This window comes from Bos mutus, chromosome 5, assembly GCF_027580195.1.
Source record: "Bos mutus isolate GX-2022 chromosome 5, NWIPB_WYAK_1.1, whole genome shotgun sequence".
Taxonomy (NCBI): domain Eukaryota; kingdom Metazoa; phylum Chordata; class Mammalia; order Artiodactyla; family Bovidae; genus Bos; species Bos mutus.
In genome coordinates, this window is record NC_091621.1 from 51,311,232 (window position 1) to 51,375,563 (window position 64,332).

General features: G+C 37.9%; 1 long non-coding RNA gene across 2 annotated transcripts; it reads left to right on the forward strand.

Moving 5' to 3' along the window:
- Nucleotides 1–7,805: 7,805 nt before the first annotated feature.
- Nucleotides 7,806–48,382, forward strand: LOC138987832 (uncharacterized). Of its 2 annotated transcripts, none has more exons than XR_011464125.1 (4): nt 7,806–7,831; nt 35,535–35,616; nt 36,776–36,836; nt 46,358–48,382. It is a non-coding gene; the product is annotated as an uncharacterized lncRNA (long non-coding RNA). The 2 variants fall into 2 exon arrangements; XR_011464124.1 differs by lacking the exon at nt 7,806–7,831 and adding an exon at nt 34,013–34,110.
- Nucleotides 48,383–64,332: the final 15,950 nt, after the last annotated feature.

Sequence of the window (64,332 nt, forward strand, 5' to 3'; positions counted from 1 at the left end):
CTTCGTTGTCTCAGGTGTCACGTCTTAATGTAAGCAGTCTTGAAACAGAGGTTGTCGATGAATGTTTTTTGACTGAATGCACAGATGAATGTATTTGTCTTGGAGGCAGATTTCTCACTGTGTGTGTGTGTGTGTGTGTGTGTGTGTGTGTAACACTATGCTTTGATCACTACTTCTGAATTTTAAGATCTTCATGATGAAATCATCATCATACCATAGCGGAAAGAATAATGTATTAAGATTTTGGATATAGTCCAGTCACTGGCAAAGTAACTAAGTAACTTAGGCAAGTCATAAATTCGTAGGTCCCAAATTTCCTTATTTGTAAAATTAGGGCCTTTAACTGGGTGCATTCTTAGGTCCCTTCCTGTCTTAAATTGATTTTATTTTCCTCTACAGTCAGAAGTTACTTATTTCATAAGTTACTTATTTCCTATGTATTCACAAGTGAGAGTGCATAGGAATCACTGCAGCCTCATTGCCCTGGTCATGATTTTGCTGTCCTTGGTAGAAAAGAACTGTGCTGTGCTTAGTCACTCTGTTGTGTCAGACTCTTTGTGACTCCATGGACTGTAGCCCACCAGGTTCCTCTGTCCATGGGGATTCCAAGCAAGAATACTGGAGTGGGTTGCCATGTCCTCCTCCAAGGGATCTTCCCAACCTAGGAATAGAACCCAGGTCTCCCTCATTGCAGGTGGCTTCTTTATCATCTGAGCCATCAGAGAAAAGAAATAATAGTGACTAAAATGAACAACAATCTATGATCACTGAATAATTACATTTAACACTAAAAAGGACTTTATATATTAACTAGTTCTACTTTTATTTTCAAAATCAGAAAGAGGTCAGAGAATTTTAAATCACTTATCCAAAGTGACACAGAGCTATTATCAAAGCTTAGTATAAAATGTGGTCCCGTTCTCAATCCAGTACTAGTTTCATCAATAATGATTCAAGTCAAGTTTTAGAGTCAAACATATCTGAATTCAAATCTCAGCCAGAGAGCTTCAGGAAAGTTATTTAAAATGTTCAGTTTCGAATTTTTTTCTTGTGAGTATGCGTGCTCAGTCTCTCAGTCATGTCTGACACTGTGACATCAAGCACTGTAGCTCGCCAGGCTTCTTTATCCATGGAATTTTCCAGGCAAGAATACTGGAGTGGCTTGCCATGCCCTCCTCCAGGGGCTCTTCCAGACCCAGGCATCAAACCCACATCTCTTGCATTTCCTGCATTGGCAGATGGGTTCTTTACCACTGAGCCACATAATGAAATAATAATACCCTAACTCATAGCTTGTTTTGAGATTGCTAAATAATGGCTGTAAAATGCCAAGAACATAGAGTAAAATCCAAATAAGTGATAGTTATGATGATTATTATACCACTCAGTATAAGGCTGTTATATATCAAGCTGATAATGCTAATTTTATCTTAATATCACATATAATAGACAAAAACAGGTTCTTAAAAATTATGCCTATAAATTTAACTTTTGGTGCTTTAAATTTTACTAAATATCTTTAGAATGATAATGAATTCACAATCTAAAAAATAATTATTTCTTTATCTTCTTATCTATATATCAACTGTATATAAATTTGATTCAAGAAATAGTTATTGAATATTCTGTGCTGGTCTCTGGGTTAGGCACTAGAAATTCACATAGGAATAAAGCAAAATCCATTCTCTAACTTTAATGAATTTCAAGATGACATTTTGAGTAAAAGTTCCTAATAATATATGAATCACTTCTTACAGGAACTTCACCAGGTGCTATCATACTGAAATTAAGAAATTGGCTTTGCAACCTAAGATCCCTGTAGTACAGCACTCGTCCCTCTTTATATTAAATTGCCTCATCCTACATGACATCAACTGACATGTAATGATAACTGTTATGTCAGATTTCCCTTAAGTGATGAGAAATTCTAACTCCATGGAACCTAAGTTTACTTAACCCATTTAAAAGACATTTTGGACTTGGTGTCTATCTGAAAAGAGGGAAGAAAGGATGAGAATGCAACAAGATTCAGAATTACAAACAAAGCAAATCAGAATTACAAACTACTCTGTGCTCAAAGCAGTTTGGATTTTGTAATCAGAGCTCTCCCAGATGTTCTCAAAGAGTCCCAGGGCAATTATGAGAAAAATAAGGAGATGAGGCTACAAGAGAAATGTATATCCTGGGGATTTGTTTTGTTATAACAAAACTTCTTTAAAGTCATTTGTCAAAGTCACTGGAGAACTGAGGACATTTAACATGGCTTATAAAACCTCAAACAGTGCTCTCTTTTTAAAAATTGAAAAAGCTTCAGGCTTTTTTGATTAGCCTTTTCCTTGTAATGTCAGATTACCACTTGCTATAAATAGGAATAAGAGAGGATGAGAAAGAAAATTTGTCACAAGACAACAGTGAGATGGAAGTTGGAAGCAAAAGAGTTTATACTTGAAGACATATTTAAAAATGTGACACATGTATACATGTAAATAAGGCATCGGCTACAAGAGCAAGCTCCCATTTCTGGTTTCGAACAAAGAGCACATTCTGTGGATTTTAAGTCTGCAAACATCAGGAACTAATCTCTTACATAAGCCATTTCTATTATCTTCTCCAAAGTTGAGGTCATACACCAGGGAGATAGGAGTGGGCTTTTTATTTCACACACACCCATTGCTGGCTAACTCTAATATATAAGTAAATTTATTACTCCATTAATTACATGAGCTGAAAATTATTCTTATTTATATCAGTCAGAAGAATGCAAAACAGGCTTTATAACATGTAAAGGTAGAAATTTAAAATATTTTGAAGACTTTTATAAAAGCGCAGTTAGGGCAGAGTCTGCTGCCAGCTGTAGAACTGCTTTTAATTAAAACCTTGTTCAACATGCTTACGGCAGAGTTTTCTTATTTTCCTGTTATATAAAGATGCACTGAATCAGCGATTATTAAACTCTCGATACATTATAAAATTTTCTTCTGAGACTATTTATCCAGCAAAATCAGATGTGATTCATTAGATAATAGCACTACCAGGAAGAATGTTCCTGTTTTCCCTTAGTTATAGGTCTTTCGTGACTACGGAAAACAAAGGCCCAATCAAGAAAAATGTCTTCTCGTTTCAAATTTAGTAGAAGTCTCTATAATGAGATGGTAAAATAGACTTACATATGTAAGGCCATTGACTCTAGTAAATAGAGTGTAAATATTAGATAAACTGGGTTCCACTCACAATGTTGTTAGTGATTGCTCTGTCGTATGCTCTAGTGTAACTGCTGTTACTCAGTATTTACTTATTACAAAAAGTCAAGGCAACTTTGTCTATTAAGAAATGCTGTGCAAATTTCACACATACATGCATATTATACAGGACCAGAAGAGCTACAGAGAACTGACTTCTTCAGCATATGCTTGGACTTCTAGCCACCAACTGGTTAAAATCTGCTACTTTTTCCAACACCAAGTTGGTGTGTTTGGTCACTAGTTATGTGGACTATATCAAAATTCTGTTATTTTGTTTCCTTCTACTGTCCGAGTAAGAAATGTGCAGTGGTAAAAGAACTTTCAAGACTACATTCTTCTGTAGATCTAAAACACAGTGTAGAGATTATGGTCAACAATGCATACATGCATGCATGCTCACTTGCTTCAGTCATGGACAACTCTTTGCAACCCCATGGACTATAGCCCACCAGGCTCCTCTGTCATGGTATTTTTCCTGGCAAGAATACTGGAGTGGGTTGCATGCCTTCCTCCAGGGGATATTCCAAACCCTGGAACTGAACCTGCTTCTCTTGCATCTCCTGCATTGCAGGCAGATTCTTTACTGCTCAGCCACCAGGGAAGCCCAAGGTCAACAATATTGTATTATATACTTCAAAGTTGCCAAGATACTAGATCTTAAATGTTCTCACTGCAAAAAGGAAATGATAAACATGTGACATGATAGAGGTGTTAGCTAACTCTAGGTGGTAATCATATTATAACATGTAAATGTATCAAATCAATATACTGTATACTTTCAACTTACACAATGTCGTATGTCAATTATGCCTCAATTTTTGAAAAAAATCACATTCCGTCATAATTCTAAGAATTGTAAAGTGATTAAGCTTGTATATAAATGCTCTTCAAAAAGTGATAAAGCCATAACTATAGTTGGGGAATTCAATCAATGCCCCTCTCAGAAACAGGTAGACCCACTAAGGAGAAAGGGCTTCCCTGGTGGCTCAGATGTGGTAAAGAATCTGCCTGCAATGTGGGAGACCTGGGTTTGATCCCTGGGTTGGGAAGATCCCCTGGAGGAGGGCATGACACCCCACTCTAGTATTCTTGCCTGGAGAAGCCCCATGGACAGAGGAGCCGGTGGGCTATGGTCCATGGGGTTGCAAAGAGTCGGACACGACTGAGTGACTAAGCACACACATACTAAGGAAAAAGTTAACAAGGATATAGAAAATCTGAAGAACACAGTCAAACAACAACACAACAGTATAATTGGCAATTATAGGACAAAACACCTACATATACACTTTTTCTTAGGGGCTCATGAAACATTCTTTAAGACAAATCAAATACTAGGTGATAAAACAAACCTCAACTTTAAAAGAACTGAAATCATAATAAGTATAATGCAATTAAACTAAAAACTAAAAATATAGAGACAACAAGATAATCTCCATGCACTTAGCAATTAAACAATATACTTCTTAATGATCATTGTTTGAAGAGAAATTGTCAGAGGAAATAAAATGCACAGAACTGAACAAAAAGGAAACTACAAAATATCAAAATATGTGGGATGCAGGTAAAGTTATTCTGAGAGGAAAAATTATAACACAAAATATTTATGTTCAAAAAAAAGCAAATCTAAATACTAACTCAAGGAATTAGAAAACCAAGAGTAAAATAAATGCAAAGCAGGAAAAGAGTAGAATTATAAAGACAAGAGCAGAAATCAATGATACCAAAAATCAGAAAATAATAGTAGAGAAAAACAATGAAACAAAAGTTCTTTCTTTGAAAATAAAATGAAATTGATGGATTTCTAGCACAACTGACAAAAGTGAGATGAGAAAAAATACAAATTACATGTATATGGGCTCTAAGTACAGTTCCCGCAGCCATTGAAAGGATAAAAAGGGAATACAATGAATAACTTGTGCTCACAAATTCAATCTAGATTAATGAATAGGCCAATTCATTGTAAGCCAAAAAATATTAAAAAAACTTAATTAAAGTCATATCGATCCTTTGACTAGTCCTATAACCATTAAAGAAATTGAGTTAATAATTAAGACTTTCGTGAAGAATAAATCCCTGTGACCAAAAAACTTTAGTGGTGAATTCTATTAATCATTTAAAGATGAATGAATACTAATTCAACCCAATCAAGAATAAATCTCTGTGACCAAAAACTTCAGTGGTGAGTTCTACCAATCATTTAAAGATGAATGAACACTAATTCTACCCAATCTGTTTCAGAAGAAGAAAAGGAGGAGAAATGTCTCTTCATTTTATGATGCCAGAATTACCCTGGTAGCAAAACTAGACAAAAACAGTACAAATCAAAACAAAATAAAATTAAAAATTCAGACCAATATTATTCATGAATAAATGTGTAAAATATAAGGGAAAATTGAATCCAACAACGCATAAAAAAAATTATACACCATGGCCAAATGGTGTTTTCCAAGTAAAGGAGGTTGTTTCCAAATTCAAAAATCAATCAATGTAATCAATCATATTAATAAGTTTAAAAAGAAAAAAGTGAAAGTGTTAGTCACTCAGTTGTGTTCGACTCTTTGCAACCCCATGGGCTGTAGCCCATCAGGATCCTCTGTCTATAAAATTTTCCAGGCAAGAACACTGGGGTGGGTTGCCATTTCCTGCTCCAGGGCATCTTCCCAACCCAGGGATCGAACCCAAGTCTCTTGTGTCTCCTGCATTGACAGATAGGATTCTTTACCACTGCCCCACCTGGGAAGCCCTCCTTGCAGTGATAATTTATAGTTATATTTGAAATAGTAAGGAGGAAATAAAGGTAAAAGGGAAATTCTCAAGAGCACTACTGAGGTAACTAGTTGAAGAAATAAAAAATCAAACAAGATATCCTTTTAAACATCAACAGGATTTTGAATTTGTATAAAAACAGCAAATGTTACTGTAATATAAATAGCACAATGAAAGCTTAATAATATAAAGCGTTAGATATGTAACTTAAATTTTCAGAAAATACCAACCAGCAATTCTTCTGGGAATGTTTCATGTGGTTAAGCAATGACTTGGAATAGGGCTTCATATTTAGTCAAAAAATTCAGTCTTTTCTTGATGTCAAAATTTCAGAGCATTATGAATTATCTCAGAGCATTTACAAGAATTTCAGAACATGAGTAAAGAGTTGGAAGAAAAATATCTCTAAGTTAAATCTGGAAGAATCAGCATTGGTTGAAGTAGGAAGGAGAATGACATGAAGTTTCAAGTTTTGCAAAATATTATTTGCCAGTGATAGTAGTTGGCTATCTTTTGTTTATACAGAGACTGAAGCAGGGTGATGCAGGTCTCCTTCTCTGCTTGAAAAAGTTATAGCCCAATAATGAACCTACTTCAATGAGTGTACAATAAGCACTTTACTTAACCCTCATATTGCAAAATAGATGCTGTGCTTGTAAAAATGGATATACAGAGAGTTTTATTTTGTAATATAAATGGTAGAATTTTCATTATATTCAAGACTAGCTACTTTCAAGACTAAGATTTCTAACCAGTGCACCAAATCAGGGGTCAGAAAACTGCAACCCAGGGGCAAATCTAGCTTCAGCCTGGTTTCTTCATATGGTCCATGAGCTAAGAATAATTTTATATATTTAATCATTTAAAGGTTAAAAAATAATAATACTTTGTGGAAAGTGAAAGTTCTTTGAAGTGCAAATAGGTGACTGTGCAGAAAGCTTAATATTTTTTTTTTTTACAGAAAATGTTTACTGGCCACTGCACAAAGGCCAGCTTCCCAGGTGGCACTAGGGCTAAAGAACTCACCTGCCGATGCAGGAGACAGAAGGGCCCCGGTGCGATCCTTGCATAGGGAAGACTCCGCAAACTACTCCAGTATTTTCGGCTGAAGAATCCCACAGACAGAAGAGGCGGGTGAGCTATAGTCCTTAGGATTACAAAGAGTTGGACACGACTGAAGTGACTTAGCAAGCGTGCACTCACAAAGACACGTCGTGTAGTAAAGAGAATTTCTTCTCTGGTGTATTGTAATCCAAGGTATATGCGCTCTTGACTTTAGAAAATTCTTGAAAATAGGAAAGCAAACTAAATAACTTTTCAAAGAATTTCTAAAGTAATTGTTCTTTGTGCTTTTAAGCCCTGAAGCTATATAAGAAAATTGGAATGGAAACCTGGTGTTTCTCAAGTCACAACACAATAGAAACAGCAAGGAGCATGACATTTAAACTGGGTAGAACATATGGTCTGGATCAGTGTGTGCCCAAATCATGTAGCTCACCTTTTATATTCTATAATATTAAGCTCTAAATTCACTTTTTTAAAAAGTCAAACAAAAATATAAACGTCAGGTTGATATTTCTGAAAAGAATTTAAATAAATTTATTACCAGTAATGCTATCAGTGCATTTTCTTAAAATGAAGTACTGAGGAACTCTACCAAAGGAATGAGTGAAATAAAATAAAAATTCGTATACCTAAGGCTCTCTTTCACAACCTGTAATAATATCCTCAGCTGAGTACTTGTAATAGGAATCCCTGAAAGTTACTCAACACCCCTTCAAGTAGTGAAGCAGACGATTTGGGGGAAGATGGATGGAAAGGTAATTTCTCTTTGCTTTCTTTTCTTGTTTCTTCATTTCAGAGACACTGTTGATTTCTCTTCAGCATATTTGTCTCTTCCTAGAGGGCTCCTACTTTTTAGTTTATGTGTATGTAAATTCTTTTGCAATTAGACATTGTGCAGATTCCTGCTTTTATTAATTACTGTATTAGAAGAAGCATTTAATATTTGAAAAACTCTTGGGACTCCAGCCAATAGTGTAACACTTATTTAAACAAATATTGCCTTCTGTTTTGATGTCAGTTTTCTTTTTTCATTCATAAAATAAAAAACAACCTCAAACTCCTTTCCATGACCATCCTCAAATAAGCAAATAACTCTGGCGGCTAATAGAGACAAACATGGTAATAGGCTCTGACCTTTTAGAAAAGAATTCATCCTACTCAGTCAATTAACCATGATTTCTATTTCATTAGTAGTTTTGGCTTAAATAGCTTAGGAGGCAGAAAGGGAACATTTTTAAGAATATCGGCTGTTTCATTCTGAAAACAAAACTGATTTCCTGTCTCTGATCAAGCATTCTATAAATCCACACCTTGGCATAATATTACTTATAATGTGATAAGTAAATAAAGGAAAATGCTGATTGAGTGGAGACTGGGAGAAGCCATTGTACAATTCATTAGCGGTTTCAGTAGTTGAAGTTAAAAAAGAACCAAAAAGTTCTGTTTTCCTATGACTAAGAGTGGATGTCTTGAGAGGTTCAGAAAAAGTTCACGTTGCCCTTGAACAAATATGTTTTCCACATTTCATTGCCAGAATGTGGAAGAACAGAAGGCCAGAAATTAGTGAAAAATTCTGACCTCATTTTGTTTCTGGACTACCCTGGAGGAGGAAGTACCAAATCACCCTGGAGAGACTAATGCTTTTTTCCTGTTGTTTTTGCCAGAAGTGAAAAGTATTTTGCATAACTCTATCCCTAAGCTAACCAGAGACTCTAAAATTTTAGATTTTTTTTCAAACTCTCAAAGGCTGACACATTTTCATATACTCAGTTAAAAACTCAAATATTAGAAAAAGTAATACATGAAAATTATAAGCTAATTATAAGATATGTTACTCATACTGAAATTAACATGATTTTCCTCCCAAGGAAAATGGTAACCAAAAGGTATACTTTTATTTAGATTTTTAAATATAACTCTTTCCTTGATTATTAAGCAATGCTTAATTTGCCCTGAAGCAGATATGTTAAATTTAAAAATCTTTGCTTGACTATAACATAAAATTATGTGAAAACTAGATAATCCATTTAAAACTAAGTTAGGAGGTGCTGAGATATTTTTAAATTTTCTATATTACTGGATTGACTTATGTGTGTGTGTGTGTGTGTGTGTATATTTTTTTTTTTTCAAATTGAATATCTATGGACAATTTTCAGCCATGGAGTTCACATTTTACCTAGTTTGTTATTCCAATGCACTAGACATTTTAAAATATTTTCATGACATATAGAAATTTGTACTATTGCTAAGATTTAAGATATAGGTGAAAAAATAATACAGATTGGGTTTCAAATTCTAGATTTCCTACTAACCAACTAAATAGTTTTTAGCAAGTAACATATCTTTTCACCTTTAGCTTTCTCATCATGAATATGGAATAATAATATATTTCTTGGCTGTTATAGATCTTAAGTGAAGCAATCTATAAAATGCTCAGCATAGTATCAGACCTGAAGTATGTGATTCATAAATAGGGACTTCTCTATTTTTCTTTATTTTCCTTTCTTTTCTACACCATCTTTATTCTTGATCTTCAAAATGAATGGTGAAAATAACATTTATCTCATAAGCCATTATGCCTATATTGCAGGGACTTTGTCTTTTTGTGTTTGCAATAGCTAGCACACGGTCTATCAAGGCTAATAAATTGTAGAATAAATGCTAAATGATCTTTATGCATGTAGAATCAGCTCAAAATTCCAGTGCCAAACAACCACAGATTTGGGACAGACTATTATCTCCTTTACTATTTCAGAGCTTGCTATTTCTAGTTAGACTTATAGTTAACAATTAAGTGTTCTTATGTTGTTCCAAAAAAAGTATCTCACTATGGGTAAATTGCCTTCTAGACTATAAACTCCACAAGGTCACTCCACTGCTTATTTTGTTCAGTAATTTATCACAAATATTCCTATCCTTTAATGCTGCTGTCACCAACCATTTTGGCACCAGGGACTGGTTTTAAGGAAGACACTTTTCCCACGGACTGGGGATAGAGGGGATGGTTTTTCGGATGATTCATTAGCATTACATTTATTGTGCACTTTATTTCTAATCTAATGCCACTTCTGATCCAACAGGAGGTACCAGTCCTCAGCCAGTAAGTTGGGGAGACTTACTTTAATAGAGACTAACCAAATAGATGTTTAATTAATGAATAAATAAACAGATTAATTAATGACTAAATGAAAAGCGAAGGTATGCTATGGGTATTTGATTTTCAGAGTCTATAACTGTGAAAGCTGCTGTGTTATTTTGCTAGAAGTTTTACTTCAACCTTTGCCTATAGTTTCCCTTACTCTATGGAAATACTATTCAGTTCTCCCCAGGAGATGTACAATCTGTTAGGTTTATGCTAAAATACCCACAAGGACAAAATCTATTAGCCAGCATTCAGGCTTGACATTTACCATCCTGTGAAACTCCAAAGTCATATTAATAGAAATTAACAATGGACTTAATATATTAACTATTTAAGGCCCAGAACCTAGTCCTATAGAGGATCAGACAGCTTTCTGCAATTATATCTAAGAATTATGCAATGATTAGCTAACTACCTGCTATGAGGCATCCACTTGCTATATGAATTCTTATATTAATATTATCTTATTTAATTTTCAACCCCTTTATTAGTATGTGTATTATATAAATAGGGTAGGATTCTAACCACCCTTTAAATCCTGATAAATCTGACAATAAGGCTCTGTCCCTTAGATGCAGCAAAAACTGAATTTGAATCATTAACTTATTCCCTATTTCCCATTCAGATTATTTAAGCTCTAAGGGCCTTTTGTTCATACTGAGTTACCCCTTAGACATCCGTTGTCCAAGATCATAAAGTACCTTACTGAGCACCAATGCTCGGGTTATGTCTACGATTCTTGAGCAAAGCACAATTTGTGCTGGAAGTCAAGTGACGCCTCCAGGAATATGTTGTTCCTCCCACTGCTCTGGGTCCCTCAAGGCTTTTGGTCTGCCCCGTTCACAAGGCAGTGAGCCTCTAGCCCCTGTGTTGGAATGAAGAAAACTCTCCCCTTTGACCATTTCTCCCTCTTTCTTCTCATCCCTACAATCTTATTTTTAAATAGCCTCATTTTCTAAAAAAAAAAAGAAAGGGATATTTGAGGCAGAGTGCACTACACAGACTCTTCTGGGGTGAAAGAGTACAAAGTGTCTGCCTGTCTTGTTCAAACAGAGGGAATTCAGAACAAGAACAAAACAGAAATTGCTGTATTAGTGAATTAACCTATGACCCTACCCTGATACTCATTGGTAAGTCAGAGCTAAGCAGAGGGTCTCTCCAGATACTACATCTCTTTCTTAACCTACAAAAGAAGCCCATGGCTACTCATTCTAAAAGGAGAAGCATTTGTGGCCTTTTGACCTTTCTCATACATGAGGAAAAGTGAGGAAAAGAAGGGAGAAAGAGCTTCCGAGGTGCAAAATAAAAAAGGAAACACACCAGTGACAACTGTAGCCCAGTCTCCTTGATGTGGAAAACATTGGCAATGGAAAGGCAAATTCTTCTTTTTTTTTCCACGTGTCTACAACCAAAGTAGTGTTTCAACATCATTTTCAAGTTTAAACCTCTACTTAGCGTAGTCGAACATACGCTGTTTTGGATAAACCAAACCCCAATAATGTATACTTATCCTAGGGCCAATGACAACCTCATATTCAGAAAAAGAACAAAAGGAGAGACAGATAAAATGAACTGAATCTGTAGTTGGGGATTCCTGCTGACATGTCAAGGGTTCCACTGACCTGTTGTTAGTGATAAAGTCTGGTTTGGGTACAAAATTTAATATTTATCCCCCATCCTACAGATATATATCAACCCCCTCAGAAATAAATGAGGGAGAGAAAAATAAAATTGCTTTTTTCAAATGAATATTATAATTAAAATTTTATGTAGCTCTTTAGTGCTGGTGGTTCAGATGGTAAAGAATTTGCCTACAATGCAGGAAACCTGGGTTCCATCCCTGGATCAGGAAGATCCCCTGGAGAGGGGCATGGCAACCCAAACCAATATTCTTGCCTGGAGAATTCCATGAACAGAATAGCCTTGATGGGCTACAGTCCATGGGGTCACAGAGTCGGACATAACTGAGCAACTAACAGTGCTATAATCCGTGCTCATTCACTCAGTCCTTTCTGACTGTTGGCAATCCTGTGAACTGTAGCCTGCCAAGCTCCTTTGTCCATGGCATTCTCCAGGCAAAAATACTGGAGTGGATTGCCTTTCCCTTCTACAGGGGCTCTTCCTGACCCAGGGATCGAACCCACGTCTTCTGTGTCTTCTTCATTGGCAGGCAGGTTCTTTACTACTGAGCCACCTGGGAAGCCCTTTAGCACTACAATGCTGCTGCTAAGTCATGTCAGTCGTGCCCGACTCTGTGCGACCCCATAGACGGCAGCCTACCAGGGTCTGCCGTCCCTGGGATTCTCCAGGCAAGAACACTGGAGTGGGTTGCCATTTCCTTCTCCAATGCATGAAAGTGAAAAGTGAAAGTGAAGTCACTCAGTCATGTCCGACTCAGCGACCCCACGGACTGAAGCCTACCAGGCTCCTCCATCCATGGGATTTTCCAGGCAAGAGTACTGGAGTGGGTTGCCATTGCCTTCTCCAAGCACTATAATATATGTACTTAAATGTTTAATTTCTTGTTTTTAATCTCATTCATTGTGTATTCCTCAGATAGTCCCTTAAAATCATATTATTCCTAGAAAAAAAATGGTGTAAGTGTATGAGGATAATTTTTTTAATACTTAAAATTTCTTTGGGTATACATTTTCCCTCTAAACATATAATTCCATTTATTCATATTTGTACAAGAAGTTTGACAACATCTTATCCAGTTCAATCACTCTGATAATTGGACACAGATCTTATAACAACGCATAACATCATCATTATCCTATAATGAGTTCACACTTACAATAAATGTGGATCTATATTAGTTCTACATTATTTTAATAGAATTAAGTTAGGTAGATCTCTGTCCTCAGACATTTAATAGTGTAATAGATAAACAAGACAAATGAGTACTATGTCAGAGGGGTGTGTGTGTTTGTGTATGTGTGTGTGTAGCTTTGAATATATGATTAATTGAATAATACATTTAGCCTAACTAACAAACTCATTCAAGTTGAATGAATTCAGATGGAATGTTTTGGTGTGTAGCTTTGCATGATCATACAAAAATCAAGGACAGTCTGTTTAACAGGATAAAATTTCACTAAGACTTAAGTGACAATAAAATGATCTGGGAACCAAAGTATGATATATTAAAAGTTATTAGAAAATTTGTCAATGAAGTTAGTTTAAGAAAAATAAAGAAACAACAGAAGACATAAAAAGTCAAATGTTGAGTTTAGTTGTTCAGTTATGTCTGACTTTTTGCAGCCCCATGGAATGTAGCTTGCCAGGCTTCCCTGTCTATCACCAACTCCAGGAGCTTGCTCAAATTCATGTCCATTGAGTCAGTGATGCCATGCAACCATCTCATCCTCTGTCATCCCCTTCTCCTCCCGCCTTCAATCTTTCCCAGCATTAGGGTCTTTTCCAATGAGTCAGTTCTTCGCATCATGTGGCCAAAGTATTGGAGTCTCAGCATCAGCATCAGTCCTTCCAGTGAATATTCAGGACTGATTTCCTTTAGAATTGACTGGTTGGACCTCCTCACAGCCCAAGGGACCCTCAAGAGCCTTCTCCAACACCACAGTTCAAAAGCATCAATAATAAAAAGAATGGTTAAATTGAGTGAAGGGCTTCCCAGGTGGCTCAGTGGTAAAGAATCTGCCTGCCAATGCAGGAGAGGTTGGCTTAATCCCTAGGTTCAATCCCTGGACAAGGGAATGGTAAACCACTCCAGTGTTCTTGCCTGAAGAATTCCATGGACAGAGGAGCCTGATAGGCTATAGTTCATGGAGTCTCAAAGAGTCGGACACAACTGATCAACTGAGCATATAAGTTGAGTGAAGTTAAGATGATAAAATAGTAAGAACTAAAAGGAGATGTTGAAAGTATTTGGGATTACTTGATTTCTCAAGTAAAATGGTTGTCATAGGTTACTATAAGAGATTTATAAAATATTAAAACCAAAAGGGACATGGAGATATTTTTTCAAGTGAAGAAAAGACACAAAATTTGAGATGCCAGTGTTTTTGCAAAAAGGCATATGTAGAGGAGATTTCAGAATGCAGACTTCCCCACTCTCAATTACCTCCAAATACTTTCAGTAAGAAAGGAACCGGAAAAGCAAAGCAGAACTTTCTGGAATGTTGAACAGAAGCTGTGTGAATAGCTACTGTGAAGCTATGAACCACTGTATGTGGAACTTTACTTTTTAGTTATGATAACAGGTAAATTTCCCAAAAAGAAAATTGTTACTTTACTCTGAATAGATGGTCCTCGGGCCATTTATTTACCTCGGGCCAACCAATTTCCCCTTTGACCAGATGGACGCAGATTTGCCGACAGCCGTGGCCCATGTGGTGTGGCCCTGTGCCCTTCCTTCCTCCTGTGTCCCTGCTCCTCTCCAGCGGAATTTGGACTGAGATACAAGTAAAATCTTCCAAGTTTTGTGCTTTTCTTCTCTCAGGCAAGAAACCAGGAAAGAATTGTTGAATCAATTATTCAGCAAGTTTTTATTGATTTCCCTGCCTACTCCAACGTTTGTGGTATCCTCTACCACATCATAGCCTCATTTTTAAACCAACCCTGGACATTTTGGACTGCTAACTGTCCCTTCCTTCTTTTGCATTATGTCACAAGTAAAGCTGACCATCAAAACTGGCCACTGTGATCACATCTATGACTAAAAATTCAAAGATTTCCACTGGTTATAGCCTTAAGTTCAGACTGCCTGGCCCTCATTGACCTGGACTTCTTGTTTTTCTTTAATCCAATATCTAGCCATGGTCTCTTTCTCCTATAATCTATAATCTCCTAAAATTTTCCCAACATTTTTTCAAATTCCCCAAAGCAAATATTACCTGTGTCTATCCTTAATCTCAATATTTATTATATCAGTTATACTACCTTTTTTGTTTCTCACTAAGGGCAGGAAATTTACCTTTTTTTTTTTTTTCTGGTGTTGCTTAGTTCTGGGTGCATAGCTACTTATGTACAGTGGTTATCACATGTTTTTTTCTGAAAATTTTTTATTTGTCTCACTACATTTTGAATTCTAGCAAAAAGACAGTATTGTTCTGTGTCATTTTTGTATTCCAAGAAGCTAATCCAATATCAACTACGTGATTTTAGTCACTAAATTGTGTCCAACTCTTTTGACCCCATGGACTGTAGCCTACCAGGCTCCTCTGTCCATGAGACTTCCCAGGCAAAAATATTGGAGTGGGTTTTCATGCCTTCCCCCAGGGGATCTTCCCAACCCAGGGATCAAATTCATGCCTCTTACATTGCAGGCAGTCTCTGGCATTGCAGGCGGATTCTTTACTGCTCAGCCACCAGGGAAGCCCATATAGAAGTGGTATAACTCTTTGCTGAATGTATTAACAGATAATTGAACACTAGACTGACTCACTGCTATTGCTCAAGCATTCTTGTAACTACTCAAACTACTCATCTGCTCATTGATTTTTATCCCTTTCTCTTCACCTAGTAAAATTTTCTTCAGCCCAGTGTCAGTCACAATGCAAAGTAATTTTAGCTGCTTGAAAAAATATGTGTTAAATGAATGAATGAAAACTTCTCTCAAGTCAAATTCTACTTTCTCCACATAGATATCTTGATTCCCATCTAGAAGTAGTTTCTCCCTACCCTGAGTCCCCCAAAAACTATTTTTGAGGAGATCTGTTTTCACAAAGTATTAATGCAGTGAGTCAAGATGTTAGTCATCAAAACCCTTTCTTCTCTTGTGTAAGGAAAGACAGATCTCTGCCAGATAGCTTTGGTTTAGGGAATACCCATCCCAGTCCACATCTGCTTGAGTAGCTATTTATGTCAGATGGAAAATGGAAATTTAACAATCTCACTTAGTGACTATGTGCATGGACTGTTGGTACTCAGTGAAAGTTAAAAGCCATCAGAGTTGGAAAGAATTTAGGCTGGCAATGATAGACAAATGTGTATATTTAGTAATACAATGAGGCCATGAAGAATGACCATTTGGAATCTGTAAAAGTCAATCAAGTCTTTGTAATATGTGAGGCAGGGAGAAATCATGTGCCAGCTATTCTGTGACAATTCACTGAAACACCCTGACTTCTTCTTCAGATCAAGAATAGCGGTCAGGAGTTCTGTGCCATTACCCAGATGTGCTGAAGTCCCTGGCGAAAAACATTGTGCAAAAATGTTTACTTAAGTAAAACATTAAGTATAAAAATGCAATAATAAAAAATGAAATATCAAGAAAAATCTTATTTATTATCCTAAGTAAATATGTTTTAACTCAAAAATGGGAGTTAAAACCCAATAGCACATCCATTTCACAAAATTTTGCTAAGTCAGAGAAAAAGAACTTTCAAACTTAAAGTAACTGACTGTAGAAAGGATGGCCACAAATATACAAAGAATTTTCCATTCACAAGACCATTTTTTTTTTCATATCAGTGCAGTTCAGTTGGTCAGCTATGTCCAACTCTTTGCGACCCCATGTACTGTGGCATACCAGGCTTCCCTGTCCATCACCAACTCTCAGAGCTTGCTCAAACTCATGTCTATTGAGTTGGTGATGTCATCCAACCATCTCATCCTCTGTCATCCCCTTCTCCTCCAGCATGCAATCTTTCCCAGCATAAGCATATTTTTTAATGAGTCAGTTCTTTGCATCTGGTGGCCGAAGTACTGGAGTTTCAACTTAGGCATCAGTCCTTCCAATAAACACTCAGGGCTGATTTACTGAATATTTTTTTCATATTGTATCTCAGTTATTCATACAATTGATTTTATCTCCCCTACCATTTTGCCTATTACTATTTTTAACTCAGTTTATCATGTGCTTTATTTTCAAAGTAAAAAATACATAACAGATAAAGTATAGAACTCTAAATTCCTCTATCCTCTTCCTGGTCATAGTGTCTTTTCCTTCTTTCTGGGTATATTTACCATCATAAATATGATATATATGTTTTCTTTCCTTTTAAAATATTGCTGCATACATACCTATATGTAAATGAATGTTTTATATTTCTCTCTTTTTTTTAATGCCACATTTTTAAATTCAATTATATTTTAAGGTCTATAGTTTTTAAAATCAAGTACTATGTACCTTTCAATAGCTGGGCAGCAAAGCATCATACAAATATAATACATATTATTTATCCATTCCATTTTCCTCTGGGGAAATTTGGCTTGTTTCCATTTTTTTCCAACATTAAAAATAGCACTGCAGACATCCTAGTATACATCTTATGCAAATGAAGCACATATTATTTTCCAAGAACTTTGTTGCCTAATCTAATTTAATCTTCTCACAAAGCCTAGGAGAAATGCTAACATTAACATCTTAAAAATTCATATATCAAAAAAAGTTAGGAAACTATCAAATTCACACAACTAGAAGAAAGGAGATGGGATAAATTTTCACTTATTTCTATTGAAATCACCTTGCTTATTTGTTTATATACTATTGTCGGCCAGACCCAGCAGAGTGTGTCTCATATGGTAACAAGGGGGATTGACTTCTACGAATAAGTACTTGATAAATGAATGAACGATTGAACAGATGAATGAATAAATGAATGAATACAATCTCTCTCTTGCAGTGGCAGAGATCAAAGAGTAAAAGAATTGTTACCTGGGCTGGGGTCCCTGAATGAGTTAGTCTTAATTTTAAGCAATTTCATGTGCAAAAAAGCCTAGGCGTGCTCTTCTGGGTTTGACTCCTCATCAAATATCTATCCTTGCTCTATGCTTGCTCAAGCTGGGAATTTGGGGATGTACACTGGGTGAGCAATCTTTGAATCATCTCAGATGAAATATAGAGAGCTGGCAGTTTGTGGTTGTAAAGAAGTCTGAAAAGTTCAGTGGCTTACTATAATATTTTTACTCATTTTGAAAACTCTGGAAAAAATAAATTTTCAAAGTTATGGCCACAAGTTTCATGACACACCAGGCTCTTAAGAATGAGTAATTAAAAAAATATGAATTGCGGTGCCTTAAGCAACAAGAATAGTCTTGAATCTGGGAAAGAGTTTAGCAATCCACTATCCTTAGAGTCATTGGCAAAAATTTTCCATTTCTTTATTCTCTGCCATAAACATTAGATAAGACATGAGGAAAATTTTGTGAGCATTCTCGACACTCAGCGATATTATCAGCACTGCATTTGTTGGAGTCATGCACTTTGTCCTATAGAATTAGTACCCTGAAGCTCACTGAATAACCCCAATTCATATAATATGATTAGTTCTCTTTGTAAAATTTTCTAGTTAGCAAAAATATACAAAGGAATCTTTTTTCCCCCTTTTATCCTTGTTTTAGCAACTTTCTAAAACGTATTTAACATACTTTGTGACCTGAATTCATTTACTGTAACTTCACTCAGTCACGTCACTCTTTGTGACCTCATGGACTATAGCCTGTCAGGCTCCTCTGTTCATGAAATTCTCCAGGCAAGAATATTGAAATAAGTAGCCATTCCCTTCTCAAGAGAATCTTCCTGACCCAGGATCGAACCAGGTCTCCTGCATTGCAGGAAGATTCTTTACCAGCTGAACCACCAGGGAAGCCCTTACTGTAACTACCAACACAAGTTTCCTTTAGAAATGTTGTATCTTTATTATTCTTAGGACCATCTTACTTGCAATAAAATCTTGGTGTACCAAGAGGTGTACCAAGTCTGTAGAAATCATAAGACATGTCCTAGAATTTATTTTTCAATGAATATATCTTCTTTATCTATTTGTGATTGTTTTACTCTTGCACAGAAAATTGGACAAGATGTTAATGTAGGGTCCCAATTAGTTGAATTCTGTTGGATTAATGTTTTACTCGGTTGAGTATGAAATGAACCACTATGCTATATAAAATGCCACAAGTATTGACATTTTTGACATCACAGAAACAGCAAGGGCTTCCCTGGTAGTACAGCTACCAGAATCCGCCTGCAGTGCAAGAGACCGTGGTTCTATCCCTGGGTTGGGAAGATCCCCCGGAGGAGGGCATGGCAACCCACTCCAGTATTCTTACCTGGAGAATTCCATGGACAGAGGAGCCTGAGGAGGCTACAGTCCACAGGGTTGCAAAGAGTTGGACTCGGCTGAACAGCTAAGCAGCAGCAGCAGAAACAGCAATTTATCAACAGTACTAAATTCAGTGGACATGAAAACAAAAACAAGTTTCTACCATAGCAGAAAGGGATGATTCTATAGCATGCTAATTTCCTAGAATAGCCTCTAGTGTCTTCCTTTTTAAAACATTTATTTACTTACTTATTTGGTTGTGCTGGACCTTAATTGCAACACTCAGGAGCTTCAACACACATGTGGGATCTTTAGTTGTGGCATGCAGAGTCTCAGTTGCAGCACGTGAGATCTAGTTCTCTGACCAAGAATTGGATCCCAGCCGCCTGCACTGGGCGCGCACGTGGAGTCTTAGCCACTGGACCACCAGGGAGGTCCCTCTGCTTTCTTCTTTCTAGATTGATTTTATTTGGATATGTGCCCAAAAGTGGCAAATATTTTCTAATCTGTACTTACTTTCCTCAAAAATTATGTAATATTCAGTAGCCTCTACATTATAAATTATAATATCATGCTAAATGAGAGGTGATCTCTTTCTATTATACTTACTTTTAAATGTCTTATGTAGAAAATTTCTAACAAAGGTTGAGATTACCATACTGAACAATGATCCAGAACTAGGACACGGCCAATCTTGTTTCCTCTGTGTCTGTCCTGGTATAAACATCCCTAGCATTCCTGGTATGAGCATGAAACACGGCGTACTAGAAACATCACTGAATGCAAGACATAAAATCTGGGTTCAGGTCTTTGCTTGATCCTGGGAATCCTCTATTTTCTCCATAAATCATTTACAACATGAGCCATATATAACCAAATATCTCCAAGCTTTCTTCACCATCTAGTTTTACACACTAGGCTGTAGTTAGTGTATGTTGGGTCATTGTCATCCACTGAATGCATTTCACATCTTCAGTGATCTCTTTCTAAATAGACACTTGGATGTAATCTATCTACACCACAAAGGCAAAATTATAACCAACCTAAAAAAGAAAATAGAACTTACAATGGACTAGTTCTTTTAAACATGGCTATTTAACCATTATAATGATATCAACTCTTTTAAAAAGCTGATGTACCAAAGCAGAGGCACAGGCTAGATTTATTTGAATAGACACATGCAATCCATGAAAACCAAGACTGATATTGTAAATGTGCTGTAAAAATAAAACATTCTGAAATAGGCTGATGGCATTTCAAAAATGACCCCAAATTATAGACCAAGTAGTTTCATCTCAGCAGTAGAAGAAAATGTTCTGAAATTTATTTTAATGCAGTGAGGTTGCTATTAATCTGACAATTAAAATTGATTACACGTGCAGAATTCATGTGATGGTTGTCAGTGAAATAGAGTCTACTGCATGTTGCCATTGTTTGCTTGTCATGAAATCTATAAAACTGCAGACCTAATCTGTCTTGTTCATTACTCTATGTCCAGCACCCAGCAAAGAACACAGCACACACTAAAAAAAATGAGTAAATCAATAAATTCCTCATCAGTGTATTATATGAAAGAAATATAAACGTAATAATATGAATCCCTCACACCTGGTTATTTCGTTTACACTCACTGAGATGATTTTTAGATGTATTCAAATACATTTTGAAGCTGATCATACTCTAGTCATTAATATTCCCTCATCTACACGTGGATTAAAGGCATCCATGCATTTAGCTCTAATTTTGGTAAAATTAACCAAATTGAAATTAATGGTGAGCTTGTAAGGAAGAGAACAAATATGTCTCTGGACAGTGTGTCTACAAAAAGGTGGTGATGGACTGAGGATATAGGAAGTGTTTCAAGGTGAAATTTATCAAAGGTAAATATGAGACTTCCATGCATGTGCAGTCAACAGGATTCACTGGTACAAAATAAGGAAGCCATGACTTGGCAACTTGATAGTTATCAGCACATTCAATATCAAATAAAGGGGTGCTTTTGTCACCAAGAAGATAATACCATCTCAAACTTTATTAAGGGAAGTGTACTGTAGTTAAAATTAGGGAAGCAACACTTTAACTCTGTACTGATTATTCAGTACTCGGACTATTTCATTCAGTTCTGGGTACCTTCATTTAGAGCCATTTAGAAGGATTAAAATGCATTTATAGATGAATGACTAAAATGGTATATGAGAAATATTTAAAGTAAGTAGAAAAATTTAGCCTAAAGATGTGAAGCCTTATTTAAAGGAATATAAAAGTTTTAAAAATTAATGGATATCATCAAGAAGAATTTCTGTTCCTTTTAGTTTCTCATGGGGTCTTATTTTGATCCAACTCTCCCTGAGCCACCATTACGCATCGTCTGGGCCCCAGAGGCAATTAATCACTTGTCTTCTCATATCAGTTCTTGATCCCCACTCCCTAATTTCACTATTAATTTAGCAGTTAGAGAATTTCTTCTAAAGGGACATGTCATGTGAGCAGAAATGACAACAGAGCTTATATTAATGTTTGTCTTCAGTCAGTTCAGTTCAGTTCAGTCGCTCAGTCGTGTCCGACTCTTTGCGACCCCATGTATCGCAGCACGCCATGTCTCCCTGTCCAACACCATCTTCCGGAGTTCACTCAGACTCACGTCCATGTTTGTCTTATCAGGCCCTCAAAGCATTCACAAGAAATAAATGTTACAGTCCAATTCTTCAAACATGCAGAAAGATACTCAAAACTGTCGAGGGACTTGTTCCAGAACACAAGAATAGGAAGTCATGAATCTGTAATCAGACACCAGGTCTATCTTATTTCAGAATCCATGTTTTGTAAGCAACAAAGTTGTGGGCCCTGGGGTTATTAGAAATAGAGCTTCCCAATCAGTTATCTATTTCTCTGTAACAAATTACCAAAAACATAGTGTTGCTTAGTGCTGCAAATACTTACTATCTTTCACAGCTTCTGTGAAATACATTAGTTTTATTCAATAGTTTATGTCTAGTGCCTGATACTAACTTGGTACTCAATTATTATTAAAATAGATACGAATAAATGAAGCAGTAAAAGTATGTGTGAGTACATGCATATTTGTTGTTGTTGTTTTAGTCGATAGTTGTATCTGACTCTTTTGTGATCCCATGGATTATTATAGCCTGCCAGGCTCCTCTGTCCATGGGATTTCCCAGGCAAGAACACCAGAGTGGTTTGCCATTTCCTTCTCCAGGGCATCTTCCAAAAGCAGGGATTAAAACTGTGGCTTCTGCATTGGCAGGCAGATCCTTTACCACAGAGCCACCTGGGAAGCCATGTATATGCATATACATGTAAATAAATGCATAAATACATACAAGTGGATAATATTTTTAAATGTGGTTATTTCTTATATGTTTGCTGTTAAGTGCATTTTTTTTCCCTACAAATTTGTAAATAACAGCATTTGGGGTGGTGATATTTGGTGAGTTTTGACTTTTTTTCCAATTAACCTTATCTGAAAATACCTTGTGCTTTGGTTATCTATTGCCAAATGACGATTGACCCTAACACTTAGTACCTTAGAACACCAATCCTTCTGTCTCACTTCAGTTCAGTCGCTCAGTTGTGTCCAACTCTTTGCAACCCCATTACTGCAGCACACCAGGCCTCCTTGTCCATTGCCAACTCTCAGCCTTTACTCAAACTCGTGTCCATTGAGTCAGTGATGCCATCCAGCCATCTCATCCTCTTTCATCCCCTTCTCTTCCTGCCTTCAATCTTTCCCAGCATTGGGGTCTTTTCCAGTGAGTCAGTTCTTCCCATCAGGTGGCCAAAGTATTGGACTTTCAGCTTCAACATCAGTCCTTCCAATGAATATTCAGAACCGATACCCTTTAGGATGGACTGGTTGGATCTCCTTGCAGTCCAAGGGACTCGCAAGAGTCTTCTCCAACACCACAGTTCAAAAGCATCAATTGTTCAGTGCTCAGCTTTCTTCACAGTCCAACTCTCACATCCATACATGACTACCAGAAAAACCATAGCCTTGACTAGACGGACCTTTGTTGGCAAAGTAATGTCTCTGCTTTTCAATATGCTGTCTAGGCTGGTCATAACTTTTCTTCCAAGGAGCAAGTGTCTTTCAATTTCATGGCTGCAGTCACCATCTGCAGTGATTTTGGAGCCCCCCAAAATAAACTCTATCACTATTTACCCATCTATTTGCCATGAAGTGATGGGACCAGATGCCATGATCTTAGTTTTCTGAATGTTGAGTTTTAAGCCAACTTTTTCACTCTCCTCTTTCACTTTCATCAAGAGGCTTTTTAGTTCTTCTTCACTTTCTGCCATAAGGGTGGTGTTATCTGAATATCTGAAGTTATTGATATTTCTCCCGGCAATCTCGATTCCAGCTTGTGCTTCTTCCAGCCCAGTGTTTCTCATGATGTACTCTGCATATAAGTTAAATAAGCAGGGTGCCAATATACAGCCTTGATGTACTCTTTCCCCTACTTGGAACCAGTCTGTTGTTCCATGTCCAGTTCTAACTGTGGCTTCCTGACTTGCATACAGATTTCTCAAGAGGCAGATAAGGTGGTCTGGTATTCCCATTTCTTCAAGAATTTTCCAGAGTTTGTTGTGGTCCACACAGTCAAAGGCTGTGGCATAGTCAATAAAGCAGTAGATGTTTTGCTGGAACTCTGGCTTTTTTGATGATCCAGTGGATGTTGGAAATTTGATCTCTGGTTCCTCTGCCTTTTCTAAATCCAGCTTGAACATCTGCAGGTTCATTGTTCAGGTACTATTGAAGCCTGGCTTGGAGAATTTTGAGCATTACTTTGCTAGCATGTGCGATGAGTGTGGTAGTTTGGGCATTCTTTGGCATTGCCTTTCTTTGGGATTGGAATGAAAACTGACGTTTTCTAGTCCTGTGGCCACTGCTGAGTTTTTCAAATTTGCTGGCATATTGAGTGCAGCACTTTCACAGCATCATCTTTTAGAATTTGAAATAGGTCAACTGGAATTCCATCACCTCCACTAGCTTTGTTCATAGTGATGCTTCCTAAGGTCCACTTGACTTCGCATTCCAGGATGTCTGGTTCTAGGTTCTAGATTATCTGGGTTGTGAAGATCTTTTTTGTATAGTTCTTCTGTGTTTTCTTGCCACCTCTTCTTAATACCTTCTGCTTCTGTTAGGTCTATACCATTTCTGTTCTTTATTGTGCCCATCTTTGCATGAAATCTTCTCTTGGTATCCTTAATTTTCTTGAAGAGATCTCTAGACTTTCCCATTCTATTGTTTTCCTCTATTTCTTTGCACTGATCACTGAGGATCAGTGATCTGTTTTGTCTACTTGAACACAATTTGGCAGTTTGGGTCAGGGTTAGTGGGGTTTGTTTCTGGTCAAGGTGATTCCAGCTATGGGAGCTAATCTGGGGAACACCAAATAAGTATCCACTCCCATGATGACTCAAATTAATATGCTAACATTCTAACCCCCAAAGAGATGATATTGGAAGGTGAGTCCTTTGGGAAGTGTTTGGTCGTGAGGGTGGAGCCATGGTAAATGTGCTTAGTACCCTTATAAAAGAAGTCCAAGAGAGATTCCTCACTCTTTCCTACATGTAAGGTTAACAGTGAGAAGGCAGGCTCTCACCAGACACTAAATATGTCATGACCTGGGATTTTCCTGTCTTCAAAATAAATGTTCATAAGCCACCCAGTTCATGATATTTTTGTGTTGGTAGCCTGGATGAACTGAGATAATCACATCCATAAAAATAGCTGACTAGTTTCCAAGTAAGAGGCTATCAATAGTATCAATTAATAAAGTTTAAAAGAAAGAATCCAATCAGGAAAAAAATACCAAGAAGAACTTATTTCTCTTACATACATGCTAGTTTCTGTACAATTAATATTTCACTAATATAGAGATTAATTATTGGCTAGCTCTTCTTTAAAAAGTTTGAATGTAGGATCATAAAACTTGTTAGAAATTACTATTCTTTAGAAAAAGGTAAGTGCCATTCTGTGAAAAACATACAATCTTCATAGTTAGCAGTGTCCTGCTGGAAAACTCAAGTTTCAACCATTATGGGTCACACAATAAATCAATAAAGTATATATTTGAGTTTCTGCCAAAATTTTGTTAAATATTTGGACATTGAGCAAATGCGTAAAAATCCAAAATTGGCTGTGATATAGTTACTGTTATGCCTATCATATCATTGTTTGGTTTCACTGGACAGTTGGGTTTTATTAAAATGCAGAAAAAATTCAGAGTATTAATATGCTTAATATATATTTTGCTTGGCAAGTATATTTTCCAACATATTTTCTAGATAAATAAAAGTCAACATATTGGAAAATGAAAACAGACACTCAGTTTGCCTTATTGGGTTACTATTATATATAGGATAACCCTGAACTACTGACTAGAATATATGGTTAATATAGTATGGGCTTCCCCAGTGGCTCAGCAGGTAAAGAATCCACCTGCAATGCAGGAAGACACAGGAGGTACAGGTTTGATCCTCGGCTTGGGAAGATACCCTGGAGGAGGAAAATGGCAAGCCACTCCAGTACTCTTGCCTTAAAACTTATGTGGACAGAGAAGCCTGGCGGGCCACAGTCCAAAAGGTCGCAAAGAGTTGGAAACAAGTGAGCGACTACACACACATGACTGCTCATTCAATACATAAGCTCATTCAACCATATGTATTGAGCATATTAGTATATTATGTTCCAAGTCTTAGTCTATGCTTCAGAATCAATCAGTGGTCAAAATAATAACCACTGTACTCATGGAGTTTGCATTTAATGGGGGAAATGAAAAGTGAATAACAATGATAAAAGTACATTATGTTGTATGTGAGAACTTAAGACATGCAATGGAAATATTAATGGTAGAACAGCATATGGACGTCTAGGGTCAAGGTGGAAGGGAGGACTAGGATACAGTGTTAAATACAGCACCGTTAGGTATCACAGGGGTAACACTGAGCAGAGCCGTACATGTAAGGGAAAAGATTTTCAGGCAAATGGAAGTATTGGTGCCAAGGCTCTAATGCAACACACTACCTGTATTATTTGAGCAACAGCAAGATATTAACAATAGTGGAGGGGAGTGAATGCGGGAGAGAATTGTTGTTGCTGTTGTTCAGTTGCCCAGTTATGTCTGACTCTTTGTAACCCCATGAACTATAACATGCCAGGCCTCCCTGTCCCTCACCATCTCCCGGAATTTGCCCCAGTTCATGTTCATTGCATCCGTGATGCAGTCCAGCCATCTCATCCTCTGACATCCTCTTCTCCTTCTGCCCTCAGTGTTTCCCAGCATCATGGACTTTTTCAATGAGTCATCTGTTCACATCAGATGACCAAAATACTGGAGCTTCAGCTTCAGCATCAGTCCTTCCAGTGAATATTCAGGGTTGATCTCCCTTAAGACTGATTGGTTTGATCTCCTTAAACCAGAGAGAGAATATCACAAGATAAATCTAAGAAGTTATAGTGGAAGTTGGGGGAGAGGGATTGTTTATAGAATTTCATAGGTCTTTTCAAATTTTTGGCTGACCTTTTAATAGAAATACAGAGCCAGTGTAAGTGTTTTGCAAAGAGAAGTTGCGCGTTGTGAATTAGATTTTTTTAACACCTCACTCAGACTGTTACACTGAAAATAGCCTTGAATGGGTTAACCCTTCTCTACCCCAGCATGCAAGTCTAGAGTTGCCTTATTGCCTCAAATTTGAATTTCTTCATCAGTCATCTTATGATGAAGCTGTTCACATGATTTGAGCAAGTTTTTTGGAGCACATGGTTTTTATTTGTTCTCTTTAGTCTAATGCCATGTAAATTAGTCATAATGAAGAGATTTGGACACTTTAATAATCTAGACAGAACAGATGTGATTTTTTTTACTCCAACATCTGCATTTGTAGCCTTTACATTGGTAAACTTCCAACATTAGAAATATGAATTAATTAAAGAAATATTTACTGTATGTCTACTATGTGTCAGGCACTGTTCTATGACTTGGGATTTAGCAGGAAACCAAGTAAATCAGGAACCTACTCTCAAGAAGCTCATATCAAACAATATGTGCAATTCACAATGTACATATGGGAGGTTAGCTCCTATACACTTAATCTAAATCTCATTTCAAAGAGGTAGACCTGGGCAAAATTATACTTAGGCATACACTTTCTTTCATAGATGCCATAGCATTAATGATCACACGATGTTTTCTGATCCAGTTTTGTGTCTTTGAAAAGAGAGGGTGTAATTATGTTTATCACATTAGTTCCTCCCTTTTCTTGGTAATAGTCTGTTGATTTTATCCTACTTTCTTCTCCCTCTGCACAGCTCATGTGACACGGGGCAGTGCAGGCAAGTTGAACTAGCCCAAACCCAGCTGTAGGTATGACCCAACTGACCTAAGCCAATAGGCACAATCCATGCTGTTGGACTTCAGGGATAAGCACATGATCCATTTCAGGTCAGTGTGATGGGAGGAGAGGTTTTGAGGGCTTCTGAGAAAGAAATTTTCACATTTTCCCAAGAGAGCTTCTTGGACCAACATTCTCTCTGTCTGCTCAAAGTAAATGAGTCACTGGTAGCCACTAACAGACCCTGGATGACATCTTGCAACCCCAAGGAAAGGCAGCCTTAGGTTGAAACAGCATGAGAAAAGTACCAAGAAGGCATGGAAATGAGTCTTTTTTGATATTATCAAGAACATTTGATCAAACCTTGACTAAATTTGGACATACTTCTGATGGTCACCTACTTAGCCCATTAGATTCCTCTGTTTTTTGAGCCTCAGTCTCAGTAAAGTCTTCTGTTACTTCAATGAAAGGATTCCTAAGTACCCGGTACTGGTGATAACAAGGGGGTAAGACAGAGTCTGTGATTGCAAGGGATTTACATGTCAATAACAAACGGAAAAGAAACAAGCTATATAGAGTGATAAGTTTTAGGATAAAGAGAAAGAGAAGGCTCCATCTAGCAAGGAGAACTCACTCAGGTTGTGGGGAGGGGCAACGACAGATTGACCAAGAGGATTTCTTTGAGATGATCCCTGAACACTTTTTATAAACAAGTGAGGCAGAGAAAAAGGAGAGTCAGTGGAAAGTAACAAGTCCAGCACTTAATGATAGTACTTGCTAATCTTTCTTGTCTGCTATCTCTCTGCTGTGCTCAAATACTTACAGATACTGTCTCATTTAATCCTTAGAAGAACTCTATGAAGTAAATACTTTACATCAATGGGGCCACTGAGGAAAATAAAGATTATATGACAACCCATTTTCAAATAGCTAAGAAATTGCAGACCTGGGTACTGAACCAACACTTTGACTCTAGGACCCACTATATGCTACCGGCTTCCAGAATTTGGGACTAGAGCAAACATTTTTTTTTTTTTTTTTAAGATTTTTTTTGATGCAAACCATTTTGAAAATCTTTACTGAATTTGTTACAATATTGCCTCTCTTTTGTGCTTTGTTTTGTTTTGTTTGGCCACAAGGCTTGTGGGATCCTAGCTTTCTAGCTCCCTGACCAGGAATTGAATCTGCACCCCTGTATGGGAAGGCAAAGTCCCAACCCCTGAACTTCCAGGACCCATAAAGCAAACATTTTCATGTTGAATAATATTTCTTTAGGCTTCCCTGGTGGTTTAGACGGTAAAGAGTCCACCCGCAACGTGGGAGACCTAGGTTCGATTACTGGGTTGGGAAGATCCCCTGGAGGAGGGCATGGCAAACCACTCCAGTATTCCTGCCTGGAGAATCCCCATGGACTGGTGGGCTCCAGTCCATGGGGTCACACAGAGTTGGACACGACTGAGCAACTAAGCACAACAAGCACAGCACAATATTTCTTTATATCTGGAATGTTGGACAAGAGCAGAAGTGGAAATAAATGAAAACAAAGAGGAAATCAGGAGCTATACTAAGGGTCTCATGCTCCAAAGCTTATATTTTAGGCCAAAAAATTTAATTTCTTATACAATGATATTCTAAATGTTATAATCTGGGATCTCACCAAGATGTGTCTGGTCACCGTAAAACATCTGCATCAAGCAGAGGTCAAATATTGAGACTCAATAAAACCAACACGACTTGTGATTATCTCAGAAGTGCTGTAGAAATTCCTGGGACTCATCAGTGGCATATCTAACTTATAGTAATATAAATATACATGAAATGTAGTAAATATTATCACATGTAGCTAAAGTGTTCTTAAAGGAGATTATGTAAAAACAGTTTTTGTTTATATGGAATAGTTTAAGAGATAGTAAAGTCTGTAAAACAACATTATTAAACATACATCAAACTCTTTTTATCTTGTGTAATCAAGAATTCCTATGATATGAAGTATAAGTTAATTGATATTTATTTATTAAACTATTCACACTCAGGAGCAATTTGGACCAACTTTATTTATATTGCATTTCTTAAAATAAAAACATTTGTGTATAGAAGCTCTCACTCTTTTTTGGTGGGAACACAAAATGAAACAACCACTTTGTAAGGCAGTTTGGCACTCTCTTACAAGTTAAACATAGTCTTAAAATACAGCCAGCAATCCTGCTCCTAGATATTTACCCAAATGAGTTAAAATTTTATGTCCACACAAAAACCTGCCCACTAATGTTTATAGTTGCTTTATTCACAACTGCCAAAAATTGGAAGCAATGAACACGTCTTTCAATAGGACAATGGATAAACAAATAGTAATACAATTATGTGATGGAATATTTTCAATGATAAAAAATAAATAAGCTATCAGGCCACAAAAAGACATGGAGGAAAAAAAAAAAAAAAAGACATGGAGGAGCTTTAAATGCATGTTGCTAAAAGAAAATAGCCAACCTGAAAAAGCTACGTACTGTAAGATCCTAACCATATGATATTATGGGAAAGGCAAAACTATAGAGTTGGGGGGTGGAAAAAAATCAATGGTTTCCCAAGTTCAGGAGGAGGGAAACAGGAATGAATTGGTGGAGCACAGGGTACTTTTAGGGTTTATGAAAGTATTCTGTGTGATACTATAATGAGATCACAAACCATTATGCATTTGTCAAAACTACAACACAAGGGGCTTCCCTCATAGCTCAGTCAGTAAAGAATCTGCCTGCAATGCAGGAGAACTGGGTTCAATTCCTGGGTCAGGAAGATCCTCTGCAGAAGGAACGGCAACCCACTCCAGTATTCTTGCCTGGAGAATCAGAGTCTGTCAGGCTACAGTCCATGGTGTTGCAAGAGTTGGACCCAACTTAGCAACTAAACCACCACCACAACACAAGAGGTGAACCCTAATGCAAACTATGGAATTCAGCTATGTACTGGTTCATCAGTTGTAACAAATACACCAAACTAATGCAAGATGTCAATAATAAGGGAAACTGTGAGAGTGGAGCAGAGAGTATACAGGCTTTCCTTGTACTTCTGAACATTTTTTTCCTGAAAACCTAAAACTACTTTTAAAAAATTAAATATATTAATATTTAAAGAAAAAAATTATTTTGAGGCCATTTTGGGGCAGCTTATGCCATGGATAGCTGAATTCTAAAATTCGAAGCGTTAAGTTTCAATACATTTCAGAATTTAGCAGGAATCTGGAGATTCTCTAGTAAAGCATTTTCTCAGTTACTCAGTCATGTCTGACTATTTGTGGCCCCAAGGGCTGTAGCCTGCCAGGCTCCTCTGCTGATGGAATTTTCCAGGCAAGAATACTGGAGTGGGTGCCATTTCCTACTTCGGGGGTCGGAAATCTATGTCTCTTATATCTCCTGCATTGATAGGCAGACTCTTTACCACTAGCTCCACCTGGGAAGCCCAGGTTTAAGCATGACTTTGTTTACTTCAGAATCTCACACTCAGGAAGTTTAATGCCTGTCCCCATGGCCACAAAACATGCAAACGGGAGAACCTGGCTTTGGACTCAGTTTACTTGACATACAATTCATAACACTCTTCAGTACACCAACTGACTCTAGCTGTAAAAGGACCAAGGATACAAATCAAAGGTTGAGGTCCTTTGAACAGCAGTGAAAATGTAAGTGTACATTATCCATGTGCTTTTTGGTTTTCCAGTAATGGTCCATATTTTGAAAACATGCTCACAGACAAACTACAAACACTCTCTGTCAGGGGCTTTTGATGTGTCTCCTATAAAGAAATAGAGCAAGGTAGAACCTGCTTGTTTGATTGATTCACTGAAGACTATCTGAGTTGCTGTATTGCATTTTGAGGGGGATGAGAGAAGGAGTAGTTATGAAAAATTCTTAACTTGTACAGTCCCTTCTTTTTCAAAATCTAAGCATCTGTGTAGATTTTTGTAATTTGGCAGATTCTGTATCTGGACAAGACAAATTTCAGCTGGAAAAATATGTTGTGAAAAATCTTTCAGATGTCACATCACAACTGGGGCCTCTGCTAAATCCAAAGTGCAGCTGGACCATATTATTACATAGTTATTTTATTTGCATTCCTGACCCCTAAGGAGTAAGTGGATTTCCATCTGGTATATTATATCATTCTTCTTCTGTGATGAGGGTAAGCATTTTTTAAAAGTTATACTAACAGCATAACTGAATTAAGCATGATTAATCAATTATTTGAAATAATATTATTCTTTATTAACTTAGCAAGGAACTGGGAAACCAACTGTATCTCAAAAAAGAATTAATATTTGAATATGATCATTGTTAAACAACTTTGTACAGTTAAAGTTCAGAATTAAAGACAAAGTTAAATATATTTTATTCAAAGGGATTTTTAAAATAATATATCTTTAAAGGATCTATTATCTGTTTAGCATCATGTGACTTCTTCAGAGTCTCAAAGTTGGTCATTGTCTAACTCTTGAGCAAAACCCGAGGCTTTCCCTGAGTTAGAAGACAGCAGAGTTCATATTATCAGAAAAGAAAGAGAGAGAAGGGGACAGAGACAAAGAAAAGAAAAAAGAATGAATTTCTCACATAAATTATGATTTACATAAAAGATCCTCATATCTGTTATGTAATTTCTACTCAAGAGCAGGGAAAATATTCATATGCTAATGTCATAGATGAAAGCATGGCCACCCAGTAAGGTTAAGGGAGCTCTCCAGGCTGGTGGAGTCAGAAACTGATCTCAATCTTCTGCTTTAAATTATATCTAGCTACTTTAAAGCAAGAGAGGAAAGACATTCCGAAAACATGCTTTCTGTTTAATCATATGCCATACCAGTACCTTATTCCCCTGAGATACTGTTATGGAACAGTCTGAAATCACCAACTATTTCTGTGAAAGAAGTTCCTAAATTAAATGTACTGGTAGAAAGGGCAACTACTGACAAGTATCTTATATTTGATAAATTTACCCTCTTCTATTTGGAAAACGGTTAAAAACTACTTGTGTTCAAAAGTGTGTCTTTAAGAGAGTAAAACGTGGTGGTGGTCTGGGAGCTGATGTTGGAAGTGACTCAGTAGAATCACACAGCTATGCCTGCACCTTTTCACATTAGAGCACTCTTGGCAATGATTTTCCATTAGGAGGCCAGATTCAGAAGGCTTCCAGTTTAGGGAAGTTCTGTGGACTTCTGACCTCAAGACCTTGGATTTGAAAGAATTTCACATGGCTGAGAGAGAGAGAGAAACTGGCGTCCAGAGCAGTGGGGGCTCCAAGGAGGCCACAGCTGTATCCTGAATGGGACAGAGCAAGTGTTTGCTTGGCAAGCAGGCCCAAATTGTCACAATTCATGAGGAGATGTGGGCCCTGAGGAGATGGTTAAATTTAATATCATGCTGGCTATCTTCTTTTTACCATCTTTATCCTGTCCTGAGCCCCAGTGTGCTGTCCCCTGTGGACCTCCTTATGCTGTTTCCTTCATCTCTGGCTTTCACTGGGTCGGACAAATGAGAGTAACTTGCCAGGCAGACGGAGAATTGAATTCCTTCACCTTTCTCCCCACTAACTGTGGCTGTTTCAATGGCCCTGTGTCTCTGCTTCTACTGCCACGCTTATTCAGAGACCCTCCATCCCCAAGGCTACAGATTTTCCTGGATTCTGATGATACCAGTCTCTTCCCCTTTTCTCTACAGGGTTGGTCATTTCTTACAACTGTTGCTTGTTAGGGATAATCAATCATTCTCTCTACTTCATCTCCTGAACACACCTCTGTCTGGCTCCTTCATTATAAAGTCTTTTTCAATTCAATACTTTGGATGTGTTGCTGCTCAAAACTTAATATAAGGTAATAATAATAGCTAGTAAGTATTACTATATGCCAAATATTATAAGTAAAAATGAGATAAAATTTTATAGTAAATGTCTGAGGCTGATATACATTATTCACAAATAAATACTAGAAATGTTGATTGGTTTCACCAAGGTCATGCATCTCAAATGGATGAACCAGGATTCAAGCTCTGATTTTCTGACTCCAGAGTTTAGTCTCATTTATTATATGATCTACATTGTAAATCATCACATCCTCTAGCAAATATCAAAAGAGCCTATGTGTACAGCTTTAGAAAATTTCATAGTTGAAAAAAATCAAATGAAGTCTGGCTTTCCAAATTGTATTTCCAAAAGGGTAAAATTTCCACATTCTGCTTAACTATTACACCATAAGATGATACAGCAAGTATTCGTACTTGCTAAGCCAACAGTGTATATTTTCACATGTGGAAATTCTGGTTTTAACATTAGCTACGTGGTACTAAGATGCCTATATAAATCTGCCCAACAACAAAGTGAATGATACAACATCTGTCACTGTTTTTCCTCAGAAACACCAATAGCTTTGCAGCCTAATCCCAAAGAGACAGACTGATCTCATCCTGCATTTGATGTCCTGAGAAATATCTACCGATCTATAAAACTTTTCGCCAGCTGCAACAGAGAAAAACCTGTCATTAGTTGTTCAGTAAGCGTTGGGAGCCTAATAATGCTGGAGAGTATCCTGTCCACAATTTTTTTTTAATCAAGCAAAATTTTGTCTTACTGACTTATTATAGGGATTATGATATTCAGACAGACAGAGTTATGCCAAAGTATGTTACTGTCAAAAGATACAAGGATGAATTCATGTTGGGGTTAGAGAAATAAAAGTTATGGCTATACACCTGAGTTGGCATTATTTATTATAAGTTTCAGACAGTTCATCTTCTTTGCTTATGTTATTCTATATCAGGGAAAAATAGAAATATTAGCCTTGAGAGTTACAGGGACACAGTTGAATTCCATTCTTCTATGTTGCTGATTTAAAAACATGAATGTTCTTCTCAAAGCTAAATTTGGTCTTATTCATGTTACCTTATATTTCTCTTGAAAAAGTAAAAGCTAATTGAATGTATAAATGAAGGGACCAATTCGTGAATGAAAAAATCAGGTACCTCTTAGACTGAAAATTATTTGCTGAGGGCTGGTTAATATAAAAATTACCTTATACAATATTTTAAAATTTCTAGTTTACTTGATTCTCCTTTTACTCATAAAACAGGAGGAGAAAACTTCACAATTATTGAACATCTATTATGTGTGGGATATAGCTAATGAAATTATTTAAACTTTAAAATAAGTATAGTATGTAGCCAAAGGTGACTTATGGTAAAGAATAAGGAAGGCCTTAACCAAAGACTCAGATCTATGTTTGAGTCCCAGCTGGTGATATGAGTAGATCCAGAACTTCTACATAGAAGGGATATTAAATGTTTATGAGAGTCACAAATAAAACTCATCTTATATATAGGAGATAAATTGATAGGATGGATATGCCAATTTTATTGCTAATAAAAACTGTATTGGAAGATATGACTTAGGATAATGGCCAAATAAGTTTGGGAATGCCCTTTGTTCTTTATATACACCCTCAACCTCTCTTAAAACAGTGGCATAGTCCATTGAAAGAAAATTTGAGGTCTACTGAGGCAAACCCACTTATCAGTACTTGCTGCCACTTGGAGGTCTGGAATAAAAGTGGAAGGAAACAGAATGAATGGAGCAGCGCTCCCCAGGGCCTATGAACTGAGAGTCATTTAGTTCCATCTAGTTGAGCACAGGGACTGCGCTCCTGGCTCAGTGGTAAAGAATCTGCCTGTCAATGCAGGAGACATGGGTTCAATCCCTGGGTTGGGAAGATTCCCTGGAGAAGAGAAATGGCAACTCACTCCAGTATTGTAGCCTGGGAAATTCCATGGACAGAGGAGCCTGGGTGGGCTCACAAAAGAGTCAAACCTGACTTAGCAACAACATGCAATTGAGCACAATGCCAGGCACAGCTTGTGATGTTTAATAAGCCACAGCACTACTAAAAGGCACAAATGTTCTGATTTTTCCATTCTAACCTAGGGTCTTCAGAAAGGAATACGGCCCCACTGACATCTTCATTTTGGACCAGTGAGACCATTTCAGGTTTCTGACCTCCAGAATGGTAAAATAATAAATGTGTGTTGTTTCAAGCCATTTGATTTGTGGTCCTCTGTTACAGCAGCAATAGGGCACTAATAGAGATGTGAAAGGCAAACGCTTCTTGCCCACAACACACTCTTCCTTTACCTAAGTGAACAAGCACAGAATCAAAAGCCAATATCTAAGGCTGGATTAGAAGGTGACATGGCGTGAATTCCAGTTGTGCAGGAGTGGTAAGAAAGATATCTTGATGTAAATGAGTTGTTTGCCACTAATTTGCTTTGAGAAATATTATATAGGAGGTTTTGGTGGAAAGTCAACGGAAGAGTCAACCCTTTTACCCCAGTGACATGCCAGCTTTTGGAGACCCTGAACAAAATGACAAAGGCAGAGTATTTCTATAACAGTTTTTCACGAACACATTGTGCTTCGTAGGCAATTTTAAACCACACTGTCATTCTGTGGCTCTGTCAGTAAAAACTGGTTACCAAAATACAGATTACTCCAATGCAAAAGAACTCCAAAGCAACGTATAGTGTCCATTTAACTCTACCTTTTAATCTAGCACTAAACCAAAAGCTTTTGTGAAGAAATCCAACAGTAAGACTAACTTGTTCTATTTTAGAAACTAGTAAAAGTGACTATTAATAGTTTAGGCTAATTATGGTCTTTAGGACAGAAGTTGACCTTTTGAAGTAGAGCTGCCTTGTATCCATTCCCCTGAGTTGAAATTGTACCTTTTATTTGGGTTCTACCTGGAAAGGAACCAGCACCAACCAGAGAACATAAAGTATCATGGGGTTCAGGTGGGAGAGCATTAAGAAACTAAATTATATGAATCAAACTTGGTCTCTTCAAAGCAATTTACAGTGATGCATGAGTACTTTACATAAGTTTATCTGTACATAATTCTTTTTGCTGCTCCTTTAAAACTAGTTTGTGGGAGATGCTTGGCTATGCATTGACCCAGAATTCTGGATCCTTATGTTTTCTTTTGCTCATTCACCCTTCTCTGGCCACCATTGCCTCTCCTTGCTGTCTGGAAGCTAAAATTTGGAAAGAATTTCAAAAGGCTTCTGCCCTCTAAGACCCCTACTTCTGTTCTCAGACAAAACATGAACTTCTGGGATGGCAATTTAATCTGAGTTTTCTGAGTTTTCTTTCTCTACCAATGTCTCTAGGAGAAGCAACTTATGAAACACATCTGGAACACACTCATCTATGAAATGGAAATTCCCTTAAGTGAGTGAGCGCATGTGATTAGTGATAAATATTTTCTTATGTATTCATTCACAGGCTAACTTGCAAAATTTTGAGCAATCATCCAGGAAAAACACATACAGGGTAAATAAAGGTGGTATTAATAAATAGGAGACGTTGTTTTCACAAATTCACAGCTATTTTTGAAGAACTGAAAGCTGAGTATGGATGTTCCCCTGACTCCAGGAACATCTCACTCCAGATCATGACCCATGGGTACTTTTAGGTCCTTTAACATGAATTTCATGTTTTAAAAGGCTTACTTTACAAATTTTGTATGTGAAAAAAGATACAGCTGAGTAAATTTACTGTTATCTTCTGGGTTTAAATTTAACTTCAAGTGAAAACATGCATTAATGCGTCTGTCCAAATACATAAGGGCTTCCCAGGTGGCTCAGTGGTAAAGAATCTGTTTGCCAGTGCAGGAGATGCAAGTTCAACCCCTGGGTCCAGAAGATCCCCTGGAGGAGGAAATGGCAACCAACTCCAGTGTTCTTGCCTGAAGAATCCCATGGACAGAGGAGCCTGATGGGTTACAGTCCGTAGGGTCGCAAAAGAGTCAGACATGACTCGGTGACTGAGATACACACACACACACCCCAAATACATAAATTATGTGTCTTCATGATTAATAGCCTCACACAAACATCATGTTCAGTTCACACAAACATATGGGGAAATGGATTTCTTTTAGAGAGCAAGCAGGTTTGGTCAATAATTACTAACTAAATTAAGCAATGACGGAAAAAGACAACCAATTGGTAAGAAATATGGTACCTCAAGTTAATAATTTAAATAATATATAATGTTATGCTCAAAACAGTATTATAAAAATCTTAACCCATCAATTTTTATGTTCCCTCAATAAAGCATAACATTTCAAAAATAGAAATTTTACATATGCATGAATAAATATATTCCTTATCTTTATGCTTTCATATATAAAAACCAAAACTCATTATGGGGATAAGATGTATGGTAAGACCATTTGGTTATAGATTTGACATTCACAACTTTTCAAATTTTGGCTTTTTATACTATTTCCAAACATAGTCATAGATATCCACTGTCATAGAAATACACTGACTTCAGGCTCTACTACAAAGCCACAGTTATCAAGACAGTATGGTACTGGCACAAAGACAGAAATATAGATCAATGGAATAAAATAGAAAGCCCAGAGATAAATCCACGCACATATGGACACCTTATCTTTGACAAAGGAGGCAAGAATATACAATGGATTAAAGACAATCTCTTTAACAGGTGGTGCTGGGAAATCTGGTCAACCACTTGTAAAAGAATGAAACTAGAACACTTTCTAACACCATACACAAAAATAAACTCAAAATGGATTAAAGATCTAAACATAAGACCAGAAACTATAAAACTCCTAGAGGAGACCATAGGCAAAACACTCTCCGACATACATCACAGCAGGATCCTCTATGACCCACCTCCCAGAATATTGGAAATAAAAGCAAAAATAAACAAATGGGACCTAATTAACCTTAAAAGCTTCTGCACATCAAAGGAAACTATTAGCAAGGTGAAAAGACAGCCTTCAGAATGGGAGAAAATAATAGCAAATGAAGCAACTGACAAACAACTAATCTCAAAAATATATAAGCAACTCCTACAGCTCAACTCCAGAAAAATAAATGACCCAATCAAAAAATGGGCCAAAGAACTAAATAGACATTTCTCCAAAGAAGACATACAGATGGCTAACAAACACATGAAAAGATGTTCAACATCACTCATTATCAGAGAAATGCAAATCAAAACCACTATGAGGTACCATGTCACACCAGTCAGAATGGCTGCGATCCAAAAGTCTACAAATAATAAATGCTGGAGAGGGTGTGGAGAAAAGGGAACCCTCTTACACTGTTGGTGGGAATGCAAACTAGTACAGCCACTATGGAGAACAGTGTGGAGATTCCTTAAAAAACTGGAAATAGAACTGCCTTATGATCCAGCAATCCCACTGCTGGGCATACACACTGAGGAAACCAGAAGGGAAAGAGACACGTGTACCCCAATGTTCATCACAGCACTGTTTATAATAGCCAGGACATGGAAGCAACCTAGATGTCCATCAGCAGATGAATGGATAAGAAAGCAGTGGTACATATACACAATGGAGTATTACTCAGCCATTAAAAAGAATACATTTGAATCAGTTCTAATGAGGTGGATGAAACTGGAGCCTATTATACAGAGTGAAGTAAGCCAGAAGGAAAAGCACCAATACAGTATACTAACACATATATATGGAATTTAGAAAGATGGTAACAATTACCCTGTGTACGAGACAGCAAAAGAGACAATGATGTATAGAACAGTCTTATGGACTCTGTGGGAGAGGGAGAGAGTGGGGAGATTTGGGAGAATGGCATTGAAACATGTAAAATATCATGTATGAAACGAGTTGCCAGTCCAGGTTCGATGCACGATACTGGATGCTTGGGGCTAGTGCACTGGGACGACCCAGAAGGATGGTATGGGGAGGGAGGAGGGAGGAGGGTTCAGGATGGGGAACACATGTATACCTGTGGCAGATTCATTTTGATATTTGGCAAAACTAATACAATTATGTAAAGTTTAAAAATAAAATTAAAAAAAAAAGAAATATAGTGATAAAATTTAAAGGAAATCATGGTCATATGTCTTTTAAAACACAGCTGATTTCAAATCCTATTTTCATGTATCTTACTTTTTAAAATAGGGGCTTCCCTGGTTACTCAACAGTAAAGAATCTGCCTGCAATGCAGGAGATACTGGAGACATAGATTTGATCCCTGGGTTGGGCAGATCACCCAGAGGAGGAAATGGTAACCCATTCCAGTAATCTTGCTGGGAAAATCCCCTGGACAGAGAAGTCTGGTGGGCTATAGTCCATAGGGTCACAAAGAGTCAGACATAACTGAGCAACTGAACACACACACACACACAACTTGTTAAAATGTTATCCTATAAAATGAAAGGGATATTGGTCTCTATTAAACAAAATAAAATAGTAAAGAAACATATTCCAGATGAAGGAACAAGACAAAACAAAAAAAACAACTAAGTGAACATAGGCAATCTTAGATTGTTTATTAGTTGAGGAGAAAGTTTTGTCATTTCTTGAGGTAGAAAATATACAGGGAACACTTCAAAGCAGGTGAATAATGATAAAATCAGTTTTCAGCATGCTGAGATTGAGGTACCTATGGACATCCCAGAAGGAATGTTCAGTAGAAAGAGGAATATAAAAGTATAGAGTATATATCTGGGTCAAATATCTGGACTCTAATGTAGGGATAGCCAAGCCAGGGTACATGGCTCAAATCCAGCCCACTTCTTAATTTTTCAAATAAAGTTTTATTAGCATGCAATGATGTTATTCATTTACACATGGCTGTGGCTGCTTTTGCTCTACAATACCAGAGGTGAACAGTTACAACAGGGATTTATGGCCCATAAATAAAAAATATTTAATACCTGGCCCTTTACCTAGAAAAAATTTGCTAACTTCTGTTCTAGAGCAGAAATCTATAATAAATACACATCCCTCAACACAAGGTGTGAATGAATGCCTTCATTTGATCAATTAGAAAATATTATTTATTAAAAACTATCTCTGTGCCAGACATTAGAGTAACAAATGAGATATGGAAATTCTTCAGTAAAAGTAATAATTTAGCATTTTAAAAATATTTGCAAGTATAATTGTGATAAGAAAAAAGATAATATTAAAGACATTTTGCTTTCCCCTCAAGGTATTACAAGAAGAATATCTTATCAAGACAAACATTTGACTTCGGCCAGTTTTGACAGTTTTCAAACAATTTTATTTAGGTTCATGCAAATTTTCTACTGGAATGTTACATGATATTGTCTTCTCTCTCATTTCTCCCATCATTCAACATGAACACATAACTCCAGAAACAAGAAAATGCTTTCAGACCGACACCTATGAAGCTCCAAAGGAGCTTCCAGCACAAGCAGACCAATGATGAGGTGGTTTGAGGAGAAGACTCTTCTCGGCATACCTGTAACTGCAGTAAAGAAAGTAGCCATTCATTCATTCAGCCATTTAGTCATCTACCCATTCACTTAGAACAAGTTTTTGAGGTACTTATTATTTACCAAGCACTGTCTTGGCCCTGAATATATAAAAGTGAACAAAGTAATGATTCTAGGAACTAATATACTTACTGACCTAATTGAGGAAACTATGTTTCACGGAGTTCTGAGGGAATATAATGGTAAAGTTGAAAGAATTGGGTGGGAAATTGAACAAATGTATTAACCTCTACTTTTCACCAAATCCCATAAAAATGTTAAAAAAAATGAGTCAACATCAAAAAAAAGACAATGAAAAGAAGAACTAAGACTACAGCAATAGAAATTTAGAAACTAGAAAGAAAGACAAAGTTCACTCACCTAAAAGAACTAAGAGGTTTCTAGTTTTAGCAATAACATGTAAAGAGCTTGAAAATAACTGCTATTACAATTTTTAAAAATAATATTAATGACTTTTCTTGAACTCATCAGACAATGCAGTTTTCAGGGAAAATACTATACTGGCTTTGTTGTTATTTTTTAGTTTCTCAGTCATGTCTGACTCTTTGCAACCCTGTAGACTATAGCCTGCCAGGTTCCTCTGTCCATGGGATTTCACAAGCAAGAATACTGGAGTGGGTTGTCATTGCCTTAGACAGATGAATTCAGAGATTTGCAGTTTGGAATCTGCTAACTAGAGCAGACGCAGAGGTAGCCATAAACTGATTGTTGTTGTTTGTTGTTCAGCCAGTAAGTCGTGTCTGACTTTTTGCAATTCCATGGACTGCAGCTTCCCTGTCCTTCACTATCTCCCAGAGTTTGCTCATACACATGTCCATTGAGTTGGTTGATGCCATCCAATCATCCCATCTTCTGTCACTCCCTTCTCCTCCTGCCCTCAATCTTTTCCAGCATCAGGGCCAACATTTAAGTATTAATTCTGTGACTTAGCATGAAAATGAGAAATTCTTAGGTTTTGAGGTTTTAGGGGACCTTTTGTGGGTTTTACCTGTAGAAAATCTACCAGATTTCAGTTGAAGATCTGGTGAAGATCCCCTAAAGGCTCTGGAATGGGAAGGGGATGTGTAATCTTTGTTTAATATATGACAAAAAGCAAGAAAAAATAGTCTAAAGAGATAAAGTAAGCTTCAGAACTAGACTCAAATGTAACACAGATGTTAAAATTATCACAGGAAATGTTTTAAAACTCTTGGCAAAACATTATGAGCTCTAATTTAAAAAGTTAGATAATGTGCAAGAACACTTGGGTAAAGTAAGCAAAGAGCTACAAACTCTGAGGAAGAATTCAAAGGAAATGCTAGAAATACTCAACCCTATAATAGACATTAAGAATGCCTATGATAAGTTCATCAATAAACTAGATAAATCTGAGGAAAGCATCAGTGAGCTTGAAGACAGATCAATATAAACTTCCCAAAATGAAATTCAAAAAGAAGGGAAAAAAACCCAAACCCAGAACATCCAAAACCTGTGGAATAATGTCAAAAGATATAAGATACACATAACTGGCATACCACAATAAGAAGGAATATTTGAAGTAATAATGGCTGAGAAGCTCCCAAACTTTATGATAGACACCAAACCACACATCCATGAAAGTCAGAACAAAAATAAGTACCAAAACACTACTTCCACGCACATAATATTAAGAAACCCTCATCCTCCAAATGGAGAAGGCAATGGCAACCCACCCCAGTACTCTTGCCTAGAAAATCCCATGGACGGAGGCTGCAGTCCATGGCGGTCACTAGGGGTTGGAAAAGACTGAGTGACTTCACTTTCACTTTTCACTTTCATGCATTGGAGAAGGAAGTGGCAACCCACTCCAGTGTTCTTGCCTGGAGAATCCCAGGGATGCTGAAGCCTGGTGGGCTTCCGTCTATGGGGTCGCACAGAGTCGGACACGACTGAAGCAACTTAGCAGCAGCAGCATCCTCCAACATAAAGAGAGAAAGACAGAAAAAAAAATCTTAAAAGAATCTAGAGAAGGGAAAATAAACCTTACTTATAAAGGAACAAAGATACAATGGACTTTTTGTCAGAAATTATGCAAGAAAGAAGGTAGGATCTTCAGTGTTGAAAGAAAAATAAAAAGAACCAGCCAAGAATTCTGTATCCAGAAAGATTACTCTCTAAAGTGAAAGAGAAATATAAAAACTTCCTAAGACAAACAAAAACTGAAGGAATTCATCATTAGCATAGTGTGAGTCACTCAGTCATGTCTGACTCTTTGCAACCCCATGGACTATACAAACCATGGAATTCTCCAGGCCAGAATACTGGAGTGGCTAGCCTTTCCCTTCTCCAGGGTATCTTCCCAATCCAGGAATCAAACCCAGGTCTTCCACATTGCAGGTGGATTCTTTACCAGCTGAGCCTCAAGGGAAGCCCAAGAACACTGGAGTGGGTAGCCTATCCCTTCTCCAGTGGGTCTTTCTGACCCAGGGATCGAACCGGGGTCTCCTACATTGCAGGCGGATTCTTTACCAATTGAGCTATGAGGGAAACCCCATTATTAGCATACCTGTATGCAAAAAAAAGTTAAAGGATTTCTTAACCAGAAGGAAGATGATATACACCACAAACTTGAATCTACTTAAAGGAAAAGAACATGTCAGAGAAAAAAAAATTTTTTTTAAAGATTAAAAAATATTTTATTTTTCTTATTCTTATTTAATATAAAAGATAACTGTGTTTCAAGTAATAATATTAACAATGTTCCATGTGAGTATAGCCTATGGATAAATAATGAAAGACAGCAATGTCACAGGGAGAAGAAACAGGGATTGGAAATATTCTGTTGCTACAAGTGAAGTGGTCTAGTATTTTAATAACAATTAGATTAATTAAAAATGTATATTGGGAGGCTTAGCAGAAGAAAGATGATATACACCACAAACTTGAATCTACTTAAAGGAAAAGAACATGTCAGAGAAAAAAGATTAAAAAATATTTTATTTTTCTTATTCTTATTTAATATAAAAGATAACTGTATTTCAAGTAATAATAGCAACAATGTTCTGTGTGAGTATAGCCTATGGATAGATAGTGAATGACAGCAATGTCACAGGGAGAAGAAACAGGGATTGGAAATATTCTGTTGCTACAAGTGAAGTGGTCGAGTATCATTCCATGCATATTGGGAGGCTTCCTTGATGGCTCAGTAGTAAAAAAAAAAGTCCACCTGCCAAGATGGGAAACATGGTAATCCTTTATCCAGGAAGGCCATACATGCCATGGGGCAAACTAAGCCCAAGCATCACAACAGTTGAGCCTATGCTCTAAAGCCCAGGAGCCACAACTACTGAGCCCATGTGCTGTAACTACTGAAGCCCGCATGACCTGGAGCCTGTGCTCAGAAACAAGAGGAGCCACCATAAAGAGAAGCCCCATGAGTAGCCCCCGATCACCGAAACCAGAGAAAAGCCCAAGCAGCAACAACCACAAAGATCCATCACAGCCATAAGTAAATACATTAAAAAAATTATATATAATTCTTTGTGGTTGTTGCTGCTTTATATATATATATAAAGACTATCAGACAGGGCAGTTAAAGAAAATGTATATTGGAAAATCTAAGGCAAATGCAACATTAAAAAAAAACTAATTTATGTGCTAAGATGTGAAGTAAAAGGGAATCATATTGGATGTTCATTTAGTAGCAGATAAGGCAGAAAAAGGGGAAAAAGAATAAATTCAATGAATAGAACAAAGTTACAAACATGTTAGATATTAATCCAACTGTATTAAGAATAACTCTCAACGTGGATGGCCAGAGCACCAATTTAAATTCAAAGATTGGCAGAATGGGTATAAAAGCAAGACTCAATTTATGTTGTCTGATGGAAGTCAACTTTAAAAATAAAATCTCCAATTGGTTAAAAAGGATGGAGCAATGGACACTGTGCCAACAATAATCAAAAGAAAACTAAAGTACTGTATTGATTCCAAATAAAGCATACTTCAGAAGAAGGAAAGTTATCATGGATAAATGGGCATTATATAATGATAAAGAAGTCAATTTTAATTTCTCCTAAATGTGTATACCTAACAAGAGTGTGTCCAAAAAAAGAGAGGCAAAAACTGATAAGATGAAAGGGAGAAATAGACAAATTCATTACTGTAGCTGAAGACTTCAACACTGTTCCTTCAGCAACTGACTGACCATCAAGCAGAAAATCAGAATATATTTTACCTGAAAAACACTATCAGTTAATTTGAACCAATTGATATTTATGGGCTACTTCAGCCAACAACAGCAAGGTACACATCCTTCACAAGCTCACATAGAGCATTCATCAAGACTGACCACACTCTGGGAGGACATAAAATATGTCTTAACAAATTTAAGAGAATAGAAAAACATAAAGTATGCTTTCAGACCCAAAGGGATTACAGTACAAATCAAACAGAAAGATAGACGTCAAATCCCCAAATATTTGAAGTTAGACAATATGTTTTTTAATAACTTTAAGGTTAAAGAAGACAAATGTTTGAGTCAAAGAAAATAATTGTTTAAAATTACTTGAAGAGAATAAAAATATAAAGACAACTTATCAAAATTTGTGGAATGCAGTAAAAAGCAGTGATGGGAAGAAATTTACAGCATTAAGTGCATGTATTTCATCTTAAGAAACTAGACACAATATTTTTAAAATGTTTGTGACTCTTGTAAGCAGCCATTTTTTGAAAAATGACATGATAATAATGTCTAATTTGTAAATTCTTGTAATTGTTTTACTTTAGAGCTGTTTGTAAATATGAGAAATTATAATAAAGCCTGTTATAAGCTCAATGGTTGTAGCCCCTCAAAACTCATATATTGAAATCTAATTTTCAAGGTGATGGCATTAAGAGGTGGGGAATTTGAGAGTGATTAGATCATGAGGGTGATTCCCTCATGATGCGGATTAGTGCTCTTATAAATCAGGTGACAGAGAAGGTCCCTTGCCGCTTCTGCCATGTAGGTTATAGCAAAACTACAATCGCCCATGAATCAGGAAGCAAGTCCTCACCAAATACACAGTCTCTGGAGCCTTGATTTTGGACATCCCAGCCACCAGGAGAGTAAGAAATAAATGTCTCTCGTTTATAAGCCATCCAGTCCCTGACATTTGTTAGAACAGCCTTCACAGATTAAAGCACTGTGTTTTTTTCAACAGTTATATGAAATAACTATTGAGAACCATTAGCTCTTTATGGACTTTTTTTCAGTGAAGGGATGATGTGGACATAAAATTTCAGTATTGTTGCAAATGCAGGGGAGGATTAGGGGAGAATCAGCTACCTCTTTCCTTACCCCTTAAGTGTTAGCATGCTTGAAAATCCTTGGGTTAGATTACACTTCATCACATTTGATAATAAAATGCTATAATATATAAACAGTCATGTATAAGTCTTTTAACTAAATTTGTGATTTTTATATACAGTTGTCCCTTGAACAGAGTGCCAGACATCCTTGAGTGTGAACTCTAGGATAACTATGAACAAAGCTAGAGGAAGTGATGGAATTCAGGCTGAACTCTTTCAAATCCTGGAAGGTGATGCTGTGAAAGTGCTGCACACAGTATGCCAGCAAATTTGGAAAACTCAGCAGTGGCCACAGGACTGGAAATGATCAGTTTTCATTCCATTCCCAAAGAAAGGCAATGCCAAAGCATGTTCAAACTACCACACAATTGCACTCATCTCACACGCTAGCAAAGTAATGCTCACTCAAAATTCTCCAAGCCAGGCTTCAATAGTACAGGAACTGTGAACTTTCAGATATTCAAGCTGGATTTAGAAAAAGCAGAGGAACCAGAGATCAAACTGCCAACATCCGCTGAATCATCGAAAAAGCAAGAGAGTTCCAGAAAAACATCTACTTCTGCTTTATTGACTATGCCAAAGCCTTTGACTGTGTAGATCACAACAAACTGTGGAAAATTCTTAAAGATATGGGAATACCAGACCACCTGATCTGCCTCTGGAGAAATCTGTATGCAGGTCAAGATGCAACAGTTAGAAATGGACATGGAACAATGGTCTGGTTCCAAATTGGGAAACGAGTATGTTAAGACTACATATGGTCACCCTGTTTATTTCACTTATATGCAGAGTACATCATGCAAAATGCCAGGCTGGAGGAAGCCCAAGCTGGAATCAAGATCGCCAGGAGAAATTTCAATAACCTCAGATATGCAGATGACACCACACTTATGCCAGAAAGTGAAGAGGAACTAAAAAGCCTCTTGATGAAAGTGAAAGAGGAGAGTGAAAAAGTTGGCTTAAAGCTCAACATTCAGAAAACAAAGATCACGGCATCCAGTCCCATCACTTCATGGCAAATAGGTGGGGAAACAATGGAAACAGTGTGGACTTTATTTTCTTGGGCTCCCAAATCACTGCAGATGGTGACTGCAGCCATGAAATTCCCCGGTGGCTCAGATGGTAAAGCATCTGCCTACAATGTGGGAGACCCAGGTTCGATCCCTGGGTCAGGAAGATCCTCTGGAGAAGGAAATGGCAACCCACTTTAGTATTCTTGCCTGGAAAATCCCATGGATGGAGGAGCCTGGTAGTCTACAGTCCATGGGGTCACAAAGAGTTGGACATGACTGAGCCACTTCACTTGCTTCTTGGAAGAAAAGCTATGATCAACCTATGCTAAGTCACTTCAGTCGTTTCCGACTCTGTGCAACCCCAAAGACGGCAGCCCACCAGGCTCCCCTGTCCCTGGGATTCTCCAGGCAAGAACACTGGAGTGGGCTGCCATTTCCTTCTCCAATGCATGAAAGTGAAAAGCGAAAGTGAAGTCGCTCAGTCGTGTCCGACTCTTAGCGACCCCATGGATTGCAGCCTAACAGGCTCCTCCGTCCATGGGATTTTCCAAGCAAGAGTACTGGAGTGGGGTGCCATTGCCTTCTCCGATGACCAACCTAGATGGCATATTAAAAAGCAGAGACATTACTTTGCTGACCAAGATCCATTTAGTCAAAGCTATGATTTCTCCAGTAGCCATGTATGGATGTGAGAGTTGGACCATAACCAAAGCTGAGCACCAAAGAATTGATGCTTTTGAACTGTGGTGCCAAGGAAGACTCTTGGGAGTCCTTGGACTGCAAGGAGATCCAACCAGTCCATCTTAAAAGAAATTAGTCCTGAATATGCAGTGGAAGGACTGATGCTGAAGCTGAAGTTCCAATACTTTGGCCACCTGATGCAAAGAACTGACTCATTTGAAAAGACCCTGGTGCTGGGAAAGATTGAAAGCAGGAGGCAAAGAGGATGACAGAGGATAAGATGGTTGGATGGCATCACCAACTCCATGAACATGAGTTTGAGCAAGCTCCAGGACTTGGTGATGAACAGGGAAGCTTGGCGTGCTGCAGTCCATGGGGTTGCAAATAGTTGGACACGACTAAGTGACTGAACTATGCTAAGCTGTCCTGTGAACAATAAAGGTTTGAACTTCAAGGGTCTACTTATACATTATTTTTTTCAATAAATACATATTACTTAACCACAGTATCTGTGATTCATTGAATCTGCAGAGGTAAAGGAAATTAGGGTACAGAGAACCCAAGTATATGGAGGGCCCAGTAACCCTAATGTTTGCTCAAAGTTCAATTGTATTCTTAATCTTTTGTAATTTGCTTATTTATGGACTTGTGTCAAATGTCCAGTTTTTTAGTTTCAATATTTTAATAATTTTTGAACAGCTATATACATATTGTGCCAGATGTCAGAAATTAAAAGTGGAAAAGTCCTGTCCCTGACCTTCAATCAACTCATGGTTTAGTGAGATACACAATTAAAAGACACTTTCAAAATAATGGAAAATGTGAGCTTGATTCATATAAAAACTCAGTTTGCATTTTCCTATATTATAGGAGAGGAAGCTCTTGGGGTGGACGTTGTGAGTCATTGCCCAGGTCTCCTCTTTAGTACTGAGGCACTGATTTCTGTGCTGCCAGAACTTCTGTCATCTGATGGTTCACAAGGTGGTCCTATGGTGAAGGTCGTTACCTTGCACAAGGTCAAGTCACTTCTCAGAGACAACTTACACGCTATCTGGCTGCTATTGGGGTACAGGAGTTCAGCTGCTTTGCTGAATTGGAGTCAAGTCTAAAGTTCACTCAGCTCCAGAGCTTTCCATCGGATCTGCCAGTATTGCAGTTGTGACCTCAACACAGATCAACTTTTTCTGTCTTCCCTCTCTCCCTTATAAGGGTGTCTTCCCTATCTCCCTTACAACTCTGCTTCCCTCTCTCCTTTATGAGGGCTGTTTCTGAGCTATTTTTCCAATCAACCTTTATGCCAGAAAGATTTGTCTTAGGATCTACTTTCTGATGAACCTGACCTAAGAAATTTCTAAGTATACGGCTAGGTAAGAGTCTTCACTGTTAAAGAAACTACTGGGGGGCAACCTTGTAAATAAGATAAGGCAATATTAAGGGAATCTATTAGGCAAGTCTAAAGTTGGATTTAAGGCTTCTCTGAAGGTTCAGTTGGTAAAGAATCCACCTGTACTGCAGGTGAGTCATGTTCGATCCCTGGGTCAGGAAGATACTCTGGAGTTGAAAATGGCAATTCATTCCAGTATCCTTGCCTAGGAAATCCCATGGACAGAGGAGCCTGGCAGACTACAGTCAAACACGACTTAGTGACTAACCAACTACCACCAATGCTGGATTTCCAGGGTATTAGAAAATAACATTCCAGGTAACTTTATCCAATAAGAGCATTGTAGGTAACTAGCCCAGGATCCATACAGAGTAGATTTAACACAAAGGAAGTAAGACTAGTCTAGTCTTTAGATTGCTGTTATTGGGAATGTCTGTGACACTGAGAAAGAGATTTGAATGACTTCACAAACATGGAAAACTAGGGACATGTTTCTGACCCAGTCCCAACAAACTAATGGGGCCTCACGTAGGAAAACCTCAAATATTGATATGCCCGTCATCTGTTACGGATTAACCATTACTAATATCAAATTAAGTATCAAGTATTGAAATGTAGTTTTAAAAGCACTGGGTAAGATTACTAAGTATTTTCCAAAAGAGTAAAGCCTGTCTCATTGATAGTAAGCAACGTGCATTTAAGGAGTTAACTATACTAGTTATTTACTTAAACATATTGTTAAGTTGTGTCCGCCTCTTTGTGACCCCATGGACTACAGCACACTAGGTTACCCTGACCTTCACAATCTGCCGGAGTTTGCTCAAATTCATGTCCATTGAGTCAGTGGTACCATCCAAACATCTCATCCTTTGTCACACCCTTCTCTTCCTGCCCTAAATCTTTCCCAGCATCAGAATATTTTCCAATGAGTCACTCTTCCCATCAGGTCGCCAAAGTATTGGAGCTTCAGCTTTAGCATCAGTCCTTCCAGTGAATATTCAAGGTTGATTCCCTTTAGGATTGACTAGCTTGATCTCCGTGCTGTCCAAGTGCCCCTCAAGAGTCTTCTCCAGCATCAGTTTGAAAGCGCCACTTCTTTGGCCCTCAGCCTTCTTTACAGTCCAACTCTCACATCCATAAATGTCTACTGGAAAAACCACAGTTTTGACTATATGAACCTTTGTTGGCAAAATGATGTCTCTGTTTTTTAATATGCTAAGTTTCTTTAAATACATTAAAAAAATAACTACCATGTGGTTTTTTAGACTTTATTATTATTTGGAATAATAGTCATTAAGTGAATAATTAATAATCAAGTAAAGTTAATAATCATTGAGTAAAACAGCAAAGATAGAAAGCTATGATGGCCATAATCAACTTCCCAAATTTTGAAAATCACTGATTTAAAGGGGAAATGACAGTCTTGAAAGAAAGAGGCAGGGTGAAAAAAAACTTTGGATAGAGAAATGGAAGTAAAAAAAACACAAGAAAGTTTAAACAGAAGAGGATATGCAATTCTCTGTATGGGTACCTGGGGATCATCTGTGGGGCTTCAGAGAGCAACAAGGGATGGTGAAATCTGAACCCTGGAACATGGCAGGGAAAGCTGAGAGGACTGAAATCTCCAAAATTATCAATCTGAAAGGAGCAACTTGAACTTGATCCTGTGCCAACTACAGGTCTTTACCAGTGAAGACAGCTTCTTCTAGATATTTAAGGACGTAGCATGGAAGAATTGAATGTTGTACGCCCTGAAGCTGGGGAACATCAGACTTTACAGGGCCAATATTCAACAACTCTTGACTTAGGTCTGCCATGGGCCATGCCTGTTTAAACACAAGAAATATTGTAGTGAGACAAAGGGCAAATATCCCCTCTTTGATGGAATTTTCATTCTGGCACCCACAGCTAGGATGCCTTAGTATAAATTAAATTTGGAAGGAACTGAGCTATGAGTTTTAAACTGTGAATGAGAGTAACTTCACGTTTCCCAAGGTAGATTTTGTCTGGCACTGAGATTTTTTTCCTAAAAACCTTTGCACATGATTTCTGTTGTTTGGAATTAAATATTTAAGAGGTTTGTGTTTAATTGTAACATATACAATGTTTTAAAAAGAAATTTTAAAAGCATTTTACATAAATAGATGCTACTCTTTCAGGAAGATATTATCTTTAGTACTTTCATAAAAATAGCTAGTTTGTGCAGAAAGTATTTCTAGTAAGACCAAGATTAAAGGTTTTATTTGGCTATGCCATGTTAGTTTAAATGTATTTTATAGTCACAAAACATACCCTTTTGTTCCTCATTTCACAGAACTGCTGTGACAAGACACAGATATTTTGCTAAAGCTCAGTTACCAGCACTGAGCAAAGAACTGAAAATGAATGCTTGCTAAAGAGTGTCAGTACCATCATTCCCAACGCATTAACTGGCCTGCAAATTACATTCTCAATGTTTATAAACAAACATTTGGTGATAAGAAAGCTTCCTTGGTGAACTTTTTTTACAGATAATTCGGTTCAATTCAGTTCAGTTCCTCAGTCGTGTCCAGTTCTTTGCGACCCCATGAATCGCAGTACGCCAGGCCTCCCTGTCCATCACCAACTCCCGGATTTCACTCAGACTCACGTCCATCGAGTCAGTGATGCCTTCCAGCCATCTCATCCTCTGTCGTCCCCTTCTCCTCCTGTCCCCAATCCCTCCCAGCATTAGAGTCTTTTTCAATGAGTCAACTCTTCGCATGAGGTGGCCAAAGTACTGGAGTTTCAGCTTTAGCCTCATTCCTTCCAAAGAAATCCCAGGGTTGATCTCCTTCAGAATGGACTGGTTGGATCTCCTTGCAGTCCAAGGGACTCTCAAGAGTCTTCTCCAACACCACAGTTCAAAAGCATCAATTCTTTGGCGCTCAGCCTTCTTCACAGTCCAACTCTCACATCCACACATGACCACTGGAAAGACCATAGCCTTGACTAGATGGACCTTTGTTGGCAAAGTAATGTCTCTGCTTTTGAATATGCTATCTAGGTTGGTCATAACTTTCCTTCCAAGGAGTAAGCGTCTTTTAATTTCATGGCTTCAGTCACCATCTGCAGTGATTTTGGAGCCCCCCAAAATAAAGTCTGACACTGTTTCCACTGTTTCCCCATTTATTTCCCATGAAGTGATGGAACCACATGCCATGATCTTTGTTTTCTGAATGTTGAGCTTTAAGCCAGCTTTTTCACTCTCCACTTTCACCTTCATCAAGAGGCTTTTTAGTTCTTCTTCACTTTCTGCCATAAGGGTGGTGTCATCTGCATATCTGAGGTTATTGATATTTCTCCCGGCAATCTTGATTCCAGCTTGTGCTTCTTCCAGTCCAGTGTTTCTCATGATGTACTCTGCATATAAGTTAAAAAAACAGGGTGACAATATACAGCCTTGACGTACTCCTTTTCCTATTTGGAACCAGTCTGTTGTTCCATGTCCAGTTCTAACTGTTGCTTCCTGCCCTGCATATAGGTGTCTCAAGAGGCAGGTCAGGTGGTCTGGTATTCCCATCTCTTTCAGAATTTTCCACAGTTTATTGTGATCCACCCAGTCAAAGGCTTTGGCATAGTCGAGAAAGCAGAAATAAATGTTTTTCTGGAAACCTCTTGCTTTTTTGATGATCCAGCGGATGTTGGCAATTTGGTTTCTGGTTCCTCTGCCTTTTCTAAAACCAGCTTGAACATCTGGAAGTTCATGGTTCACATATTGCTGAAGCCTGGCTTGGAGAATTTTGAGCATTACTTTACTAGTGTGTGAGATGAGAGCAGTTGTGCGGTAGTTTGAGCATTCTTTGGCATTGCCTTTCTTTGGGATTGGAATGAAAACTGACCTTTTCCAGTCCTGTGGCCACTGCTGAGTTTTCCAAATTTGCTGGCGTATTGAGTGCAGCACTTTCACGGCATCATCTTTCAGGATTTGGAATAGCTCAACTGGAATTCCATCACCTGCACTAGCTTTGTTCGTAGTGATGCTTTCTAAGGCCCACTTGACTTCACATTCCAGGATGTCTGGCTCTAGGTGAGGATGAGTGATCAGACCATCATGATTATCTGGGTCATGAAGATCTTTTTTGTATAGTTCTTCTGTGTATTCTTGCCACCTTTTAATATCTTCTGCTTCTGTTAGGTCCATACCATTTCTGTCCTTTATTGAGCCCATCTTTGCATGAAATGTTCCCTTGGTATCTCTAATTTTCTTAAAGAGATCTCTAGTCCTTCCCATTCTGTTGTTTTCCTCTATTTCTTTGCATTGATTGCTGAGGAAGGCTTTCTTACCTCTTCTTGCTATTCTTTGGAACTCTCCATTTAGATGTTTATATCTTTCCTTTCTCCTTTGCTTTTCGCTTCTCTTCTTTTCACAGCTATGTAAGGGCTCCTCAGACAGCCACTTTGCTTTTTTGCATTTCTTATCCATGGGGATGGTCTTGATCCCTGTCTCCTGTACATTGTCACGAACCTCCGTCCCTAGTCTATCAGGCACTCTGTCTATCAGATCTAGTCCCTTAAATCTAATCTCACTTCCACTGTATAATCATAAGGGATTTTATTTAGGTCATACCTGAATGGTCTAGTGGTTTTCCCCACTTTCTTCAATTTAAGTCTGAATTTGGCAATAAGGAGTTCATGATCTGAGCAGCAGCCAGCTCCCGGTCTTGTTTTTGCTGACTGTATAGAGCTTCTCCATCTTTGGCTGCAAAGAATATAATCAATCTGATTTCAGTGTTGACCATCTGGTGATGTCCATGTGTAGAGTCTTCTCTTGTGTTGTTGGAAGAAGGTGTTTGCTATGACCAGTGCATTCTCTTGGCAAAATTCTATTAGCCTTTGCCCTGCTTCATTCTGTATTCCAAGGCCAAATTTGCATGTTACTCCAGGTGTTTCTTGACTTCTACTTTTGCATTTCAGTCCCCTATAAAGAAAAGGACATCTTTTTTGGGTGTTAGTTCTAAAAGGTCTTGTAGGTCTTCATAGAACCATTCAACTTCAGCTTCTTCAGCATTACTCGTTGGGGCATAGGCTTGGGTACCGTAATATTGAACGTTCTGGAAATGTGATATTGAATGTTCGCCTTGGAAACGAACAGAGATCATTCTATCGTTTTTGAGATTGCATCCAAGTACTGCATTTCGGACTCTTGTTGACCATGTTAGCTACTCCATTTCTTCTAAGGGATTCATGCCCACAGTAGTAGATGTAATGGTCACCTGAGTTAAATTCACCCATTCCAGTCCATTTTAGTTCACTGATTTCTAGAATGTCGACATTCACTCTTGCCATCTCCTGTTTGACCACTTCCAATTTGCCTTGATTCATGGACCTAATATTCTGGTTCCTATTCAATATTGCTCTTTATAGCATCGGAATTTGCTTCTTTCACCAGTCACATACACAACTGGGTTTTGTTTTTGCTTTGGCTCCATCCCTTTATTCTTTCTGGAGTTATTTCTCCACTGATCTCCAGTAGCATATTGAGTACCTACCGACCCAGGGAGTTCCTCTTTCAGCATCCTATCATTTTGCATTTTCATACTGTTCATGGGGTTCTCAAGGCAAGAATACTGAAGTGGTTTGCCATTCCCTTCTGCAGTGGACCAAATTCTGTCAGACCTCTCCACCATGACCCTCCGGTCTTGGGTGGCCCCACACGGCATGGCTTAGTTTCATTGAGTTAGACCAGGCTGTGGTCCGTGTTATCATATGGCTAGTTTTCTGTGATTATGGTTTCAGTGTGTCTGCCCTCTGATGCCTTCTCACAATACTTACCGTCTTGGGTTTTTCTTATCTTGGACGTGGGGTATCTCTTCACAGCTGCTCCAGCAAAGTGCAGCCGCTGCTCCTTACCCTGGATGAGTTGCCCTTCCTGACCTTGAGTGTGGGGTAGTTCCTCTCGGCCACTGCCCCTGACCTTGGATGTGGGGTAGCTCCTATTTGACATAAACATAGCAAGCTCCCAGGCCCACTTATCAGGCTTAATGACTGAGGCCAGGGATTTCTTCCTTGAAGAAACCCATCCCTTGAAGCAACATAGTTCCAGCTGTTTCAGTGCCCCTGCTCATTTCTTCCCATTCTACTCTCCCTCCATTTAAATACACTTAAAAAAAAAAAAGCAAAAAAAATAAAAAAACTTAGTTTCCCTTAAATTACAAAGTTGTTGCGATTCTCCTTCATGTGAGGTATCTAGAATAGGAAAATTCATGGAGACAGTAAAACAGAGATTACTGGGGACAGAAAGGTGAAGGAAATGTGGAGTTATTATTAAATGGATACAGAGTTTCTATTTGAGAACATGAAAAAGTTCTGGAAATGGAAAGAAGTGATGGTTGCACAACATTGTAAGTGTACTTAATGACATTAAATTGAACACTTAAAAAGTAAATATGATAAAATTTATGTTATTTATATTTTTACAACAGTAAAAACACACAGAAAAAATAAAGCTCTTGACACCACAGATCTGCCATGGCATCATTAAGTACTTGTTAATATAATGTTGATGCCATTAGGTATTAATTGCCAGCTGGCAACCATCAACGTTTGCAACTACATAGATTAAAAACAAACAAACAAAAAATCTTCCCAGTATTTCCTGTTCTCTCTGAGCAGCTTTCACTGTGGTTTTACTCTTCTCAGACAGGCACATAATGTTCTTATCATTTAGTAGGTAGGAATCCATTAGGAGCTGGTTTGATAGAACCAATTTGTATGATTTTTGGCCTATGGGAAGAATTAAGTACTCTGTTTCTATTTAAAGTTTTTATTGTCTCAGACCGCTGACTAGTGCCAGAGAAGTTATCGAAACTGGCCTCCAGGAAGGAAGATGTTTCATAAGAAGCCAACCTTTTGATACAGAAAGCTCCAAAGAGATTTAAACATGAAGCACCAAATGTGATTATGCCTCCAATTTTCTGTTTTTTTCCCCATAGACTCATAATCATTTTAAAGTAGGCTCACACATTGGTGATTTATTGCTTTTATCAATAATATGCTCAGACATCATTCTCCAAAAAATGGGCACATAAATTACTTCTAAACAATAATATTTCTTCAAGAAGTTAAGGTGGATTTATTCAAAATAAAAAAGAATTGGTTCCAAAAAAATAAAAGTACTCATGAGACTTAAATAGGAGAGCACAGTTCACTTTGTTTTCATGTTAGTATCTATCTGCATCAAAGAATTCATCTCATGAATTACTTAAAAATAACCTAAATAAGACAAATTACAAGGGATGAATTATTGCTATTGAAAGGATAACTTGAATCAAGTCAAATAATTCTTAAGGGGCTATAATTATCCCAGAAAAAGTTCCTAAGCAAAGCCATTATTTTGCAGTACAGACATTAGAATCGAACTTTTCATTCATTTGCCTACTTAAAGTGTAGAGGACTGTATCCTGTGGTGGAGCATTTCTTTTTCCTAGGATACAAGGTAAACTCAAAGTAGAATATTTACAGACCAAATAGGTGCCCTGCAGTAAGTACACTGCACAGACCTGACCGGCATTTGAATGCTCCAAACCAAACAGGACAGAACTTTCAGGCAAGAGCATGAATAAAACAAGACGAAGGAGAACATTTCTTAAGTTCTCAGTTTGTTCTGAAATTTGCATTGCTCGACAGAAACTCACAAAGCTTATCCTACAGGACAGGTCCTGTTCTAAACCCTTTGCAAATACAGACTCATTTTATCCTTCTGTGTAATAAAGTGCGATCATTACCCTTGTGTGATAACCTGTGGTCCTTAATGGGGAAATTGCATGAGGTCACACAGGTAATCAGTGAGATCACAGAGCCAAGAATCAAAACCTGAGCATTCTGGCCCCAGGGCCTGTGTGCTCAACTCACAATTCAGGCATTACACATTATTGTTGTCTTCTCATCTTCTACTTGGTGTACTTTTGTCTAGGCAGAATGTTTTTCTTTGCTTGAAAAGAAAGTACAGCATTGCCAAACTTTGGTGTGTTTACAGTAGCAGGTCTTATTTCCAGCAGCACTAGTTAATAAGCACACAGGCAGCAGTAAGGCTGGGGGTGCTCTTTCTTTTATCTCTTTCTTTGGTAGTTCCCACTCACTTTTGATAGGTACATCTCCAAATGTGCTCTCACCTGTAAAATGTCACCTTTTTGTCATCACTCTGTGGGAAGCAAGACTTGGTGCAACCCAAGGGCGTTTCCCATGTGAGAATTCACAGACAAAGGTTAGATGTAAATCCTTTCTTTTTTTTTTTAATTCCATACTTCAGATTGCATGATTTCTCCATAATTATTCACACTAAAGTTGCTATCAAGACTACTGATTATCTTAATGCCTTAAAAGTGGTACTCACATAAAATGGTTAATTTCTCATGACTTTTGCAGTCATCAAGAGCTTTAGTTAATCATCTCTGTTGCTCTTTTCCATTTAACAATGTTCTTCTTACAGATAAAGATGCAAGCAAGGAAGTTAACTATTTTCCTGGATTGCTTACATGACAAAGGCCACATACAGAGCTTCTTCAAACCCTAGTTCCAGGCTTTTAAAACTGATTATGAAAATTAAAGGAGATCAGCCATGAGTGTTCTTTGGAAGGAAAGATGCTAAAGCTGAAACTCCAGTACTTTGGCCACCTCATGTGAAGAGTTGACTCATTGGAAAAGACTCTGACGCTGGGAGGGATTGGGGGCAGGAGGAGAAGGGGACGACAGAGGATGAGATGGCTGGATGGCATCACCGACTCGATGGACATGAGTTTGAGTGAACTCCGGGAGATGGTGATGGGCAGGGAGGCCTGGCGTGCTGCAATTCATGGGGTCGCAAAGAGTCAGACACGACTGAGTGACTGAACTAAACTGAACTGATGAAAATTAATTATGATAGTGCTTAACTGATAAGGTTATCAAGAATCTCAATTGAGTTAATGAATTTTGAGAACATACCCAGTGCTTGGCACAAAACACATGGTCTAAACATTTATCTTTAATATATCATATCAGCTTTGTGACCAGTGGCCTAAGTTTTTGCCAGCTCATTTTCTTGTTGCTAAGGTATTATTCATAATACTTCAACACTAAAGCAATAACCGTCTAACTAGTTTCTTGATTCCAGTTTCATTACACTGCATACACTTGCTAGATGTGATTTGTTACAATAACATTTTATCATCTTATATCTCATTCAAGTACCTTTGAGGACATCCAGCTGCTAGCACAGGAAACTGGCACACAGTCATCATCAAATGAATATTTGCTGAACAAATGAATGAATAAATAAGTGCCCCAAGGGAGACTTTCAAGTCCTGTCACAGTCAGACTCTGCACTCATTTCTTTCCTTATCTGCCTTTAGTTATTACCATAAACACGGAACATTCATTTACTGTGTGACATCGACATGTCAGATACCAGAGTGGTTGTTGAATATTCAAGGATGAGAAAAGAGCTTAGAGCGTCTTTGAATAGAGTCCTTTTAAGCCAAATTGACTGATTTATTGTCTCTTGCTTTCCCATTGCCAAGGTTTTGATAGTGTTGTTCCTCCAGCCTAAAAAGCTGCCTCTCAACTTTCACATTCTTTTTATCCTTCAAGATTCAGCTCGAACTGTTCCTCATTCTGCATAAACACTTACCTAACCACCCATGTGTAAAGTGATCTCTCCCCCATTCCTCTTCTGACTTGCTAAGACAATTATTTTTAATTACATCATACTTTACTTTCGCCAGGAGTTATAATTATATAGTACATTATACTTTTTCTGATACTGCAATGCTAAAATGTTATTTTATATATATATATATACACACACACACAAATAACTCTAAAATGTTATTTTATATATATGTGTTTGTGCTTAGTCTTTTAGTCGTGTCCAACTCTTTGTGACCCTATGGACTGTAGCCTGCCAGGCTCCTCTGTTTACAGGATTCTCCAGGCAAATATATTGGAATGGGTTGCCATGCCCTCTCCCAGGGGATCTTCCCAACCCAGGGATTGAACACATGTCTCTTGCATTGCAGGCAAATTCTTTACCAGCTGAGCTACAAGGGAAGCCCATATATGTGTATATATAACTCTAAAACGATATCATATATATATGTATATAGATGTATATTATATAATATAGCTTATACCCTACCTCCTTACTGCAGTGAAAGTCCTTTGAGGTCATGCCTTTCACTTTTTATTTTCTGTTTATTAATATCCTCTACAAGTCCTAGGATCAACATTTTCTCCCACAGCTGTTCCTCAGTCAATATGTGCTGATTCATTGATTATTTAGTAGATTACTAGATATTCAGATATTTAATATGCTGGCTTGGTGTCCCAGTACAACTTATCGATCAATACTATGAAAAAAATAATAAATCTCTTGACTGCAATTGACAAAAGAGATGCTCCTGAACATTCAGGAGTCAGAGAATAAAGCAACTGAATGCTTCCTTGTCATGAAAGAGAGGCACATATCTCCGTAGCTTTATTTTAATTCATCTCTTGCCCAGTCCTTGTCTCTATTCCCATTTTGCCTTCATTTTTCAGAGTAGAGATTCTTTACCTGGAATCTCTGGATCCTTATACAGTCCTACAAATGGATTTTGTCAAGTTTTGGAAACCAGCACAATGTCATGCATTCTAGGATTAGAAGAAGAAAACTAGACAGTTTTTTTTTTACAAGTAGAGGTTTAAACCCAAGCTTATCTAACTGAAAAGTCCCTGTTTTTCCAGCTATATCATTTATTATATCATAGCATTTATAGGATTTCTTGAGTTGCTAGGCAGATAACATCTGTTGGCTAGGACCGGGATGTGATCCAATCACCAAACTGGTATGTCCAAGGAAAGGTCTGTAACAACCACGCCCGCAGGAGTGGCCATAGCAGAAACAATGACGAACACGTATATATTATTTGAGATATGTCAGATGCAGCTCTAAATGCTTGATGTATTAGTGTTTTTTTGTTTTTAAACCTCACAACAAATATATAAGGTAGGTAGTACTAAAGTGAAGTGAAGTCACTCAGTCGTGTCAGACTCTTTGCGACCCCATGGACTGTAGCCTTCCAGGCTCCTTCGTCCATGGGATTTTCCAGGCTTTCCCGACCCTGGAATCGAACCCGGGTCTCCCACATTGCAGGCAGACGCTTTATCGTCTGAGCCACCAGGCAAGTAAACAAAGGTAGTACTAAGGTTAGGTATATTTTATAGATTAAAACCCTAGAACACAGAGAGGTGAAGTTACTCATATGCACAGCTCAGGGACACTAAACACAGTGTTGATAGGGTGGGGGGGTGGAGTAATATGGGGAAGACAGAAGAAATGTTCCAGTCCATCCTGCATGCTAGGCTGGCCTGAATTCCACCTTAGCTTGCTTTCTTGGCTAAAGAAGAAAAACTGTCTAGGATGGCTAATAAAGAGCCAGACACCCATTCCAGCTGCTGACCTTACTTTGAAGAGTCAGTCTAAGAATAAACCAGTCACAGGTTTGTAAAGATAATCACTTGCTTCCAGACCTCTTCGAAAATAAAGGGTGTCAGAAGACAACCTTCCGAAGCTCTGGCATTCTTCACATCTTAGTGTGCAGGTACAGTTTAGACCAATTGTATTTGATGCTGGTGGGAAAGAGTGACTAGCTTCAAATGAACATTGACAACATGCAGAATATAGTCACCCGGTTAACTAGTGAGTTGTCAGTAGAAATCACTGTTTAAGTGGTTTTTACAGCAGATGTGGTATCTGCTCTGAATCTGAATATTTCAAATATCTATAACAGCAGCCAAGGTTTCAGTGAACCCTACCCCCAAACATTCCAAGCCAGGATAAGTTTCAGCCTTCTCCGCACATGCGTGGCTTCTTGCCTCAAAATTGTTTCATTTCCCATTTGATTGCAAGAGACCTAGATTTTGACAGTGGTCCCTATGGCATCTTTATGACTTGCTATGTGTGACTTTTTGTAACTTCATTTCTTCTATCTAAAAATAGGTATGACAACAGACGCAATTTAACATCCGGTTAAAGGCACACATTTGAAATAAACTAACATTCAGTAAAGTCCTTAGGATTTGGGAGGTGAGGGTCTTACTAAAACTTAAAAGATAGAAATGTTTGTTCCTCCAGAAAGATAAAGTTTAAAAAGAATTGTAAAACCTGGTCACAGTTTTTAAACAAGTCTACAAAGACATGTTACTCAAAGTTTTTTATTATTAATTTTCTATAACTTAAGAGTTTGAGCTTTCTTAAAATGAAGTATAGTAAACAATAAAATAGATTAGGTACTAGAATACTTGGATATTTACTCCTGTGTGCTTCTTACTGGCTCTGTGAGCTTGGGCAGGTCGTTGGACTTCAGTAAAATGATTTCCCTTGCCCAACTTAAACGATTGTTATGATATATATCAGAAAACAATAAAAGCTAACATTTACAGGAAGCTTAATTTCCTGGGATAACAGCCATGCTCTGAATTACATGCCTTAAACCTTTGCCTCATTTCATCTTTATTTCAACATTATGAATTAGGTATTACTTTTAACCTGTTTTACAGATATGGGAACTCAGAGAGGTCGAGTGTGCTGAGTTCATACAGCTTACTATCAGAGGAAAGAAACTGGATGTGAAACTTAGCTAAAACGGTTCTGCTTTATAAAATTAAGATGGTCTGCATATCAAGATAATGTGTCTTCTCCTCCTGCTCTAATTGTTCTTCTTTTTCTTTAATGCCCTATTCCCCTTCTCTTTCTCCTTTTACCTCTCTCTCTGGTAACAACCGCTGCTGTTATTCATCGTCTACCCTGCAGTACTGCAGTAGATTGTTCTTTTGTTCTTTTCTTTAATTTTTATTTATTTATTTATGTTGGGGCTGTGCTGGGTCTTCCTTGCTGTGTGTGGGCATTCTCCAGTTGCGGCGAGTGGCCAGGGGCTACTCTTTGTCCTGGTATGTGGGCTTCTCACTATGATAGCTTCTCCTGTTGCCCAGAACAGGCTCCAGGGTGCACAGGCTTCAGCAGTTACCGCGCGGGGGCTCAGTAGTTAAGGTTCAGGGATCCAGAGCACAGGCTCAGTAGTTGTAACATGGACTTAGATGCTCCCCAGCATGTGGGATCTTCCTGGACCAGGGATGCAATCCGTGTCTTCTACAGTGGCAAGTGGATTCTTTACCACTGAGCCACCAGGGAAACCCAGATTGGGTTTTGATAAAGAGTGAACCAGACCCAGGTAAAACAATAATCATCCTTAGTCAATGATCTTTCTTCATGTTATAGTCGCTCACGAAGCGCTTCTTGAGAATTTACTTTGTGCTGGTAGTGGGGACACAACTATGAAGAGGCTGTGCTTTATTCCTTGAGATGAAAAGTGAAGTCGCTCAGTTGTGTCTGACTCTTTGCGACCCCGTGGATTGTAGCCCACCAGGCTTCTCCATCCATGGGATTCTCCAGGCAAGAATACTGGAGTGGGTTGCCATTTCCTTCTCCAGGGGATCTTCCTGACCCAGGGATCATCTCCTTGAGATGAAAGATGTACATAAATAACCCTAATATGAACAAATGATTGCATGTTATAAGAATGAGATAAATGTAAGAGGAGTGCAAGAGGAAAAAATTAATTGATTCCGGACTTCCCTGGTGGCTCAGATGGTTAAGCGTCTGTCTACAATGTGGGAGACGCAGGTTCGATCCCTGGGTCGGGAAGATCCCCTGGAGAAGGAAATGGCAACCCACTCCAGTACTCTTGCCTGGAAAATCCCATGGACGGAGGAGCCTGGTAGGCTACAGTACATGGGGTCGCAAAGAGTCGGACACGACTGAATGACTTCACTTCCAAGAGGATCATAGGGCTTCCTTTGCCATTCAGCTGCTAAAGAATCTGCCTGCAATGCAGGAGACCTGGGTTCGATTCCTGGGTCAGGAAGATCACTTGGAGAAGAAAATGGCAACCCACTCCAGTCTTCTTGCCTGGAGAATCCCATGGACAGAAGAGCATGGTGGGCTACAGTCTATGGGGTTCCAAGAGTCGGATACCACTTTAGTGACTAAACCACCACCAAGGGGATCATGGATTTTGCACCAAGGTCCAGGGAAAATATTTGCCTTCTTCTAAATCATCAGATTTAAATCATCTTCTTCTAAATCATCAGATTTAAATCAGATCTAAATCATCAGACTAACCAGGCATGGGGTTAAATGCCAAGAAGAAGAGTGGGGTAAGGTGTTAACATTATGGACACTGGGCTTGGAAAATAAGGCAAGTATCACGTGATAACAGCCTTACCCCCTCTTCTTTAGGTAACACACATAAAAATTTAATCCCTTCAAGTTTCATCAAGGCAAAGTATATTTACTATAGAATTGTGTCCTTAGATGGCTAGAGAAGGGAAGAAGGGAGGGTGGAGAATGGAAGGGTTATCCTCTCATGTTTCACAGATGTTGATTTCAAGTTTCCACCTGGTAACAGCCTAGGGGCCAGGGCATAAAGATACAAGTCAAAACATAGAATCACACAGAGAACTGACAGCATCCAGCAAGGGAATTACAAAAACTCAAAAAAGCTTTCACAGGCTGAATAAATATCTTTCCTTGTATTTGCACTTTCTTTTTTCTATTTACTGAGTTTGGAAAGAGCCATAGACTTTATTGCCTTTTCAAAGTTCTGGATTACATAAAAATATAGCCTACGAAAATATAATTTTTCATATACAAGCTAAATTAAATTGTGATCATCTTTTAGTATCTATGTGCTTTATTTAAAAAAAAACACACACATAACTGGTAGACAACAAGAAAGGTTTTAAATTATAAGTAAGGAAAGTAATAAATGGTGTGCTTTTCATATAAAGTCATGGCTTACTTCCAGGGAACTTTAGAAATATGTTCAAGATATATAGAAAACCTCCATAGCATAGTACTTGAATTTTTGAATGTGCACAAATAGCCCAAGGCAAGTAAGAATCCGAATGAGTACTCATTTATTTTCATAGCCCACACTTAAAATAATTTCATTCCATTTGCCAGACTTACACATCCTGA